General features: G+C 53.0%; 4 protein-coding genes across 4 annotated transcripts; 3 read left to right on the top strand and 1 right to left on the bottom strand.

Moving 5' to 3' along the window:
* The first annotated feature begins 8,547 nt into the window (after positions 1-8,547).
* PRG2 (proteoglycan 2, pro eosinophil major basic protein) lies at positions 8,548-10,889 on the top strand. The gene is given in 7 exon segments (XM_065882436.1): positions 8,548-8,605; positions 9,228-9,331; positions 9,334-9,507; positions 9,855-9,986; positions 10,514-10,543; positions 10,545-10,626; positions 10,831-10,889. Coding segments are annotated over 7 exon segments (639 nt in total).
* Positions 10,890-16,960: 6,071 nt separating this feature from the next.
* On the top strand, positions 16,961-20,387 carry PRG3 (proteoglycan 3, pro eosinophil major basic protein 2). Its single transcript, XM_065882164.1, has 5 exons — positions 16,961-17,021; positions 17,465-17,778; positions 18,466-18,597; positions 19,419-19,527; positions 20,329-20,387. The coding sequence occupies exons 1-5, from the start codon at positions 16,961-16,963 to the stop codon at positions 20,385-20,387; spliced, it is 675 nt and encodes a 224-aa protein (XP_065738236.1).
* Positions 20,388-26,660: 6,273 nt separating this feature from the next.
* On the bottom strand, positions 26,661-53,420 carry P2RX3 (purinergic receptor P2X 3). The gene is made up of 12 exons (XM_065882105.1): positions 53,302-53,420; positions 46,532-46,667; positions 46,021-46,092; positions 45,788-45,851; positions 44,995-45,088; positions 44,697-44,774; positions 43,956-44,097; positions 43,266-43,402; positions 28,191-28,284; positions 27,854-27,919; positions 27,193-27,270; positions 26,661-26,774 (listed from the first exon to the last, which is right to left on the bottom strand). Exons 1-12 carry the CDS (start codon positions 53,418-53,420, stop codon positions 26,661-26,663), a joined length of 1,194 nt encoding a protein of 397 aa, XP_065738177.1.
* Positions 53,421-56,017: 2,597 nt separating this feature from the next.
* On the top strand, positions 56,018-64,813 carry SSRP1 (structure specific recognition protein 1). Its single transcript, XM_065881762.1, has 16 exons — positions 56,018-56,073; positions 56,502-56,687; positions 57,522-57,627; positions 57,913-58,103; positions 58,209-58,439; positions 58,582-58,685; positions 58,769-58,897; positions 59,135-59,356; positions 60,108-60,180; positions 60,592-60,730; positions 60,848-60,893; positions 62,357-62,486; positions 62,931-63,101; positions 63,244-63,332; positions 63,877-64,063; positions 64,311-64,813. The coding sequence occupies exons 1-16, from the start codon at positions 56,020-56,022 to the stop codon at positions 64,380-64,382; spliced, it is 2,130 nt and encodes a 709-aa protein (XP_065737834.1). The 5' UTR covers positions 56,018-56,019; the 3' UTR covers positions 64,383-64,813.
* The last annotated feature ends 3,766 nt before the right edge of the window (positions 64,814-68,579 follow it).

The following is a 68,579-nucleotide window of genomic DNA, read 5'->3' as shown; positions in this document are numbered from 1 at the left end:
TAACCTTCCTTCTTAAGGTCACAAAGCGTCACAATTCCTTCGGAGGTAACCGTCCTTCTTAAGGTCACAAAGCGTCACAATTCCTTAGGAGATAACCTTCCTTCTTTTTTTTTTTTTTTTTTTTTTTTGCGGTATGTGGGCCTCTCACTGCTGTGGCCTCTCACACTGCGGAGCACAGGCTCCAGACGCTCACGCTCAGCGGCCATGGCTCACAGGCTCAGCCGCTCCGCGGCATGTGGGATCCTCCCGGACCGGGGCACGAACCCGTATCCCCTGCATCGGCAGGCGGACTCTCAACCACTGCGCCACCAGGGAAGCCCAACCTTCCTTCTTAAGGTCACAAAGCGTCACAATTCCTTAGGAGGTAACCTTCCTTCTTAAGGTCACAAAGCGTCACAATTCCTTAGGAGATAACCTTCCTTCTTAAGGTCACAAAGCGTCACAATTCCTTAGGAGGTAACCGTCCTTCTTAAGGTCACAAAGCGTCACAATTCCTTAGGAGGTAACCGTCCTTCTTAAGGTCACAAAGCGTCACAATTCCTTAGGAGATAACCTTCCTTCTTAAGGTCACAAAGCGTCACAATTCCTTAGGAGATAACCTTCCTTCTTAAGGTCAGAAAGCGTCACAATTCCTTAGGAGGTAACCGTCCTTCTTAAGGTCAAAAAGCGTCACAATTCCTTAGGAGGTAACCTTCCTTCTTAAGGTCACAAAGCGTCACAATTCCTTAGGAGATAACCTTCCTTCTTAAGGTCAGAAAGCGTCACAATTCCTTAGGAGGTAACCTTCCTTCTTAAGGTCACAAAGCGTCACAATTCCTTAGGAGATAACCTTCCTTCTTAAGGTCACAAAGCGTCACAATTCCTTAGGAGGTAACCGTCCTTCTTAACGTCACAAAGCATCACAATTCCTTAGGAGATAACCGTCCTTCTTAATCTTGTAAGTGGTCACAATGACCCACGACCCACTACTCACTGTACATGTAGATTTCAATTGTGTAACCTGTCAATAATACGTCATTTGACATATAACCCTTTGTGTCAAAAACATGTCGTTGCTTTGATCCCTAACAGGTGGAGCAGTCCTCAGAACTTTCTGAAAGACTGTCTCCTGGGTTATAACCTTCAGGTTGGCTCGAATAAAATTTTCCATTTCTGGCACTTCCCTGGTGTCCCGGTGGCTAAGACTCCATGCTCCCAATGCAGGGGGCCCTGGTTCGATCCCTGGTCAGGGAACTAGATCCCACATGCCACAACTAAGAGTTGGCATGCTGCAACTAAAAAAAAGATCCCACATGCTGCAACTAAAAAGATCCTGCGTGCCATCACTAAGACCCAATGCAGTCAAATAACTAAATATAAAAAAGTAAAAATTTATATTTTTTTCTTAGATTGACTATTGATTAATTTCTTTGTCAACAAGGGGATGGAAGGATGCATCCATCCTTAGCATCAGAATGCTGTCCCTCCACAGCTGGTCAAGAGAGAGGTCTATCTGGGGGGAAGACCCTGAGGTACGCAAAGCCTCTCCCACCGCAGGACCCCTCAGTCATCTCCAGGAGTCTTTCTGGGGCTTGACAGAAGCTGCTTCAGGGTTGCTGTGTGTGTCCAGCCTGGCGCTAGACCAGCAAACGTGAAAGCCCATTATGCCAATCACCATGACCAACTGCTTTTCCCACTCATTACCAAATCAGCGAGTCAGCTTGCATCCATAGGCCCTCACCGCATGGGCACAAACTCCCCTGCTGTTTCTGTGAGACCCCAGTTCTGGGCTCTTCCCACCAACTGAACCTCCATCATGGCTCTGAGCTTCCAGCTGGGAGAGCAGAGCTATATTTCCAGGTGCTCAGGACCTGGCTGCTCTTGGTGGTGTCTGTGACTGGTCCCACGCAGTGTTGAGTACATCGAAGATGCTCAGAAAATATCTGCTTGTTAGAATTCTTTTTTTAAAAATAAATTTTAAAATTTATTTTTGGCTGTGTTGGGTCTTCGTTTCTGTGCGAGGGCTTTCTCTAGTTGCGGCGAGCAGGGGCCACTCTTCATCGCGGTGCGCGGGCCTCTCACTGTCGCGGCCTCTCGTTGCGGAGCACAGGCTCCAGACGCGCAGGCTCAGTAGTTGTGGCTCACGGGCCCAGTTGCTCCGCGGCATGTGGGATCTTCCCAGACCAGGGATCGAACCCGTGTCCCCTGCATTGGCAGGCAGATTCTCAACCACTGTGCCACCAGGGAAGCCCCTAGAATTCTTTTTTTCAAGTTCCGTCGTTTGCCAGTACATGAAATTTGGACCATCACTTAACCTTTCTGAGCCTTGCTTTCTCTATTTCTAAAATGGGGAGAATATTTAGGACTGTTTGTTCAGGACCTACCACGTATCAGATTAGATTATTGTACAACCAACTTCTCAGTGAGTCCTCCCCAAACCCTGTGAGGTTCTCATCCTTAACTTGCAGGTGGGCAGACAGAGAATGGGAGATGAGGCACCTACCAAGCTCACGTGGTGGGCCAGCTCACGAGTGACAGAGTCAGGAACGGCCCCAGGATCCTTTGAATCCCAAGGAGCACATTCTTCATATTTCCTATATCATCACCTGCCCCACTAACTTACAGGGTGGCTTGAGTGCCACTCACGTTGCTTTGAGCTAATTACTCACCACTACGGGGAAGTGAGGTGTGGAGGATAAGAGCTCAGGCTCTCCATTCAAATCCTGGCTTTGATGCTTACCTGGCAGGCAGCTTCACCATCCTGAGCCTCAGTCTTTTTGTCTATAATTTACAGATGACAGTGGTACTTGTCTGATACAGTTGTTTAGAAGATTAAATGATACGGAACACTCAAAACACTTAGCACATAGAAAGTGCTTCCTGGGACTTCCCTGGCGGTCCAGTGGTTAAGACTGCGCTTCCACTGCAGTGGGGGCAGGTTCCATCCCTTGTCAGGGAACTAAGATCCCACATGCCACGCAGTGTGGCCAAAAATATTTAAAAAATAAAAGAAAGTGCTTCTTAAATGTTAGATGCTGCTGTTGTTATTGTTATTAAAATTCCTGCTTAAGATCCCATTTCAGGGAGCATCTGCTCAACTCATCTTAAACAAAAATTTCTTTTCATCATTCATTCGCTTATTCAGCAAACATGAATTGAGCCTTTGGCATGTTTCCAGGACACTGCAGGTACCAGAGATACACAGGTGAGAAAGGCAACGCTGCCAGTCTTCCGGGGAGACAGCAAGAAGACAGCTGCCGTGAGATGGGATAGGGGCGGGGCTAGAGTTAAGCCCCATGAGGTTCCTTTCTACTTCTCTCTGGGAGAATCAGGGCAGGCTTCCTGGAAGAGTTGATCTTTGGCTGAGACTTAGTAGAAGAGGAGGGCTAGCACAGTGGTTAGAGAGGAAGGGGCATTCTGGGCAGATGAAATGGTATCTGAGAGCTCACAGAATATTAGGGAAATAGCAGGGTGTTCAGTATGATTGGAGCAGAGTGGAGTGTGTGTGTGTGTGTGTGTGTTTGTGTTTGTGTGTGTGTGTGTGTTTGGAGAGTTGAGGTGGTAGACCAGTGGCTCTCAACTAGGGGGCAAGTCTGCCCCCAAGGGGACATTTTGCAACATCTGGAGACATTTTTGATTGTTGCAACTTGGGGGGAAGGTACTACTGGCATCTAGAGGGTGAGGACGTTGCTGCTAAACACCCAACACTGCGCAGGACATCCCCCTGCAACATAGAAGTATCCAGTTCCAAATGTCAATAGTGCTGAAGTTGAGGTAAGGAGGGGCCAGATCAGGAAGAAAGTATTTGCCCAAGAGCAAGAAGAAATAATTGAAAAGTGTTTGTGTGATGAGCTCGGGATTTTAGGAGCTCATTTTGGCAGCAGACAGACAATGTATCAGAGACGAGGGTGTGAGGGGTGGACTTTCCTGGTGGCGCAGTGGTTAAGAACCTGCTTGCCAATGCAGGGGACACGGGTTCGAGCCCTAGTCCGGGAAGATCCCACATGCTGCGGAGCAACTAAGCCCGTGTGCCACAACTACTGAGCCTGCGCTCTAGAGCCCGCGAGCCACAACTACTAAGCCCATGTGCCACAAGTACTGAAGCCTGCGTGCCTAGAGCCCATGCTCTGCAACAAGAGAAGCCACCGCAATGAGAAGGCTGCACACCGCGACGAAGGGTAGCACCTCCCACCCCTGTTTGCTGCAACTAGAGAAAGCCCGCGCACAGCAACGAAGACCCAATGCAGCCAAAAATTAAAACAAACAAATAAATAAATAGATAAATTAAAAAAATAAAAGAAGTGGGGAGGTTATGGTAAGAGGAGGAAGGGAAAGTGATTTGAGAGCCACTGAAGTGATCCAGGTGAAAGACAGTCAGCAGCTGGTAGGAGAGCAGCAGGGGAGTGGAGGTGGGTGGGTAGATGAGATGGCGAAGAAAGCGCACTATGACTGTCAATGTGTGGTGATGAGAAGATTGTGGACGATGGCCCCAGAGTCCTGGCTTGGGGGTTTGGGTGCAAGGTGATGATTTCTCCTGAGAAAGGGACCACAAGAAGGGGAGCAGTTTAGTGTAGGGGTGTGTGTGTGTGTGTGTGTGTGTGTGTGTGTGTGTGTGCACGCGTGTGTGTGATGAGTCAGTCTGACGTGTTGAATTCATAATGCACATGGGACATCCAAGTTGGGAAGCTTATTTGGTGGCTGTATATGTGAGTCTGCAGTTGTGGACCAAACCTGGTGAGGAGCAGGTCTGGGGCTGGAGATGAAGATTTGGGAGTGATCTGCATATATTTCATAGCTTGAGACGTGGGGGTGGATGAGATAACCCATGGAGCGTGTGCAGAGTTAGGAAAGAAGGGCACCAAGAAACCAGGTGATGGCCAACATTTAAAATTCCAGAAGAGGAAGCGGAGCCCACCAGCAGAAACTGGGAAGGAATGGCTAGAGAAGTCATTAAGAAAAGAGGCTGTTTTTAAGAAGGAGGAAGTAAAGAGGTATCAGGCACTACAGAGGTCAAAAAAGACAAGAACTGAAGAATGTCTGTTGGGTTTGGCAATTAGGTGGTCAGTGGGGACGTTGGCAAGAGTAGTTTCCATGGAGCAATGCGGGGTGGGCAGAAACCAGATTACTATGGTGTAAGGAGTCGAGGGGGTTGAAGAACTGGCCAGCAAGTCTACACTGCTCATTGGAGGAGCTTGGCTTTGGTGCCGAGAGACGAACCCACCTCATTCTTTGACTTAACCTCCGGGGAACACCAATCATCTGTATCCTGGCTCAAATTCCAGCAGTTCAGGGCCATGGCTTGGCTCCTAGAATGCCTCCTACTTCTCTTCTGCCTCTCCTCTCCTGTCTGTCAATCCTTCAGAGCCAAGTCCAAGGAACACCTTTACAAGGAAGCCCTCTCTGCCTGCCCTTGCCCTTAATGTGACTCTGGTAGCACAGAAAATTGGTATCTTCTAGCAAGTGAAAGTTTTATCCTTCTAAGTGTCCACTCAATACAGTGCCTTGTTTTACTAAGAGGTTCATTTTGTTTGTCTTGCTTTCTCAGCTACATGAAGCCTCCCTGAGATTAGAGACCGCCTCTGAGTATTTACTGAATGAATGAATGTATGACCCAGTGCACAGAGCCTGGCCCCTGGCAGGTGGGGCTCAGAAAGACACCTGTAGAATTGAAATTAATGGACTTTGAATTTAACTCAGCTGGACTTTCTCCAGGAAGTAAATTTCAAGTTGATTAATTTCAAACGAATTGAAAAACTCCTTCTATGATCTGGGTAGAGTTCTAGGCAGTGAGCAAGAAAGACCAGGTCCCTGTTTTCTTAGAACTTACTTCCTACTGGGAGAGACAGACAGTAGACAAGAAACCAGTGAAGGAGCAAGGTCGTATCACTTTGGCAAATGTTCTGATGGAAGTAAATGAATGACGTGCACCAGAGTAACTAGATATGCGAATGGGTTGGGTGGGCTTTTTAAAAAAAATTTAATTAATTAATTTTACTTTTGGCTGCATTGGGTCTTCGTTGCTGCGCGCGGGCTTTCTCTAGTTGCAGTGAGCAGGGGCTACTCTTCATTGAGGTGCACGGGCTTCTCATCGTGGTGGCTTCTCTAGTTGTGGAGCACGGACTCTAGGCGCACGGGCTTCAGTAGTTGTGGCTTGTGGGCTCTAGAGCACAGGCTCAGTAGTTGCAGCACAGGGGCTTAGTTGCTCTGCGGCACGTAGGATCTCTCCTGACCAGGGCTTGAACCCGTATCCCCTGCACTGGCAGGTGAATTCTTAACCACTGTGCCACCAGGGAAGTCCCCGGAGTGGGCTTCTTTAGAAAGAGTTCTCAGAGAAGACTTCTCTGAGGAGGCGACCTTGGAGCCGAGACCCACTAGGTGAGACGGAGCCAGTACCAAACTTTAGCTTGGCCAGTGGAGCAGAAACCAGTATGACAAGGGTCACACACACCAGTGAGGTTGGACAAGTAGACAAGAGCCAGACCATGGAGGCCCTTGAAGGCAATGGTAATGAGTTTGGATGAATTGCTGGCACAGAGGGAAGACACTGAATGGCAAGCATGGGGATGATGGGCTCGGGTGTACGTTATCAAACATTGGTAGCTTGGGCTAGGGAGGTGGCAGCAGAGATGGAGAGAAGTAGATGGTCTGGGGAAGTATTGAAGGTGGAAGGTGGGGTGGAGGATGGGCACTGACTGCAAAGACATATTCCTTCTAACCTTGTTGTGTGTACACAGCCCCTGGGAGAGGAGATGCCTGGAGGCCAAGGGGGGTTCTCTCACCAAGGGCAAAGGAAGAGCACTGAACTGGGAATGAGGACGTCTGAGTCCTCCATATCTTGGGCATGGAAACTGGACTGGGTCACCTCTAAAGGCCCTTCCAGCCCTAGCAGCCCAGCCCTTGGTCTATGTCAATTGTTGGGGCATCCAAAGGGGGAAGTGTCAAAGGGGCCGTAAATCAAGGTTGATCTCACAGAGCAATGGCCCAGGTCTCTATCTCCTGGGCTACTTACCCCGGGGAAGATGTTGGTCCTTTCTCCACCTCCTGTCTGCCCCCAGGGAGATGTTGGCTAAGCCCAGGCATCAGGCGGTTGATCAGCTCTGAAGTTCTGTCTCCTGCAGTTCATTGCTTCTCTGAGGGCAGAACTTGGAGCTAGAAGAGGCTAACCGGCCTCTTATGGTCTGAGAGGAAGGGTGGTGGGACCTCTGGCTGGAATCAAACCTCTCTTTCTCCCCGTCCATATTTCCTGACCTTCTGTCCCTGGGTTCTTTAGAAGGTCCTCCAGCCCATTCCTTTGGGACACTCCCCTGTGCCAATCAATCCCCCACCATCAACTACACCTACTGTAAATTTCATCCTGGGAAGGAAATGGGCCTCGAGGGTTGTATGTGTCTTCTAGGCCACAGATTTAGTGACTTCAAACAGCAGACATTTATTAGCTCACAGTTCTGTAGGTCAGAAGTCCGGGCATGGCATGGCTGGATTTTCTGCTCAGAGTCTCTCAAGGCTAAATTCAAGGTGTTGGCTGCGCTGTGTTCTCACCTAGAGCTCAGGGTCCTCTTCCAAGCTCACATGGTTGTGGTAAAATTCTGTTCCTTCTGCTGTTCCTGGCTGGCTGTCACATGGGGGCTGCTCCACATTCCTTGCCCTCCGTCCTCAAAGCCAGCAACAGAGAGCCTCCCTTGGGTGGAATCCTGCTCATGGTTTTTTTTGCAGTACGCGGGCCTCTCACTGCCGTGGCCTCTCCCGTTGCGGAGCGCGGGCTCCGGACGCGCAGGCTCAGCGGCCATGGCTCACGGGCGCAGCCGCTCCGCGGTACGTGGGATCCTCCCGGACCGGGGCACGAACCCGTGTCCCCTGCATCGGCAGGCGGACTCCCAATCACTGCGCCACCAGGAAAGCCCCCTGCTCATGTTTGTAATCTCTGACTTCCGAAAGAGCCCGGTCACTTTAAAGGGCTTTTGCCTGATTAGATCAGACTCATCCGGGATATTCTCCCTCTCATAAGGTCAACCGTGCCATATAATATAACACAACCACAGGAGTAAACGCCATCCTATGTCCCTATGTACAGTCCCTGGGATTATGCACCATGTGTGCACGGGAGTGGGAGAAGGATCTTCGGGGACGTCTTAGAATTCTGCTGATTACGAGAGCCAAGGAGGACGTTTTTGGTGGAGAAGGTTGGAGGTCATTCCTGGCAATTTGAGAACAAATCATCCGGTAAAGTGAGAAGTTCCTTTGCCTTTTGGGAGGACGTAGAGCAATCTCATGGGTGGTTTGAACACTCACCCTAGAAACATCACACCGTGTGTTCTCTATGTTTGCAGAGTTCATGGCCCCTTGAATCCATTCATCGTTTCTAGGTTGATAAACCCTGGGGCAGGGTGTGGGGAGGGTGCAAGTGGAGATGAGGGTTGAGCGGTGTGAGTTGGGTATTTGGAGCTGCAGAGCTTTCTACCTTCAAGCTGCTCTGTGCTGGTCATGGGAGGGAGTATTTACTGAATGAATGAATGTATGTGTGTGTGTGTGTGTGTCCAACTCTGTTCTCCATTGCAGGATAAAGCCAAAATGAAACTCTACCTACTTCTGGCTCTTCTACTTGGGACAGTTTCAGCTTTTCATCTGAGAAAGTCTCCTTGGCCTTCAGCCTTTCTTTCTCTACTTGACTCCTTACTATAGTTTATAGGGTCAGAGTCACATAGCCACCTTCCTCTCCGGCCATCCCCTATTTCAGGATCTCTGCACAGAAAGGAGCGGGGACTCTAGAGCTGGAGTTGAAGGGATTCCTCAGGGCATCTGCATGTCTGCAGTCTTGGTTCTACTGTGACGTTCTCAATGTTGTCCTTTCTGCAAGATGCAAACGATGATCAAATGATCCCTTCTTTTACTTTGAGCTCACCGAGTGTACACTGCTAAGAGTTTTCTATGCATCATCTCCTTTAATCCTCACAGCATCCCCACGAGGTATGTGGTGTGGCATACCCATATCACAAACGAAGAACTAAAGCTAGTAGATGACGGAACCAGAACAAAACCCACAACTGCCTGACTCTAAGTTCGTGCCCTTAACAACAAGGACCTCATGTGGGAGGTTGGCTTCTCCTGGGGTGGGGTGGGCTCTGTTCCAGGTTCCTCTCTTTCCTGGACTCAGCTTGCAAATGCCTGGGGCCGGGAGGGAGCTGTCCGTGGTTCTGGGGAGGAACAGGGGAAGATGTGAAGGAGGGGCACTTGACCTTTCTTCTTGCCAGGAACTGAAATGTCCAACATTGAGAGCCCCTTGGGAGATGACACCCTGCCTCAGGTTGGGGAGGTGCCAGAAAGTGAGGCAAAGGAGATCCCTGTGGAGGGATGCTGCTAGAGGAAGAGGAAGACCGCGGCTCTGGAAGTGCAGATGCCCCCAGGGAAGAGGGGGCTGTTGAGTCCACCTCAGCCTTGGATGAGGTAGACAGGGACCTTCAGTGTCCTAAGGATGAGGACACAGTAAAACTGGAGGGCATCCCTGGATGCAAGACCTGCCGCTTCCTCCTGGTGAGGATCCCCTGAATCTTATTCATGCTCAGGTGAGTGGCCAGTGGCTGTGGCTGAGGCCTAGGGTGGCGATAGGGAGCTGGTGTCTCCAGCCTCTGTGTCGCTGGTCATTTTCCGCACTGAGGACCCTGGGGGTGTTAGCAGAGGCTGAGACCCGCAGAGGTGTTGGAGGTAAGAGGTGAGGGTCATGTAGAAACAGAAGTTACGTCTTAATCTCCAGCCTTCAAATGTCTGTGGGGCTGGGGGTGTGGAGGGTGAGTTTTGGAGACTTAGACACCCGGGACTAAGGTGATGTGAATTCCTGGGGGACGGGCACACCGTTCTTCCTCTTTCGTTCTGCCCTGCAGTTAACTTGCCAGAGGTGCTACCGGGGCAGACTCATCTCCATCCACAACTTCAGCCTTAATTACCAGATCCAGTGCTTCGTCCGACAGATCAACCAGGGCCAAATCTGGAGCGGATGCCAGGTCACCGGCTGGGTAAGAGGGGCCCCAGCTCTCAGTGGGGAGCACCTCCTGACCCCAGCCCATGTTCAACCTGCTGCAGATTTGTCTGTGCTTGTCCTCCACAATCCCCTGAAGAACTGGGGATAGATGGACACCTGGGTGAGGCAACAAGGGGGCTGCCTAGGCATCGGGAACAGCCGAGCATTTAGAATCAGGATGTTTAGGTGCGAGTTCTGCTCAGTCTCTGACTGTCTATAGGGCCTGGGCAAGACCGTGAGCCTCGTTCCTCATCTGTAGGATGGGGTTGGAACTCCTGCCCTACCTCTTGTTAGAGCCCAAGGGATGGGGGTGTCACTGGAATGCATAGAATGTGATGGTGACAATCACTGTGGCTCTACATTTCGGTTGACCAGGACTGTGTCCATTGTGATCCAGCAGTCCTTTAAGGGCCAATGCCTGGAGGGCAGTGGGAGGGTCAGGCAGGGATAGTCCCAGCTCTGCCCACCTGCTTTCCCTTTGCCAGCGTCCCAGCCCACCTCTTTCCCTCTTGCCTCCCCTAGGGTCGCTGCACACACTTTTGCTGGCTCGACGGGCACTCCCTGGAATTTTGCATACGGGGCTGCTGGCCAGCCCTGGGGCAGTGCTGGTAGATGTGTGACCCTGTGCACCGGAAGTGAGGTGGTGGGAGTGGCGATGAATAGCGGCAAGGCCTGGGAGGGAGGAGGCTCCAGGAAGAGCCAGACCCTGCAAAGGAGAGGCCTCCTGGCTCTTCAGACTCATCTCCACTGAGGTGTGGGGTAGGGAGAGGGGGAGGCCCTACTGGGGCTGAGTCAGGGAGAACAAGAGGCTGAGACCCCTTCCTGTTGCATCTTCACAGGAGGCCACTGGCGTCGAGCTCCCTGTGGCGTGGGTCTCCCGTTCATCTGTTCCTACTGAGCTGGATCTTCCTGGGCAGCCTCCTCCCATCCCCTCCCCTCCAGCCCCCAGCAATAAAATTGTTTTCCTGAAACTGATTTCTTTTTCTTCCCACCATTGATCTACTCTGCTTAGCCCTACCCACGAGCTTTCTGCCCGTACAAGGACCACACCTCCCCACCCTACTGTCTTTCATGAAAAGGGACAGAAGCTATCACTCTCAAGGAGGATGGAGCATGGGGTGGGGTCTGTGTGGCCCTCTTGGAGACAGAGGAATGGGCTCAGGTGGACCTTTTCATAGCACACCCAATTACCGGGCTCGTGCATTGCAGGTGCTGCCAGGACACCACGCATCTCTCTCCAAACTTTCAAGGTGAATTCTCAGTGTACTGTATTTGCATCTCCACATCTGAGGGCCTTTCCTTCCTCGCCCACAAACTGTGGTTGCCTTAATGTGCCAGGATATTAACATGTCCCTGGGAACAGCCCACAACTCTCAGGAGTGGGTGTATGAGTACCCCAGTCCTTTGCCCCCTCAGGTGGAATAATTCTGGGGCAGGTATTGGGCACTGCTTCCCAGGGTTTCTCAGTGGGATTAACTTCCAGTTATCCACTGAGGTAGCTGGCTTTATAACACACATTTTATTGGCTGTCTTCTCTTCCCCATATGAACTCTCCTCTTCCCTACTACTGTCCTCCCATAGAAACTACTTGCACTCAAATGCTTGCCTCAGGGTCTGTTTCCGGGGAATCTCAATATAAGACAAACTGCTATATGTCCAACTCTACGTAAGGTTTGGGAATACGACAAGACACAGCTCCCTGCCATTCGGGAACGTACGGATGTTTGTAATACAAGCACACCAGCATCTACTAATTGTTACCACTTATTGTGTACCCACAAAGTACCCCCTGCTGCGCCAGGCATCTTACAAAGATGACCTTGTTTGGGCAGTAATTATTATCCCATTGTACAGAACCAGGCTCAGAGAAGTTAGGACCTGTTTTTTTACCCAAGGCTGAACATCTAAATGTGCCCCGTGCTGTGATTCAAGTATCTCCAGAGCCTGTTCTTTCAACCATTAGGATTTCACGTCTGGAAGTGTTGGCTGTTTCCAGGACGTGATCATATGGGGACAGAGCACAGAGGGGAGGCATGAGAGACTCATCTACCCTTGAGTTCATCTTGGGACATTGGACTCCAACCCAGCTGGAGATGAGGGGGTCCCAATCAGAGGTGAAGAAGGAAGACACTCTGAACCCTCCTTTCAATGGGGAGGTGAGCAGAAAGTAAGACATCAATGCTCCGAAGCCCTTTTCCTCCAGGACTCCTCAAATTCTTAGAAGTACAGATGGCCCCAGGGATTCCATTCTATCTGGTGGTCCAGATAGAAGAGGCTACTTACTCAAGGTTGCACAGGAAGTTGAAAAAGATAGAAATCACGCTGAGGTCCTTTGTAACTGCTGTTCTCTTGGTATCCGTGACGGTGGAATTCTGACACTCTTACAAGTTCAGCCCTGTGCTGGGTGCCGTGGAGGATGCACTGGGAGAACTTTCCCTCCTTGCCCTCATGGACTTTGTATTCTGGTGTGGGGAGGCGTTGCTTCTCTTTATTCCAGTACTACTAATAAAGAGTAACAAAATCCCTCCTTTAATTGTTTATTGGTCTTTATTGGAGCATAGCTGCTTTACAACAGTGTGTGAGTTTCTGCTGTACAGCAAAGTGAATCGGTTACACGTGTACACACATCCCCTTTTTTTTTTTGTGCGGCATGCCGGCCTCTCACTGCTGTGGTCTCTCCCGTTGCGGAGCACAGGCTCCAGACGCGCAGGCTCAGCGGCCATGGCTCACGGGCCCAGCCGCTCCGCGGCACGTGGGATCTTCCCGGACCGGGGCACGAACCTGTGTCCCCTGCATCGGCAGGTGGACTCCCAACCACTGCGCCACCAAGGAAGCCCCATCCTCTCTTTTTTAAAACCCCTCATGTATTAAGCACTAAATAGGTGTTAGGGTCTGTATCAAGAGACTTTGTGCTAAGGTGGGACCTTGTTTTATTCCTCACAAATCTCTCCTGTTGGCGGTGGTCTGTGACACAAGTGTGACTTCCAGTCCACAAAGGTCTCCTTTGGGGGATTAATGTCAAGAAGGGGGCATGGGGACTTCCCTGGTTGTCCAGTGGGTAAGACTCTGCGCTCCCAATGCAGGGGGCCCGAGTTCGATCCCTGGTCGGGGAACTAGATCCCACATGCGGGCCGCAACCAAGAGTCTGCACGTCACAACTAAGAAGCCCGCACACCACAACTAAGACCTCGTGTGGCCAAAATAAATAAATAAATAATGAATTAATAAATAAATATTTAAAAAAAAAATAAAAAGAAGGGGGCATGAAGGAGGCATTTGGGCTCCTGGTAACATTCTGTATCTTGACCTGGCCTGGGTTACGTGGGTGCATTCCCTCCGTGACAACGCCTCAAGCAGTCCACGCTACAGGGCACATTACAGGATGCATGTTAAAGAGGCATACCCTCAAGAAAAGCTTTAAATGAAATAAGAGGACTGGCCTTATGTCCCCAGGTAAGGGCTTGTGTGGTATTTTTCCTGTCCAAAATGATGCTAAGTAGGTTCTGGGAAACTCAGCTCGTGTCTTTACAATGGTGGCCCTAGCGTTCCTTGCATCATCACGCAGGACACAGAGCAGGAGCTCAAGCAGCTCTCGGTGCCTACTTGTTGATTAGGGTCACAGTTCAGTCTCAGTTTCCTGACAAGGGCTACCCCCAGCTCCACCTGCCAGGTACTGTTCTGAGGTCTTTACTGGAGCTGATCTCATTTGAGGTGGGTCCTGTCATTAGCGTCGGTTTATGGAGGGGAAAACTGAGACCCAGAGGGGCTGACTCTGGAATGGTGATTCCATTCTATCAAGACATCACACTATACTGTCCTCTGCATAACGTGGGGCTGGATGGAAATTTGAGACGAGAGGCGGAGTTTGAAACCCGTATGAACATAGATGCAAACAGTAAGCCAGAGAGTTGGCGTTTCATGGATGCTGAAAAGGTGGGCACCATGGGCTAGTCTGGGCGTAACGCATTTGGGTGAATCAAAGAAAGCAAGGATGTAGGAGTCAAACAGACTAGGGTCAGACATGCCACTTCTAACTAGTTGTGTGAGCTTGGCCAGGCTATTTCACCTCTCTGAGCTTGTGTGGTAGGTCTGCGCACTGGGATGGCAGTGTCTAACTGGCAGGATGCTTGTAAAGATTCAGTAAGTAGGATAATGGATGTGAAAGCCTTAATGAAGCATAGCGTTTGGAATATGGTGGACCTTCAAGAGTGTCATTTCCGGACTTCCCTGGCGGCCCAGTGGTTAAGACTCCGTGCTTCCACTGTGAGGGGCGTGGGTTCAATCCCTGATCGGGGAACTAAAATCCTGTAGGCTGCATGGCGCGGCCAAAAAAAAAAAAAAAAAAAGAGTTATTTCCAGTTTTACATCAGACATCACCGCGGTGACTGAGCAGGGCCCTGGGATGTCTTTGCCCCAGGTCAACCCCAGGGAGGGGCAGGCCAGAGAGAGGAAGTAGAGGGAATGCAGGTGTGGGGTGACTAAGGAGCCGGAACGTCTTGGTTCAGGTCTGCCTCTGACTTGCTGTGTAATCTCGGGTAACTTATTTAAGCTGAGATGCCGTTTCCTGATGTGTAATGCAGGGACGTTTAAATGAAACAGCGCTTGTAAAGCTTATCGTGGTGCTGGCTAACGGGAGTAGCCGACCTTCTCGGTCATCCCAACCACTGAGTGAAATGAGGCCCCTGGCCTGGACCCCAGGACTGGGGAGAATAAGGGGGAGGGGGGCTAGCTTTCCACCCCTCCCCAGCTGGGAAGTCTCCTGCTTGAACTCTGGAGACCAGGTTTTTGGGCCCTGGAATTAGTCAATCAACCCCCAAGTCAAGTAGATAAGCTGAGGGCTGCGTCCGTTGGGCCAGGGAGATAACGGCCGAGACCGTTACTCTGCATTCAGGGCCCAGAAGTGAGCTCTCAGATACTTCTCCATTTGTAGGTCCCCTGAGAGAGCAGAGGAGTAGAAGGAATCCAGGCCTTTTCACCCTCTGGGTGACCTGTCCCTGATGCCCTGAGCACTGGAGGGCTGGGCTGGAATCCAAGGAACAAATATGCTAGGATATCACAGAGTGGAGTCACCCACCCTGACAGGGCCACAAGTTCTTGGCAGTGATGTCTGGCAAAATCAAAGCTCAGCACTTGCTGGCCTGTCCTTGGATTGCAGCGAATGTGGCTGGAACTTGATTGATTAATATTTTGACGTTTTGTTCATCATGGTAGCTTTACATAGATTCTGATTTTTAAGAAAGATGGCATTAAATGTTTATTTACCTTGACCACTGAGTTCTTCAGTGTCCCCTTGAATTTTGCAACTGAGGCAAGCGCCTTCCCCTTAGTCCTGACCTTGGTCGTGACAGAGGGCTGGTGGGAGATGGGGAGTCGGGGTGGTGCGGGGAGGCTGGCCCACAGAGCATCTGAATGACTCTGCATGAAGGTTTCCATTCCAGCTGCTGCCTCCCTGCCAGAAAGATATGCCTCAAGGTTGGACAAAATAGCATGTTCTAGATCAGTGATCCTCAACAGGGGTACTTTTTCTTTCCAGAGGACATCTGAAAATGTGTGGGGGCATTTCTGAGTGACATGATCTGGGGAGGCACGGTTGACATCTAGTGGGTAGAGACCCAGAGATGCTGCTAAACTTTCTACAAGACACAGGACTGCCCCTCCCCCAACCTTCAACAAAGAATGATTTGACTGCAAATAGTAATAGTGCAAGGGTTGAGAAACTTGATCTAGAGCCACAGCATAAAGGAAGGAGCAAAAGTTTTTCACATCTTAAAGATAAGAAAGAGATGGAGAGGGAGAAGGAGAGTGAGAGAGAGGGAGAGAGTGAAGGAGGGAGGGCGAGAGAGAGAGAGAGAGAGAGAGAGAGATGGGGTGAGTAGAGCATGTTGGGAGCCCCAAAGGCTTAGAAATCTCAGTTCCCCCACTTCCTGCATAACCTTGGCAAGTCACTTTCCCTCTCTGAATCTCATTTTTCACATCTGTGCAGTAGGGCTAATCATACATTCTCATGGGACTGAGGTTAGGAAGGTGAGGTTTCAGGGATGCAATGCACATAAAGTACTTGGTCTAGATAAGAGCTCAGAAGGGCTGAGGCTCCCCTTCATCTCCTACCTCCTCTCCTGTGGTCTCCCACTCCCTGGGATTCTCCACTTCATTTACTGGAATATTGACCGGAGGAAGGCAGCTCCTAGGGCTAAGGAGTATTGTTCAGACTGGGACCCTTTAGGGGTGCTGATAATCGTGCCTGGACAGTCGTCATCTGGGGCCTTCTCGAGCATACTAGGGTGTTTGGGCACCTGCATATGGCAAGAGGCAGGTCCCTAAAGTCCCAGCAGAGAGCAGGGCCCAAGGGTGGGAGGACTGAGCAAACCTCTTATCAACTCCACTGTCCCGCCCCCCAGCCCAAGCCTGGGGCAATCGTCCTGGCTTCTTCCCACTTCCCCAAAAGCCCAGTATAAGGGTGGCCTCTGGCACCCAGCAGCCAGAGGCACTGAGAGTGTGGACTCCGGACTCTGAGGACGTAAGTGCCCGCTCGGCTGCCCGGGAAGGAGAGGTCCAGGGCTGGGGGAAGCAGGACCCTATATGGCAAATACCCTGGAGGCCTGTCCTTAGGACCATAATGGCCACTATCCTTCCCCTTTCACCCCCAGTGTGAGTGAAATTGGCCCTCAGTGTGAGCAGACCTGTTCCCACGGTGGCTAGCATCTGAGCTGAGTGCTGCCCCAGGGAACAGTGATGGAGCTCTCAGGAAAAAGGGTCTTTTGTACTTGAGCTGACAACCCCCGGTTCCTTTCTTGATTCTCCAGCTCAGGGTCTGTTCAGTGGGGGAGAAGGAAGCTCTCTAGTTTGCCCTGTAAGCCACCAGTTAAGCAAACACTGCATCTCCACTGTGTGCCAGGGGCCGTGCAGACTCGTGAGAAGTCCCCAAGGAGGGAAGGTGAAGCTGTGTCCCTGTCACAAGACTGAGGTGATATGAAATGCTCCCTGCTTCTGCCCCTTCTCCTGCTGGGGACAGTTTCTGCTCTTAATCTGGGTAAGTCCTCCCCTTCCCTCCTCATCCATTTTTCTCTTTTCTCTTCTTTCCTGCATCTGTTTTTGCTCTTGTGGGCCAGGGCCACAGCCTCCCCTCTTCAGTTGACCCAGCCCACCTCTAGTTAGATTTCTCCTGGACTCAGAACTGTGACCTGAACTTTCCGTCAGGGCTCCTTTGCAAGGAAAAACACCCACCTGCGAAGATGAGGGCTTCTCACAGGTGCTGCCTCCCACTCCCAAAATACCCCACATGTGGTGTCAGCCAGGTTCTCATGCCTTTGGGTGTGTGATGCAAGAATCCTGGCTTGCCCAACCCCCAAGGGGTCCTTCCAGTCTTGGTTCCAGATGGCGTCCCTAGGAAGGCTGAGTGGGGCCATCAGAGCTGTCCGTGGTCCTGGAAGAACAGAGAGCCCGGCCTGATGGCAGGTTACCTCTTCTTTCCAGAGAATGACGCCTCCCATCTGGGCAGCAGAGAGACACAGGCTGACCTGAGCCAGGATCTGGAAGGTTCGGGGGAACAGGAGGGAGAGCTGGCCCTGAATTATGGAGCACTTGAGTCAGAGGGAGAGGACGCTGTGGCTTCCAGCTATCAAGATGCGTTTGAGGATGAGGGGGCCATGGAGTCAGACCCAGCTGCCCTAGACAAGGATTTGCAGTGCCCTAAGGAAGAGGACACAGTTCAGCTTCCAGGCAGCCCTGGGTGCAAGACCTGCCGCTTCCTGTTGGTGCGGACCCCGAGGAAGTTTTGGAAAGCTCAGGTAAATGGCAGGGAGGCTACTATCGGGGACCAGGTGGAGGAGACAAGAGTGGAGCCAACCTTCTGTTCCCTATCATTTGGACTAATGGCTCTCCAGGCCGAGTATGCATCAGAGTCTCCTAGAAGTCTCGTTAAAACACAGATTTCTGGGCCCCATCTCCTCAACTTCTGATTTAGCAAGTCTGGGGCTTAAGAGTTTGCATTTATAACAAATTCACAGGTGGTGATATTGTCGGTCGGGAGACCGCACTTTGAGAACCACTGGTTTAGATAAAAAGCTTTGGTATAAGATATGCCTGTGCCAAATCCCGGCTTTGCTTGTCGCCAGCCATTTTACTTGGGCAAGTCACTTCACCTTTCAGGGCTCCTGGATCTTCATTTGTAAAATGGAGGTGTATGGTACCACCTCTTAGAGTTGTGGTGAGGATTTAAATAATACATGGAAAGTATTTAGAATAGTCCCTGGCTCATTGTAAACTCTCAGTGAATGGTGGCTGTAGTTATTCTGAGTATTATTATTCTTTTCTGCAAGAAGTTCCTGACACCAGATAAAGGAACAAGAGACGGGATTCAGGGGGGCAATAGATCCCTGATTTCTGACTTGGAAAGGGATGAGGGGGTCTCTCCTGGAGACTCAGGGACTTGAGAGAAACCAGTGAATTTTCTACCCCACCTCTTCTCTCTGCAGAATGTATGCAGGAGGTGCTACCGAGGCAACCTCGTCTCCATCCACAACTATAATTTCAACTATCGCATCCGGTGCGGGGTCAGCAGCATTAACCAAGGACAGGTCTGGATTGGAGGCTACGCCAAGGGCTGGGTAAGCGAGGGGCCAACTCCCAGGTACACGAAGGTCTTTCTGATTGCCTCAAGGGACCACCTGCTGGCATCAAGACTCATCCAGCAGCTGAAGCTGGCTCATACCGGCTTAGGAGAACTGATGATTGAGTGCCTCTCTTCCTAACTCCATGTTCAGTGGCTTCACGCTTGTAGCTTGAAATCTGCCATGGTGGATGTATTTACACCAAGGAAATTGACAATGATTACAAATCAGGTTTCTTTCTTCCCTCTAGCCTCTCACCTTCCCCCAAAGCTGGTTGTTAAACGTTTACCAGCACACTCCTGGCGTCAGGAGATAGATTCTATATCTAGTTTGGTCCCTTACTAGCTGAATGACTGCCTCCAAATTTCATTTTCCCCATGTCTAAAGTGGGGTCCTTCTCTCGGAGTGGCCTTGGGATTGTGGACAAATAAGGGCCATTATATTTGCTACTCAAGTGTGGTTCACGGACCAGCAGCATCAACATCACCCGGTAGCTCATTAGACATGCACTATCTTGGGCCCCGTCCCAGACCTCCTGAGTCAGAATCTGCACTTTTCACTAGATCCCTAGGAGATCTGTGTGCACAGCGAAGTTCGAGAAGTGTGATAGCCGGAAATGATGCTTGCTCTTCCGTTGTCATTGCCTGCGAACCCTCAGGGGTGGGTCTCAACTGTATCCTAGCCAGGTGGGCAGTGAGAGGAGATTGTATATACAGTGTTCAGGAAGGGATACTCAGTGGGCTTTCTGGAGACCCAGAATCTGTCTGTCTCTCTGGACCTCCACCCTCTGACCCAGCCTCTCTCTTCTCTCGTTCAAGTGGTACAAGAAGTTTTACTGGACTGATGGCAGTTACTGGAACTTTGGATACTGGGCCTCAGGGCAACCTCGGAATGGGAGAGGCCATTGTGTGGCCCTGTGCACCAATGGTGAGGGGGCCCGGGCACCAGGCCAAGGGGAAGGGGTGGTAAGGTGGACTCCCACACATGTCCCTTTGAGCTGCCTGAACACACCTCCCCAAACCCACACCCTCCCTCCAACTGGAGAACCAATGTCCCTGTCTGTGAGGACGACTGATAGGTAGGTATTCCTCAGAGCAAAACCAGGTGATGAGGCTTCCGGTACAGGGGCTAGATGGGGACTCTCCATCCTCCCAGGCAAAGCTAGGCTCAGGGCCTGGGGACTCCTTTCCTTCCTCTGATATGATGGCGACAAGGAGTGAATATGGGACAGATGGGGGGAACAGATGTGACTGTAAGGCGTGGATGACGGATGAGGTGAAGGTGTGGGAGTTAAGGGTGGCTGACTTTGCCGGCTTTGAACAGCACGGCTGTCAGATGTGAAGGAACTTATTACAGTGGCTGGACCATATGGGTTAGAGTAAGATGGCTGAGAGTCACACGCCAGCTGTGCCACTCGCCGGCTGAGACGCGGGCAAGTTATCACTCCCACTAAGCCTCAGTTTCCTCATCTGTGAAACGGGAGTGATGATAGCACCGACCTCTTGGAGAGTCATTGTGAGGATTAAACGATAGTCCGTATAAAGCACTCAGCACATCGCCTCTGCAAGGGAAGAGATCAATGGCGAGTCTGGATGTGTGGGAAACCTGTGGCCATCGGATCATGACTATGGCAGGCCAAGATGACATATGAGGTGCCTGAGGAGGGGACGAGGGAGCACAGGCCACACTCAGGTGGGCAGCTGACAGCGCTGTGCTCTCTACCGCTAGGGGGTCGGTGGCGACGAGCTGGATGCCGAAGTCGTCTGCCCTTCGTCTGCGCCTTCTAAGCCAGAGGCACGGAGATCCTCCCTTCACGCCCTCCTGGTGGCCTCTGTCCTACCCTTGGCACTTGTCCCCAGCCTCTCTGGATCATAAAGTCAGCCTTCCAACAGCATCTCCTGACTCTTGTTTCTTCATTGAGCACTTCAGAGGAGTTGGACTCTGGGTTGGAAAATCCTGGAAGCATTCACTCCGGTTTCGTGGGGAGTGGGGTGGGACTTTGAGGAAAGTAAAAGATGTTGGAGTAGGGCGCCGGATCGGGGCGGGGGTGCGGGGGGGTGCGGGGCGCCGGGGTGTGTCTGCAGCGCCACCTGGGGGCGGAGCGCGTACCGGGCGGCGGTCCTTTTCGTTCCGGCTCTGAGGATTCCCCCCCGCACCCCCGCGCGCCCCACTTGCCCCAGGTCCAGGGAGGAAGAACTCCTTTGGTGAGGGGGTGGGGAACTGACCCTGTTGCTCTGTTTGGACTCAGTAAGGTGTGCGGGGCGGGGTGGGAGTGGCGGCTTTCCAAAATGGAGGCTCTGTGGCCGATTCAAGAATTGGATGGACCGTTGAGGTCCCACCTGGGGTAACCACGTAGGGGGGAAGAGAAAGTAGTTTCTCGGGGCGGCCGGCTTCTCGAGACCTGTGTCTTTTTCACTTATGATAATGGCCCCTATTTTCCACTCTCCCAGCCACCTGTGTGTGTGAGTTCAGAGGCCCCAACTTCTTCTGAGATGGTTCCCCACTCCATTCCCAGGAGGGTGGCTGTCCTCCTCACTGTGCCCCGAATCCTTCATCACCTCCCTGGTCCCCAGCCTACCTCCCCTCCCTAGAGGGGCCGCATTCTCAGGAGGGAGCTGCCTCTCATCCCAGGGCCTTTTTAAAAAAAATTATTTTTTTTTAACTTTTATTTTTGGCTGAGTTGGGTCTTCGTTGCTGCATGAGGCCTTTCTCTGGTTGCAGCGAGCAGGGGCTACTCTTCATTGCGGTGCGCGGGCTTCTCAGGCTCTAGGCGCGTGGGCTCAGTAGTTGTGGCACAGGAGCTCTAGAACGCAGGCTCAGTAGTCGTGGCGCACGGGCTTAGTTGCCCTGCGGCATGTGGGATCTTCCCAGGCCAGGGCTCGAACCCGTGTGCCCTGCATTGGCCGGCGGGTTCTTAACCACTGCGCCAACAGGGAAGCCCATCATCCCAGGGCCTTGGGGCCAAAGTCAGGGCATCTGTAGCTGTGTGGCTCCAATGCTGGTTCTACAGTCCCAGGTCTCCTCTGCTTCTCCCATTTTCTCGGATCCTGGGGACATTGAGAGAGAACACTGTTGCTGCTCTTAACTTTGTTCCAGGCTGGGCTCCAGGAAGGATCTGGGCTTGATGAAGCGAGAAACTCAGACTGGAAACTGGGTATTCAGAGGACAGAGAGCCCCGGGTTGTGAGAGAGAGAGAGGGATAGAAAGAGAGACTTCTTGGGGGTGTAGTTCTACATGGGGCACAGGGAGAACGTACAAGTATTTCTGGGGGCGCACACATACACGTGTGTATATGTATCTTGGTGTGTACAAGAGTCAGTCTTTGGATACCTGTGTATATGTGAATCTATATTTGTAAATATGCATAAATCTGTGTGTGAGTCAGCATGTGTTTATGTGTTGTGCGTACGTTTTATACATCTCTATTTATGGATATGCCTGTATGTCTGTGTCCATCTTTGAGTGTGTGTATCTGTGTAGCTTTGTACCTTATACTCCTGAATCTGCACATGCATACACATGTGTGTACCGCTGTGTCTTTGGCCAGTGTCTTTGGGAGTATGTGTACATGTCAGTGTGTCTGAGCATACCTGTGTACAGGTCTACCTTTGTGCATGTATGTGTGTGTGTATCTGTACAGCTATCTGATGAAATGTGGAGTTTTTTTTTTAATAGATCTTTATTGGAGTTTACTTGCTTCACAGTACTGCGTTAGGTTCTGTTGTACAACAAAGTGAATCATCCATATGCGTACATATGTCCCCATATCCCCTTCCTCATGAGCCTCCCTCCTACCCGCCCTATCCCACCCCTCTAGGTCATCGTAAAGCCACCGAGCTGATCTCCCTGTGCTATGCGGCTGCTTCCCACTAGCTAACTATTTTACATTCGGTAGTGTATATATGTCGCTACTACTCTCACTTAGCCCCAGCTTCCCCCTCCCACCCCATGTCATCAAGTCCATTCTCTATGTCTACATCTTTTTTTTTTTTGATTCCATATATATGTGTTAGCATACGGTATTTGTTTTTCTCTTTCTGACTTACTTCACTCTGTATGACAGACTCTAGGTCCATCCACCTCACTACAAATAACTCAATTTCGTTTCTTTTCATGGCCGAGTAATATCCCATGGTATATATGTGCCACATCTTCTTTATCCATTCATGTGTCAATGGACACTTAGGTTGCTTCCATGTCCTGGCTATTGTAAATAGTGCCGCAGTGAACACTGTGGTACATGAGTCTTTTTGAATTATGGTTTTCTCAGGGTATATGCCCAGTAGTGGGATTGCTGGATCATATGGTAGTTCTATTTTTAGTTTTTTAAGGAACCTCCATACTGTTTTCCATAGTGGTTGTAGCAATTTACGTTCCCACCAGATGTGGAGTTTTTGGAACAGAAAATCCAGTTTTGCCAGACGTGCTTTGTTTCTAAAGATGCTGGAGTTGATGGAGCAGGACAGGATCGGAGAGCCCCAGGGGAAGTGGCTGGTGGTGAAGCAGCAGGGTTGAGCCCCTTGAACACGAGCAGGGCTCTGGCAACAGGAGAAGGGGCCTTGACATTGCTATGAACCTCACCAGTGCTGGGCCCTGGGAACTGCCTCTAGGTGAGGCCTGTCCTCAGTAGACTCTATCCATCTGCCTTGGATAGAGATTGGGTCAGGAAGCTCCTAATCCCAGCATGTCAGTCTCCCCAAGGGCATGGAAGGGGAGCTGCCTTGAGGTCAGGCCCCTACCCAAGTCCTTGCACTGTGTACTGCAACAAGCTAATCTTGATGCTGTGCTTCTAAAAGAAGCAGAAGCAGTGGGGGGTGGGAAGGATGAGCTCTGCACAGGTAGCTCTGGGACTGGTATTTCTGGGAATTGCTGAATGGCAAGCCCCCTCTTATCAGCCTCCACTTATCTCCTTGGTGGGGAATGGGCTCTAGCTAATCCCAGTAACCAAATATACTGCCAGCCAAGGCCAGAGGTAGAGGGAGGGAGGAGAAAGGGGTGGGGTAGGGTGGTGCTCAGACCCTTCCAGACTGAAGCTTGCTTGAGGCAGGCCAGGGTAGAAAAGATGTCCTTCAAATGTCCAGTGCTGTCTGTTAGTGGGCCTCAGTTTCAACCATTATATATTCTTTCCTTTGGCTGTTTAAGGCCTTTCAGACTTGAAGCCCTTGATTAAAAAGCAAATATTCTTAGGACAAGAAACTCCTGAGTGTGTTGTCTATTAATACCTCTGGAAGATTGATTGGTAACTTGCCGAGAACAAGGTTTTGTGAGGAGGAACACAGAAGGGAAAAATGTGTGTAACTGTTAGTGTGTATGGGCGGGGGGCTGTGGAGAAGAAAAGCTATTAGAAAGGAGCTAATGAAACAGAGAGTGCTGTGCTCACAGTTTTCTCATCCTGGGGACCTAGGAAGACTATATTCCCCAGTATTCCCAGACCTGGCCTTTATATGATCCCCTATGATCATCCATGATCCTCCAGTTCTCACTTTCCTTGCCACAGTGATCTGGGGGTCCATGTATCTCAGATGGCATAGCTGCCAGGTGGAAGGGGCTGGCCGACCTACGCTGTTGTATTAAATCCTGAGGTTTCACAATTAACTTGTTACTGCACCAAAATCTGCTTTGGCCTAACGCATGTAGAAAAGAAGGTGCCAACAGATTTCTTAGTTTTTCCCAGGCAGATATGACCCAGCAGTCAAGATCCCAGACTCTGGAGTCATGACGGTCTGGGTTCAAGTCCCAGCTCTACCACTTCCGTTTTAAAACCTTACTCAGCCTCAGTTTCTTCTATAAAATGAGGGTTGAATGAAACAATGCCTGTCACACATTTAACTCATTGCTTGGCGATGGTGAGTTATCACTAAACGTTAGCTTTGATGCCGGGCTGTTAGGAATGAGCGTGGGTTTCAGGTCAAATGTCCGTGCGTTGCAAATTTCTTTTTCTATTTCTAGGGTTAACGACAAACCACAGCAAGCTTACCAGGGTTGGTGTGAGGGGTCACGTGATTGTGTTGGTGCCTGTACTGAGCACACGCGATGCAGTTAGTTACTGGTATTACTACTGAGATCAGCCCTAAGTCTTGCACAGGGAGCCATAACCTAGTTCAGCCACGGGGAAGACAACATCGGGCTCACACGTACAGGAGCTCAGGCTGGGGATGGGCTGGCAGTCTCAGGACGGGCTGATGCGCCCGTAGGAGGACCACCCCAGTCTGGAGGAAAGGGTCCCTGCAGGACAGAGCTGCCTCTGTCTCCTCCTCAGAGAGCATCCCTGTGACCCCAGCCTCAGCCTATCCTCCGGAGAGCTGGATTCACTGGGGCTCCTGGTGGGAGAGCTCAGCACTGCCTTCACTGATGTCTCTGCTGGTCAGATCTCTGGATGCTGCCTGATTCCCTAGGCCACCCATGGGGAGGTGTTACCCCATCCTCTTGAGGATGGGGCTGGGGGTGAAGGCAGAGTGGAGAAAGGGGTGATGGGCCTCATGTGGCGTAATCTCACCGCTTCTCTCCCTGGGGTGGGGGATCAGAGGGGTTGGGCCTTCCTGAACTACCCCCCGAGCTGCCCTGCACCTTCTGTAGAGGGGCCAGCCCTCCGTGTACAGTTAAGCTCGTCTCTGCTAAGGCCTGCAAGCCAACCTTTCCAAGGCATTTACCGTGAAGCTAGTGAGACTTACACTCCAGGGCCACTCACCTGCCTGAGCCTCTTCTAATCCTAAAAGCTGACCCACGTTGCATATGCTTCAGGCTTCATAAAACCTGGATCTGCTCCTGATCTCTGCCCTGGTGAGATTTCTGGGCCTCCACTGTGGAAGAGCCCAGAAGGGGAGGGGGTGTCGGGGCAAAGGAAGACGGGGTGGGCTTGGCGTGCTCTCGGCAGCCTTCCAGCTGCCTGTTCCTTCCTCCTTCCCTGAGTGGTGGGACACCTGGTTCTCTTTGGGCCACTAACTGCGTGGCACTGGACGAGTCATTTTCCCTCCCTGGCCTCAGTTTGCTCATCTGTAAACAAGAGAATCAGACAAGATGGTTCCTAAAGCCCCTTTAGTTTCTGCCATTAGAGGACCGACCACCTCATTAGGGCCCCGCGGGGACTGGCCTGCTGACCGGCTGCTCGCCGGGCGTTGGGTCTCACCGGACCTTTCCGTCGACGTGTTGGAAGAGACCAGCTGACCTCCTGGAACAGGGCACCAGGTTGGGGAATCCCGTCCCGCCCTGGGGGAGCCTAATTGGGCTCCCGGAGTGAGGGGCCTGGAATATGTATGAGCTCGTGGAGGTCCCAGAGAAAATGAGAATGGCCTCTTCTCTCGCTTGGGGAGACGGAAGGAAGAATTCACTGAGAGTTACGCCTCCTATTTCCTTCTGAATTTGGGACCCACCCAAGTCAGAGAGAGACCCCGCACCCCAGTCCTACTGGTCTCCCCTAAAACGGGGCCTGCCTGCGTTCCTGGGGACAGCATGGGGCTTACTCTTGACTAAGCTGAAACTAATCACGGTCAAGGTGGAGGAGGCTGAAGCAGCAGGGCAGACGCTCCCCGGGGGTTCATTCTCTCCTTGTGGGGTGTGGGCAGTGGAGTTAGGCAGACGTGGGTCCAAATCCCAGCTCTCTCGCTTCCTGGCTGTGTGGCCTGGGGCAAACGACTCAGTCTCTCTGAGTCTCAGTGTGTCTTCAAAATAGGGAAGCTAATATCTACCTCGTAGGATTATTCTAAGGATTAAATGAGATAATGTGTGTGAAAGTGTCTGGCATTTGGGAGGCCCTTGTGGCCACTAGTTATTCCTATCATTAGCTCTACTCTTCAGAAGGGGATGACTCATACCACTGCCCTGGGGGTTCTGGGAAGCGCAGAGGGGTGAGGCGAGGGGTGAAGGTGAGACTGAGGTCTTAGTGGGAACAGGACGTGTCTGTAGAGCAGTGGGAGGGCCAGACACCTGGTCCCGGCTGTGGCCTCAAGGGGTGAGCAGCAAAAATGAGAGCCTCTCCCCTCTCCCATCCCCGTTGCCCAGGTGGGACCCTCTGTTGGGAGGCCTGGAGCCCAAGGGTGAGAGTGGGGCCCACAGAAGAGGCCCTAGTGGCCAATGGAGTAGGCGCCTGAGTCCGTGGACTGCTTCTCCTCTGTGGTCTGGTCGCTGGGGTACACGGGGTTGGCCGAGGCCATGACCTTCAGCGTGGTCTCATTCACCTGCAGGCAGAAGGGCTGGCATGATTGCGCTCTGACTGCGGGCAGGGTCCTCCTATGGGCCCCCGTGGGACAGACTCAGCCTTTGGGGCTCGCAGCCCGGTCATAGGGGAGCTAGAGCAAGTCTGTGACCCCAAGACTCTTCCCATGCACCTCAAGGGCAAACAGACCTGAGCCAACCAGTAGCAGGATTTGTCCCTCCCCGAAGCAAAGAGGGGACAGTGAGTGGATGCAGACGATGACCACAGAGCCCACTCTTGGCCAGAGCCCCTCTTGTCGGGATCCCCAGTACACACTGAGGCCCAATGAACTCCCCTTCAGAGGCCCCCAAGAGGTGGGCCCCTGAGAGTCTGGGCTCCGGCTCCCCTCCCTGCCCTGTTCCTCTGCCTCTCGTGGGCGCACCCCACCCTCCCCGACTCACCTCCTCAAACTTCTTGGCTTTGTACTGGTCGGCCCCCTTGAGGAAGTTTAGCAGGATGATGTCGCAGAGGACAGTCCCCTGGAGGTGGAGAGCAGGGCGGCTGAGCGGGGCTGCAGGGCGGGGGGCAGTGCAGCGGGAAGCACGGGCGGCAGGCGGGACTGCCCTTGCGGTCGGGGTAAGTCCTCCAGAGACACCTGACTGATGGTTCCTCTTAGGAAAACATCGAGGGGCCTTGCAGAATATCTCCAGAACCCACCTCCCCAGCTCCTGGGGTGAGCCCAGACCAGACTGCAGAGGGAGGACTTGGTGGGAGAAGCAGAGGGACCGCGGCGGTCCAAGTCCCTGGGGAAGGGACTCTGTCCCCACCTTGCCAGCTGGGCTCTGTTCCTTGACCGGGCTCTCAGGTCTGGGAACCCTGGAGTCTCCTTGCCCCCCTACACAGTGGCGAACGGGGACTCTGTAGCGGGTCGGGGGCTGCCGTGGAGTGAGTGAGCTCTCCAGGACTGGAGATGTTCACGCAAGGGCTGGCCCAGCAGGGAGGTGAGGGCAAGAGGTTGGGCTCACCGTCTGGGAAGGAGAGGGTCACCGCTTGCCCAAACCCTGCCAGCCTGGGCCGCACCCTGAGTGGCCTCCGGACTGAACCCAGAGGGGCTGCACTCACCACTCCCACAGAGGTGAAGGCTGCCACAGAGCTGATGATCGTGGGAATGATGTCAAACTTGCCAGCCTGTGTGCGCAAAGACCCAGGTGAGTGGGCACAGCCCCAACAGGTCCGGGGCGAGGCCTGATGTGGAGCTTGGACCCCCTGCCGGGAAGACCCTGAAGCCTGCAGGGCTCTTGGTGCATCAGCAGGCCTCACCTGCTGTGGACATGTGACCAGCGAGGGTCTCAGAGCTGGTCAGTGGCAGGACCCTGCCCCCAGAGGAGCCTCTTTAGGGCCCAGGATGGGTCCAGGTTTCCTCCCCTATCCCCCATGTCTGCCTGGCCCAAGGACTCACATTTCCATACACCAGCACGTCGAAGCGGATGCCGAAAGCCTTCAGAAGCGTGCGGTACTCACTGCCGTTCTCCGTCTTGTAGTACTTGGCAAACCTGGAGGCCAGAGGGGAAGGTGGCTCCCACTGTGGGCTCCCGTCTCTCTTGCCTGAAAATTCAGGGGCCTCTAGAGCCCTATGACCCTCACCTACCGAGCAACCCTTACTGATGGTTTGGTGGGACACCTGCCGTGGTCCTCCCTGTGTGGTGAGCTGAACCCCTCCCTGCACAGGCGTCACCTTGGGGGTTTGTTAATAAGGCAGATTTCCAGGCCCCACCCTGAGCCCGCGGAATCAGCATCTCTGTGGGTGGAGCCCAGGACTCTGTCTTTTAAATAACGTCCCTAAATGATTCTGAGGTGTATGAAAGTTGGAGCCCAGCTGGACTCCAAGCTTCTTCAGTTCTCTTTGTTTGGGTATCCCAGGGCCCAGCAGGGGCTCCCCTCTCCACAGGCTTCTCAGCCTACTTGGGTTCAAAGCCTGGTTCTGCCACTTGTCAGCTGTGCAACTTGGGCCAGTTGCTTAACCTCTCTGACACTCAATTTCCTCATTTGTGAGTGGGAATAATACAGAAGTCCCGCTTCGAAGGGTTGCCATGAAAATTGAATGAAACCACGTGTGTCAGAGGTTTAGAATAGTGTCTGGAACAAAGTAAGCACTCCGGAAATGCTCACTGGTGTTGATACTGCTGAAAAAATACATTGATTTCTAGAGCAGTTTTAGAAAGTGTCTTTAGACACCTCATCTCACAAACTTGTGGGAGAGGGATGTGACTGTCTGTTTTTCACATGAGGCTCCAGGGGTTAAGTGACTGGTCCAGGGTTACCCAGCTGGCTGAGACCTGGTGCTGGATTTCCTCCAGTTCAAGAATTGGTCCTCTGTACCTTCTCTGCCTGGGCTGCTGGCTGCCAGGAACCGTGCTGGAGACTGGTAAGAATGATCGCATTTAATTCTCACCAAACACAGTGAGGTGGGTGTTCACACCCCCATTTGGAAGATGCCTGTGGGGTGAAGGGACCCTCCTGTAGTCTCACAGTCAGTAAGGATTCGAATTGCATTTGGCTTTTGGCTTCTAAAGCCAGTGCGTTTCCCCTTACACGGCTCTGCCCACCACGGGCGAAACTCTAACGTTAGCAAAGTGCAATCTCTTTGGGCTACTGTCCCAAAGCTGTAACACAGGCTACTGATGCCAGCATCCCAGGAAAATGGTGAGGATTAAGTGAGAGGATGGTCGAGAACGAACTCAGAAACCTCTGTAACTGTGTGGCATCGACATCGGTCTCATTCGGTGCCTCCCTTTCAGTGTTTCCACTCCCCAGAGATTCCCAGGCCAGTCCCAGGCCTCTCCCAGCACAAAGAGGGAGTCTGAGAAACTCCTTCCCTGGAAGTGTTCCGTGATTGACGTGACGCCCCTCCCAGGGATGTTTGTCTTCCAAACTGTCCAGCAGGGAGAATGAAGTGCTGAGCTCAAGGGGATACATAATGGAGAGCTCACGGGCAGGGGAGGAAGGTCATCTGCGGTGGGGAAGAGCCTCCTTACGCTGTAAGTATCGGCCACTGTCTGCTCTGGCTGCCAGGGAACTTCGGGCTCAGGCAGAAATGAGTTAAAATCCTGGCTGCATCACTTGCCGGCTGTGTGGGGCCTTTTAGGGGACTTAGCCCTCAGGGTTTGACTTCCCACGCCTATAAAATGGGGCTGCTCAGGCCCCCTTTGCAGGTCTGTTAGCGAGAAGGGTGACCCCTGAGACCAGCCCTTCGAGGCAGGTGCTCTCCTGATTCCCATGTTGGACATTTTGCCCACCCCTCCACACCCAGTCTCTGCCCTTCTCTGTGGGGCCTGGGAGCCTGGTCTGCAAAGACTGCTTCCTTCCTGCCCTCTGGTTCCAGCTGGGTTCAGGAAACCAGACGGTGGGAGGGAAGAAGGGCGAGGGCTTTTCCTCTCCCAGTTCCTCTGCTGACTTCCCTCCTGAGGCCCAGAGCCTGTCGGGTACAACCCCTCTCCAGTCCTGTGACTGCTCCCTCTCCTTGCCCTGCCCGCTTAGCTGGTAGCAGCCTTCCTGTGGTGGCTGCTCTGGTCCTTCCCAGGCTCCTAGCTTCCTTTAAACTGCCTGCATCTTTGCACACAGTCGTCCTTTTTTTTTTTTTTTTTTTTCCCCCGGTACGCAGGCCTCTCACTGTTGTGGCCTCTCCCGTTGCGGAGCACAGGCTCCGGACTCACAGGCTCAGCGGCCATGGCTCACGGGCCCAGACGCTCCGCGGCATGTGGGATCCTCCCAGACCGGGGCACGAAGCCGCGTCCCCTGCATCGGCAGGCGGACTCTCATCCACTGCGCCACCAGGGAAGCCCTTACAGCCTTTTTAAGGCCTTAGTCAGGTAACGGGTGCTTTACTTGGGCACACGGCTACAGCCCTGCCCAGGCACAGGCAAGACAGAAGATGGGCCGCCCTCCCCCTGCACTCCTTCCTGACCCAGCTAAACCTCTCCAGGCCTGAGCTTCCTGTTCTGTAAAATGGGGATGGTAAGGGTCAGTGTCCTGGGAGGAAACAGTCAGTGGTCTCAAAAGGGACGACTGCCTGAATTGGAATTTTGATCCACCTTTACAACTCCAAAATCTGTGCTCTTAACCCAGAACTGTCCTGCCTCTGAGCTCTAAGTGGCCATTAAGGACACAGGCAGCCCTCGTGCTGGATCTCAAAGCCCTTCTGCAGTCTGTGTTCTGTCTCACATCACGGGAGAATTCACGGCCCTTGTCTGAGACGTGTGGCAACTGAGAGATGGAGACCAGGCAAGGGTGAGAGGTGGGTCACAGATGCTAAGGGCCGGGCAGAGCCTGGGACTGTGGTCCTGAGGGCTACATCCCCAGCCTACGGCTGCAGCCATGGAAAATGCTCTGACATGGACCCGAACAAAAAGTCAGCATCCTGGGCACTGCCGTTCAAAGCAGGGCTGGCTAAATTTATCTTGGGAAGGAATGTGAAGGGAACAGGGAGAAAACCCAAAGCAGACTTGGTTTTCCTCCAGCACCTGCCTTCCAAGAGGCAATAAGCATGATAAGATCATATCTCACCACCCACACACCATTGGAGGGAGTTTGGCAGGGACTGGTTCTCTACCCAGGAGGGCAGGAGGAGGGACAGCTCTTGGTGGGTGGGGGGAGGCCCCCGCTGCAGACAGGGGAAGGACCCAGACATCCTGACTTCTGCACTCAGTGTGGCCAGTGGAGATCACAGAATCTGGCCCAACCCTGTGGCAGAGATGGGCTTGGCATTCACCAGGGTCTGGGTTATCTTCTCTCCTGGCACCCGGCTGGACCATATTTCCCAGCCGCCTCGCATCTAACCTGGGCCCTGTGACTAGTTCTTGTCAATAGACTGTGAATGGAAGTGAGGTCTGTTACGTCTGGGCTGACGTGTGTTAGAGTTGTGTGCCTTCCTCATCCTCCCTTTCCTCGTGGCCAGGTGCTGTAGAGCCAGGGGAGAACTGAGGCCCTAGAGGAGACTGATCCATAGGTGGCAGGAGCTCAGATCCCTGAATGACTGTACGGAGCTCCCCACCCACCCTGACTCACAGGGCACTGTGCCATGAGCAAGACACAAACCTTTGTGCTGAGCCACTGAGATGGGGGGGCTGTTTGTTACAGCAGTTAGCAATATTTACGCTGACCATTACAAACTCTTATAATGTTATTGCTGAGAAGACTGAGGCTCAGGGAGAAGAAGTATTTGCTAAAGGACAAAGAATGAGTTAAAATTGGGAGTAATTCAACATTAGACAGAGAGAGGGTAAGGATACCACATTCCTAGGAATAAACCTTCTAAGAGAGTCCAGGAGATCTATGTGTGGTTCTATGGCTGTCTTTAACTAACTTTTTGACCCCTGGCAAGTCACTCAACCTCTCTGAGCTTTTTACCTCAACTGATAAATGAGAGTAAAAAGAGCTACAGGAAGGATGAGATGAGATATAGTACGTGCCCAGATATAGTACGTGCTCAAGTCATGTCCCTTTCCCTTCTTATCCTGAGATCAAGGTAAAGTGAAATAATAGTATCTAGACTTGTCTGAACCATTACGCTCTCCGGCCTCCTGGAGATAATAACATTAGTAACAATAATGGCCAACATACATTAAGTCCTTACTGTGTGCAAGGCACTGTGCTAAGTGCTCTACACCTACTAACTCATCTAATAAACACAGCCACCCCATGAAATCCAGTACTGCTGCAATTCCCATTTCACAGATGAAGAATCGGGATCGGAGACGTTATGCCACTTGTCTAAGGTCACACCACCAATAGTCAGGGCGTGCAGATGGGATTCAAAGCAGGGCGGTCCAGTTCTAGAGCCCACACTCTTAGCCAGTATCCCAGACTGGGTTTTTTTTTTTGTTGTTGTTGTTGTTGCCTGGTTTCTGTTAGGCCCTGGCTAATTTCTTTCAAGTTCCCCAGCTGGGAGCCCCTTTTGTATTTACAGAATGACCCAGAGTCATCAGGTGGGAGTAGAACAGAAAGCATAGGAGAGCCATGAAGTGTACGAAGAAGGACCCCAACCTCCTCATCTAAAAAGGGGAAGGGGCCTTCCTTGGCCCGGCTCACCTCTCTTTTGACGTGTTCCCTCTGTTCTCTCATTATCGTCAATGAACTCTCTTGCAACAGGGGAAAAAAAAGGGGTGTGGGGGGGAAGGGCTTGGAATTCCCTGGTGGTCCAGTGGTTAAGACTCGGTGCTTTCACTGCCGTGGGCCTGGGTTCGATCCCTCGTTGGGGAACTAAGATCCCATAAGCCACACAGCGTGGCCAAATAAATAAATAAATAAATAAAAGGGCTGAGCTACCCCATGCCTGGGCCCTGATTTCTCCCAAATCCTCCGATTTCTACCTCTCCGGCTTTGGTCTTCTCGTCTGGGAAGTAGAGTTGGTGAGAATGATACCTCCATTCAACACCTTGGCCTGGAATACCACCCTCCCCTCAACCTGGCTGGGTCCACCTTCCCAGCCTCATCTGCAGAACCCCTCTCACTGCACACACACCACGCTATCTGCTTCCTGTACTCCCCGAACACACTCCATAGACAGACTTCTGTGCCTTTGCCCATTCTGTTCCCCTCTCCTCCCCTCTTCCACCGTGCAAACTCCTATTCATCCATTAGGGCCCAGCTCCGTGGCCTCTCATTTATTTCTACATTCAGCAGATCTTTGGAGCACCCTACCCTATGCCAGGCATGGTGCTAGGCACTGCTGATCCATTGGCAAGCTCTGCTCTCATGCGAGGAAGAGAAATACGAATGAACCATGCAATCCCATAAATACGTAGAATCGGACATAAGGGCTAGGAAGGAGAAGAGCGCCATTCTAGAGCACAGGTAGTCAAGACGCTGGATGGAGGCTGGAGGGTCAAGGTAGGCTTTGGGGGAAGTGCCGTGAAAGCTGAGACTTGAAGGATGGAGAGCTGAAAGGTAAGAAGGACACAGCGGGGGCAGCTTTCCCGGCTGAGGGATCTGCAAGCCCTGTCAAGGGAAAGGACGTGGTGTTTTGAAGAAGCTCAGAGAGAGCCCTGGCGGGTGGAGGACAGAGCCAGTTGGAAGTGGCCGTGGCTGGTACACCTGGCCCTGGCTGCCACAGCCAGTGTGCATCTCTCTTCCCACTTCCACGTTCAGGGACTTCATGCTTTAGCTTGAAATTGACCATGGTGGAGCATTTCCACTACGGAAATCGGCAGGCCCTACAGATCAGCACCGTTTTCTTTTTCTCCGGAGAGCCGGCTTACCAGTGTAGCACTGAGGCTGTGAAGTCCCCCTCGGCTACCTTTCCTGTCTCTGCTGGGATCCAGGCCTCTACTCCAGTACCTGCCACACCAGACTGTAGTTAATAATTGGGACTATTGACTACAAGCTAGATCTCACTGTCTCTCTTTGCCCAGGGGCCTACCCAGCGCAGCAAGGAGTGGGGTAAATGCTTGCTGGAGGGATAAACGGATTTCGGAGATTCTCGACATCTCGCAGATGGAGCTTAGCGATGTCAGCCTCCAGGTTTCCTCCTAGTGACTCGGGCTTCTGCATTCCTCGCTGTTCTTCAGGTAGAGCTAGTACAAGGTGGTAACAAAGGCTGTTTCTCTCCTCAGCAGAAACATTTAGGTCTGGCAGCTGGCTGGGTGGGAAAGTAGGCGCTCTTGGTGGGAACAGCCCCTGTGGAGGGGAAATGGGGGAAAGGGTAGGGAGGTAATACACGTGCAGTGCTTACTCCAGCTAAGCGCTAGGCTGGAGACTTCCACACCCATTATTTCTGAGGCCTCGTAACAACAGCTCCATGGCATAGTTGCTGGCTTAGGGGCTCTGAAACGAGACAGTCCTGGGCTGGAATCCTGGCTTTGCCACTTGAATGAGCTACATAACCTGGGGCACAGTGCTTTATTTCTCTGAATCTCAGTTTCCCCAGGTGTGAAATGGAAATATAGCCACAGCTGCAGGCTTATTAGAGAGGATTCCATGAACTGCTGGAGGTGAAGGCTGAGCACGGCCCCGGCTCGCAGCTTTCTGTGAATATTATCTATCACCATGAGGCGACGCTGTCCAGACTCTCCAGGCTGGAGGGAAGCATCACAGCTCTCCTCAGGCTACTGGGCCTGCAGGGGCACAGCTGGGATCTGAACTCAGGCCTCTTGAATCCTGTTCACCCACTGCTCACCCACTGCTGCTTCCCTGAGAGAAGATCCAGAAAAGAGAGTTCACTGCAGCCTCAGCGGCAGGCAGGGAGCTTGTTCAGCTGGTGCCTGAGAAAACACCTCAGCTGTGGAGGAAAGCAGAGTGTGGCCCTGACTGTGACGATGCCAGAACTATCCGGGGAGAGATCAGAGCCCAGACACCGCCCAGACACCTGGGCAATTATTAAAGCAGTGGCTCCTATGTAACTTCAAGGAGTCTGGATAAGAATAGCTGCGATAAAAAGTGCTATGTGGCTGACGGAAGAAGTGCTGAGCCGGGAAAGGGAAGGAAGCCTGGGGGCGGGGCGGCACTGGCAGGGATGGCCATTGGGGTTGGGAGGCCCCCTGAGCCTGGGTGTTTGAGTGAAGTGGGGACAGTCATCTGGTGCGCTGACTACCCTCCACGATCCCAACACCCAGTCTCTGATCGTGGGCCCCTGAAGGCTGACCTCTGCAGGCCACGTTCCTGCCCCTCTTTGCCTCGGGTTTCTGGGGGGGGTGCGTTGGTTACTGGGAAGCACTGGCCGGCACTGGCCGGGGATCAGAGGGTGGGAAGGAGAGAGGTGGGGTATTTATTCCACCTGCTGCTTCCCTGCGGTTCTGCCTGAGGCTGTATTGCTCTGTGGCTGCTCCTGCCAGGGACCCCAGCTCTCGGCCAGGCTCCCATCCTTTCCACCGGCTGGGGGACTAGGGGTGGAAAGAGCTCCCACGCTGTTAGGCCCTGTGTGTGAGTTTCTTCACAAACCCCAGCTGAGCCTGCTTTCCCACCAGGCCCCTCACCGAGATACCTGTTCTGTGACCAGACAGGAAGCCCCCAGCACAGGACTGAATCGAACACTTCTGAGGCCTGACAGTACCGAGAAGCTTGTGTGTGTGTGTGTGTGTGTGTGTGTGTGTGTGTGTGTGTGCGCGTGCTATCTCTTGCCTCAAGCAGCAACAGATAAAGAATGAGTAAGTTACAGAGTCAACTACCATAATAAGTCACTTGTCAGAGGTATCGCTGCAGGGTGGTGTGGAAGCTACATTCCACTGTGATATATGTCCCAGGTCTAGAAATAAGAGTGCATGCTTCAGCGGCCCAAGTTTCCAGAGCCCTTCCCCAGATGCCCACATGCACTGATTCAGACTTTTAGAGCTTAGAGATGATCACCTTTAACCAACCCATTTTACAGAGGAGGAAACTAAGGCCCACGGAGGGAATGAGACTTGTCAAAAAAATCACACTGAGTTTTTGTGGCAAGACCTGAACCATAGCCTGTGTCTCCTGACCCACAGCCTGGACACTGCTGTTTCACCTCTACCTCATCTTAATTATTCTTGGCTCGCCCCAGCATCAAATGTTTTTTTGTATAAACATTTTTGTTATTTGGTTTCAGGTTTACCATCTCCACTAGATTAAAAATTCCTTGATCGCAGGAACTGGTCCCGTTCATCTCCGGGTCAGCCGCGAAGCCCAGCACACGATATAATTAGATATTAAAAGAAATCCTCAAAGCCCTCCCCCACTTTAGCCAGGAGAGGTTCCCTGCCGCTGCCCGCACACCTCCAGTGAGAGGGAGCCATTACCTGTGGGCGCAACCCAATTCAGCTATGGACAGCTCCAACCCTTAGCAGCGCTCCCCCACGCTGAGCTGACATTTGTAATCCTCGGCAGTCAATAAGCTGCATGGAGAAGGGTTTTTATCACCACATTCAAATCCCTTGGAAGCTCTCAGACATCTGTTTAGAAACGATCCATCTCCCAAGAAGTGGTGGAAATTCCTTCCCAAAGCGGCGACACGTAACTGTTACAACAGCAACAAACTTGCGGGATCTGGGCTGGGCCTGCAAGGGAAAACTTGGGCCTGGAATCCGGGCGTCTAAGTGAGGGAGGTGGTGTTCTCAGCAAAGCTTTTGCCTGGTAGCAAGTAATTTTGCCAGCTGAAATATACTTTTTACAGTTGATTTTATACTGATGGGAAAATATCTCCTGGCAGGCTCACTGCATGGGGTTGAGGCAACATCCTTCCAGCAGGCGGGACTCTTCCCCTTGGAGAAGGGTCCCAAGCTATAGTGATTTACTCATGTTCTAGGAATCTAATCCACCTCAAAGGAAGACATTTAAAATACGGCTTGTTTGATCTTTTTTTAAAAATTGAACATATTACTATTTATCTTTAATGAGGCAGGGAAGGTTCAATGGACACAGAGCTAGAAGATACACCTGAGAGCCTGGTTTACTAGCTGTCTTATCCTTGGCAGCAATCTTTTTTTTGGCCTCAGTTTCTTCATCTGTAAAATGGAGGAACCTACCGGTCCTGCCAGGATACCTGTGGCTGTGAGCACATGCTCTGGAGCTAGCCTGCCAGGGTTTGCATTCCAGCTCCAGCACCACTTGCTGTGTGGTTTTGGGCAGATAAATGCAACCTCTGAGCCTCAGATTTCCAGCTCTAAAATTCTCCCTCTTTGGAGTCAATGGGATAATCCACAAAGAGCACTTGCTAAGTCCCAGGCTCACAGGTAAGTGCTCAGTGAGTGTTAGCCAATATCTTCTACCCATAAGGTTGGTGGTTGTGAAGATAGGGTAGACACGGAAGTTAGCAAGGGCTGAATAAATTCAGGATTGCTCTAATTGCCTTGCCTCTCACCGTAAGCTAAAGAAAGTGAAGGGGAAAATGGATCAGGGAGAATTCAAGCAAGTATGCCCCATCCAAGAGGGCCTTCACATGTCTCTGTGGAAATGATGGAAATGGCCGCACTTAACACATATTCTATGGCTTTTGAAAGGAGAAAAGTCCAGATTGGAGAAAGGTGATCAAAGCCGAGGGTGCAGTTCGATTCTGTCTCTGTCAGTTGGCCTGAGATCTTGCTAATCTGCATGTTACAACATGGAAGCAGAACCCGCGCCAAATTTCAGAGCTTCACGAAAGCCGCTGTGGGTACATTTCCAACACGAAACGATCACTAGAAACACCTACAGCACGAGGAACATCTAGCAGCTGAACGAGTGTTTTTTGTCCCAGACACCGAGAGAGGAAATCCAAAACTGCGTTGCCTTTTAGTAGCAAGGCTGTCTTAGGAACTCTCAGGGGAGGAACAAGAAATCAGACATTGCTAAACGCACCATTTTTCTTCTCTCCCATCATTCCAGCAATCAGGATGGGGGCGGGGAGGGGAGGGGAGGGGGGTGGTATATCCCTTATAGCTGCTTTTCTTTTCTTGTTTTCTTTTTTGCAAGCAATGTGTCGGTGGAAGGTGTGCTAGAATCAATGGGTAGATCAGGTCCCTGGCTTTGAGGACCAGCGTTCCTCTTCATGAGGCCGTGTAACCTTGGGCAAGTCTCAAAATCTTTCTGAGCCTACCTTGGGGGTGAGGGGTAGACAATGAGCTATAAATCCTGTCGAAAATACGTGTGAAAGGGCTTTGCAAACTTAACCCTAGGGGCTCTTAATCTGAGGTCCAGGGATAAGCTTTTAAAGGCCTTCAGAGTCCTGGAATTTTATGTCGCATGAATATAAGTGCAGAGAAAAAAGATGGACAAACCGCCCAAGTGGTTAATTTCCTGCAAAAGGAGTAGGACTGGGGGAGGGAGGAGAGTTTTCATGTCATTACTCTGTTTGGCTTGGATGTATTATTCAGAGAATGGATTTAATCTTATTTGTAGAAATAAAGTATCCTTCATGAAAAAGAAATTGCCTGGAAAAATTGCTCACGTGTAAGAATATGTGCATTTTTCTTGGGCAATCAGTGCTTTCACCAGGGGGCATGAAAGGCTCAGAGACCTCAAATAGTTAGGGCAGGGCTGTGATATCACAAAGGAAAGTTGTCAAGACCTGTGCTGGGCACATAGCACAGGGAGATCAGCTCGGTGTTTTGTGACCACCTAGAGGGGTGGGATAGGGAGGGTGGGAGGGAGGGAGGGAGACGCAAGAGGGAAGAGATATGGGAACATATGTATAGGTATAACCGATTCACTTTGTTATAAAGCAGAAACGAACACACCATTGTAAAGCAGTTATACTCCAATAAAGATGTAAAAAAAAAAAAAAAAAAAAAGACTTGTGCTGGGTATCTCCTCTGACCATGCTCCCCTCTACCCCACACTTGGACAGTCACCAACGTCCCGTTACTGCCCCCAGACACCACACTATCCTTTGTGGTTTCCCTATATCCTTCGAAACAGTCTCTGTATTCAACTCTCTTCAAATTACCCAGTTTGCAGGTGCCATCTGTTCCCTGCTGGGACCCTGACTGATACAGTATTTATTTATTTATTTTTGGCCACGAGGCACGTGGGATCTTAGTTCCCCGAAGAGGAATCGAACCTGCGTCCCCTGCATTGGAAGCGCAGAGCCTTAACCACTGGACTGCCAGGGAAGTCCCCCGATACAGTATTTTAATAGACGCTCACACAGACGCACATGTATTCACTGACACACTCACACCCACTCACCAACTCACACAACTGATGCACACACACCCACATGTCCACACTCACTCACATATACTCATTCACAAACACACACACACCCACTCCTGGGCAAATGCACACTCAGTACTCCCTCGGCAACACTGCCTGTTCCCAGCACTTTGGGGAATGCAGTGCTCTGGTTAAAGTCCTGCTCTGGTGAGCTAAGGGTGCACCAGCCATGCAGGAACCCTGCCTCTGGGGCCCGTCACCCTGCACACCATGGAATTCGCGATTCTTGCCAGTTCTTATTTTTAGAAATGCTGCACTTTGTCTGGGACTAATGTGGACGAACCCACCAACTGCACACCCTCAAGGTACTTGGAAAGGTTAATTTAGATGGACAGCACCAGGTGCTTTGGGTGGGAGTTGAAAGGAGACACGTTTTAGTTCAATATGAGGTCACCTCTCCAATAATCAGAGTCGTCAACGATGGACGGACCTTTTCTGGGGCTGCACCGCCAAGAATGATGTAGGACTTGGGAGCAAATGACGTCTAAGGAGACTCTAAGGTGCACCCGTGACCTTGGGCTCATCATTTCCCCCTTTGGAGGGTCTGCTTCCTTATCTGCTAAATGACCGCCTTAGTCTAGGTCTCTTCAAGGGGTCTTTAACAGCTCTAAATTATCTGAGTCTCTGAGTCTGCAGGCAAAGATCCTCAGGGGTGGGGGCGGCATTTGGAAAGGAGCTGCAGACGTAATTAGTGATGGAAATGCGAGTCTCTAGCTGCCTCTGGATGTCAGAGTTTTCAGATTAAAACAAGGCTGAATCTTGGCTGAATGATTCCATTCCCTCCAGAGCAAATGGCAACAGCAGAACGTTGAAAAAAAAAATCTGGCCTCGGTTGGAGAGGGAGAGGCAGATGAATTTGTTTGGGAGACAAAAGGCCCGGCAAGGAATGGTGCCTCCAGCAGCTGCTAGTCTTTTAGCCTCCCGGGACCTCAGATTCTTCGTCTTTAACTGGGGATGAAAGTATCAACCCCACTGCCTGTGTTTTTCTGAGGATAAACAAAAGCGAATGACCGTAGCCTTCCTATGGGGTGGAAAACAGCCAAGAAAATGGGTTTGCGTTCAGGCACCCATGCTTGCTGGCTCTGTGACCTTGAGAGAATTACTTAACTCGCAAGCCTCCATTTTCTCATCTGTGAAGTGGGGGGACGGAAGCTCCTCCTTGGCAGGGGGTGAGGAACCTTGAGCCAAAGCACACGGGACACTTTGTACGTGGGGCGGCCAGTATTGGGCCTCTAGCAAGGAGCCTTGCGGGATTCTACAGAGCAGACACATTCTACCGCGTCATAGGAACCGCACCGCGGCTGTGCTGAACCTGGCCGTGACCCTTTTTCTCTTAACAGAGGATTCAGATGGGTGGCCTGGAGCCTCCCCAGCAGGGGATCTTAACTTAGTCTTGGGTGTCCGTGTGGTGCCAGCAGCTTGAAGGCAACATGAGGTAGTGGGTGGTCACCCAGGGGAGGGATATGAGGAAGCTTGGGTACAGCCCCCTGCTTGCCATGGCCACAGAGATTGCCCCATGCCCAGGCTACTCCTCGGGCCCTCTGGACACTCTTAAACCATAGGGTCAAACGCAGCAGCTTTGCCTCTTCATACTCCGGCCTGGAGGTTTTTGGTGAGGGGGTCAGTCATCCAGGGCCCACACCTCTCAGATGGTTTCCTTTAGGCCCCCGGGAATTGAGCTTGCAGGGTCCTTAGGGACCCTCTGCCCTGTCTCCCCAAATTTTCTCTCTCTCTTTTTTTTTTTTTTTGGCCGCACAGCGCGGCATGTGGGATCTTAGTTCCCCGACCAGGGATCGAACCTGTGCCCCCTGCAGTGGAAGCACAGAGTCTTAACCACTGGACCGCCAGGGAAGTCCCTGTCTCTCCAAATTTAACCCAAGCTTATTTAGGACCAAATCCATCTCCTGCTCTCCTGCTGTGCCTAGGGGTGATAGAGGGTAGAGGGTGGGGGCAGTGTGTGTGTGTGTGCGTGTGCGAGTGTGTGTGTGTGTGTCAGCCAAGCCACTACAAATTGGAAATAAGGAAGTCCAAACCAATTCTTCTTTAAATGAAAGACTTTGTTCTAAAGCTGTATGAGACCAAGAGTCGGGGTCTTCAAACTAGCTATATTCTTCATAAGGTCTCCTGCCAAATGAGTTATTTGGAAGGTTGAAGAATTCCCAATGGCCAGAGAGAAGTTATGAAGATGAAAACTTGCATTTTAGATCACGAGGATTTTATTAATTTGTTACTATTTTAAGCCACCATACAAATATCCTTTGTATTGATTTCAGTGTGAGGTACTGACTGAATAAATATGCCAGTTTCTGCCAGGGAGCCGAACAGTATTTTTAACCTACTTTAAAATATGTGTTGTTTCCTATGGGTTTTTTTTTTTTTAAGTTTAGAGTTGATTATGATGGCACTTTCAATTTTAAAAAATTCTTCTTTCCAGAGAATACACATATATTTTAAACTATTAAATATAAAGCTTAATGGGGCAGATAATTATTCTTTTAAACTACAAATAAAGGTGGAAAAAAAGGTGAAATGATTTTTTTTGCTTATGTTTACTATTATATTAGATAATACCACTATAACAAAGGAAATTTGAATATATAACTGAAATATATTCTTGTACATATTTTTTCCTGATACCTACCTATTTACCTAATTTAGCCTGTTTAGTGTATATAACACTGTGTCCTTAATCAGGGCCCTGCCAGAAACTTCAGGATCTTAAAAAATTAAGGGAAAAAACCTCCCCGAGAGCTGAAGCTTTTCGCACACTGGCTGATAGGCTCAAGATAATAAGGATATCATCACCATTTCATAGATAAGGAAATGAGGATGGGAGAAGGTCAAGGGCTTTTGAAGGGCTTTCAGCTGTTTCCCAGTAGTTTACCCCAAGTTCTTCTCTTTCCCTTTCTTCAAAATGGGGAGAGGGATCCCTTATGTCTCAAGGCCATTGGGAATATAACTGAGATGATACTTAAAGATTGGCATGAGGGGCTTCCCTGGTGGCGCAGTGGTTGGGAGTCCGCCTGCCAATGCAGGGGACACGGGTTTGAGCCCTGGTCCGGGAAGATCCCACATGCCGCGGAGCAACAAAGCCCGTGTGCCACAACTACTGAGCCTGCGCTCTAGAGGCCGCGAGCCACAACTACTGAGCCCATGTGCTACAACTACTGAAGCCCGCGTGCCTAGAGCCCGTGCTCCCAACAGAGAAGCCACCACAATGAGAAGCCTGCACACTGCAATGAAGAGTAGACCCCGCTCGCTGCAACTAGAGCAAGCCCGTGCGCAGCAACGAAGACCCAACGCAGCCAAAAATAAAAAAAATAAAATAAAATAAAATAAAATAAAATAAAATAATTTAAAAAAAAAAAAAAAGATTGGCATGAGTTCTTGTTTGGAAAGGCACTGAAAAACTAATGGCCATTGTAATTGTTATTTGTGACTCAGATGAAATCTCCTGGTTATGGAGAGAAATGCAAAATTTCTACCTTGTAAAATGATACCAACTATCGCCCTTGCTTTGTGAAGTGAGAAACCTCAGAAAATTCAGGGACAGGAGACGAGTGGGACTACCTACAGCTTCAGAGCCGGAGCTAAGAATGGGCTCAGAATCACAGAACCCAGCATTTCAGGAGACCTGGTCTTGTACTCTAACTGCCGGCTGGGAGCGTGAATCCTCCACACGGTCCCTCCCTGTGACGGGGAACTCACAGGATGGCCTGTCCGTCTCCGAGTGGCCGACTGCTGGAAAGTCCTTCCTAATTTTGAGCTGAAATCTGAGGGGGAGGAAGTGGGACCGTCTCTGCCCAGGAAGCGTTGCTGCCTGAAGTGTCCTTCTCTAGGACAGCCCTGCCTCCTTCTCCCGAAGTCCCAGGGGGACGGGGGTTACCTGAAGTTGTAGCCTGGGGAGACGCTGCTCTTCTCAGAAACGCTGTCGAGCCGGGTGAAGGAATATTTGGGGATGCACTGGTCCCAAGCCTTGTCCAGGTCGCACACCCAGCCAATCTTAATGCCCAGAACTCCCCCCTGGATGGAGAAAGGGGGCAGATGTGAGCCCTCCCACAGCCCCCGACTCCCGGTCCGCGGTCGGAGTGGAGTGGGTCCCGGTGCGGGGGGTGCATGTCATGACAAATGGACAAGTGATTTCTTTTCATTCTCCAGGTGGAGGACAGAGGTCGGGAGAAAGAAGAGTGGTTTGTCACACGTTGCTTAGTAAAGAAGTTCTGTAGTTAAGGGTGACCGCCCTTGAGCCTCTAAATCCTGTTTTTGGTGTCTTTAGTCCCTTAGCTACAGCCCAGGAAAGTGGCCACAGATCCACTTTCCCACAGTGTAGATCTTCTTGGAGACCTGAGGCTTCTGCCTGCAGGTGAAGCATGAAGACAGCAATGGGAAACTGAGGCTGGGCGGGAGGCAAGACCACTCAGGGCAGGGGTGGGAAGGACAGGCACAAAGCCGGTCGCAGGCCTGGGATGCCCCCACCAGGTGGCGCTGCGCCGCAGGCAGCTCCTCTTCCCCAGTAGCCGCTCCCCCTGCCCGAGGGCTCCCAGGCCAGGGAAGGGAAGAGTGGCTCGTTCCTCACCGTGCTGGCCAATTTGGCAAAATTCTGCCCCGCGAACTTGACCACATCTCCCACCCGCAAGATGGGGCAGAAGGGGGCCTTGTCGGGGTGGAAGCGGCATGTCTTCAGATCGGCGGCAGTCAGGCTGGGAAGGAGGTTTCCCCTGGGGAGGAGAGGGCAAGGTCCAGGGTTAACGCGAGGACAGTCACGCTCGGATTTTCCTCTAGCCGTCCGGAGCCTCAGGGCCCCCGCTCTCTTGGCCACTCGCCTTCTCCCTTACCTCTGTCCCTACATCTTTCTGGTGATTACCCCTCCCTCCCGTGGAAGGTTCTGTGTGCTGGGGCTCCCAGAGGGCAGGAGTCTTTACCCATGGCTCCTCTGTTGTGCCCGTCTTGTGCTTTGCATGTGGCCGACACCCACCCAGGAGTCGCCAAATGGGGAAGTCACTGAAGAGGGGCTGAACTAAGAGAAAGGGGACACGCACACTGGGCTTGAGGTGGGGAGAAGAGAGATGGGAGGAGCGCCTCGGGCCCCACCTTTGGAGGCATCCGAGTTCCAGGCCCAGGTTCAGCTTGTCCCTCCCCTGCTCTGAGCAAAAGCCCCCGTGGGTCCCGAGCCCCAGGGCAGGAGGCTGGCAGAGAAACTGGCCCCAGGGTCCACCCTGGGGAGGTTGGGAATAGGAGCCCCGGGAAGCTGGGGGATGGGGGGGAGGGTGGGGTGGCAGCACTGCTTGTAGGTTTTAGGGAGGGAGCTTGAACTCACTTCTCAAAGTTGAAGAGGGGGAAGCGGATGCTGTTCTTGATGAAAATAGTGAAGTTCTCAGCTTCCATCATGACAGGCCTGTGGGCGAGAGCAGGAGGTCTTAGCGCCTTGGGAAGAAGAGGGGAAACAGGCGCAGCTTTCACCCCCAGGGACCACCTTCCTGGGAGCATCTCCCAGTGGGCATGGCCCGCCCTGGGAGTGGACAGTACTGGGGGTGCCCAGAGATGCAGAGCTCCCCCTGCTGGCAGAGCAGAGCTGGGGTGGGTCCTCTTCCCGCCTGCCCTCCTCGGGTCCTTACATCTCCACCGTGTCCACCTCGGCGGGGCACCAGCCCTGGATTTCACAGGTCCGGAGCTCAGAGCTGTAGTTCACGCAGCGGCCCGTGAGGATCCCTGCGAGGGTGGAGCCAGAACTGCTAGGTGCACCCCTGGCCCTTCACCCCTTCCTCCCCCCACCCCTCCATCAGGGACGCACCCCCCACAACGCACACAGGGACCCTGCAGGTGGAGGTAGAGGACAGGCAGGGCCAGGGACTGGGGGTCCGTTAGCCCTGCAGGGCTCTCCCCTCCTCACTTCCTGAGCCCTAGACAAGCCAGAGGGAGGTGACAGCCCTCCCCTCACACGTGCCAAGCCCCAGGCTCCCTGAAGACCCCTTCACGGCTCGCTCTTTCTCGCCTCTGAGCCTTTGCTGCTTCTGTTGCTTCTGCCTGGAATGCTTCTCTCTCCTGCCAAATCCTACCCATCCTTTAGGGCCCATCTCTAGGAAGCCATTTGGAGTCACCCGCCAGGAACCAATCTCTCTCCCTCCCCGCCCCCCACCCCCCACCCCGGGGTCCCACGGTACCTCCGTGACAGCACTTGCCACCTCATGGCACACCTGTCTGCAGCACCATCCCTGGCCTGGGGACTCTGGGGGCAGCCCCGCTGGGCTGGCCCACAGCCAGCATCCAGCAGTGCTGGCAGCGTGACATGGAACAGGCCCATTCCCGCCCCCTCCCTTAGGGTGGCTTCTCTCCTGGGGGGGACGTGCTGCCCCCAGGGCCCCACTGACAGTGCGGGGCAGTGAGAGGTGGGGAAGAAGCTGCACTCACCCACCCCTGGGAAGCGCTCGGGCTGGCACTGGCTGTCTGACACACAGCGGAACTTCTCCTCGCTCTGCAGGGAGACAGGTGCGTGCAGGACCCGCACTGGCCCCTGCGGGGGCGGGGCCTGCCCATCGGCGGCCTCTGGAGGGTGGAGGTCCCCGGACACAGCTCCAAGGCTGGGCCCTGGGCCTCTGCTCACACCCTCACCCCACCCCCTGACCATGCTGTCCTCCCCTCACCTCTGGGCAGAATCCTTGCATCTGGTTTTCAGTTACAATCATCTTTGTGATTATGACAAACACGGAGGTGCCCTTGGGAGGAGGAGAAGGGAGAGGAAAAATGCAACGGTGCTAATTCTGTTATCCCCACTGTACAGACGAGGAAACCGAGGCTTGGACTAAGAGATCTGGCCAAGGTCACGGGGCTAATAAAAGGCAGAGGTGGGGTCCAAGCCAGGCTTTTTCCACCCACCTGGCCCTTCTTGCTCCGCGTGTTGTCCTTGATTTCAGGACAAGTTGTGCCAGGACTACAGAGAAACCCAGCTTCCCCCATACCTAGCGCTGCCTAGTGGAAAGGCAGGCCCAAGCCCCCAACACCTCCCAGATGCCGGGGAAGGGGTTCTCTGGATCACCATTGCCACAGAATCTGGTTTGGGAATCCCATTGGCACTCTCCTTGTCTTGCCCTCTCCCCTTCAACCTGCCCAGTGTCTGGGCACCCAAGCACCCTGGGGTAGGTAGGGGGACCCTACCTGGGGTGGGGTCACATAATCAGACACGTCCATGACTCGGTTGGCATAGTGTCCAAAGCCCTTCACCTTGGTCACCACCGAGGACTCAATGGCTGTGTCCCGCACCTGGTACGCCTTCTCGTGCAAGAAAACCCACCTGGGCAGGAGAGCAGGGGCGGAGAGCAACAGAGGAGGGGCTAGACCCTTCAGACAGAGGCTGGGAGAGGTCCCCTTCCTGTCAACATCAAGAGGACATGGGGTGCCTGGCAGGGGGTGCTGGAGGCATGGGCCCTGCGAGTGAGCCCTGGGTTGGCTTAAACTCATGTTTCGCTACCTTTCCCCTCACTTCCCCCTTAAAGAGCCCTTTTACCCTAATTGTACCCGCCTGGAAATTTTAATACCATAGATATCATTTATGTCCTGTTGGTGTTTTTGTGCTTTATACATTAGAAGAGTGAGGTTTTATTTTTATTCTCCAAGAACCAATTTTCACCCCTGTTGAGAACACACGGTCTTTCCCTCTCTGGCTGGCATCTGGACAGAGAAGGGAGAGGATCATAGGCCTCTCACTCTGTGCATCCCGGGCTTTGTTCACGGCTGTATCCTAGGTGCCGACACATAGTAGGTGTTCAGCAAACAAGTCAGTGAAGGCCCTGGGAGCTGGGCGCTTCGCAGAGGCTCCGGCTGTGCAAGGGTCCGGTGAGAAGGGGCAGAGGAGGAAAGGAGGGGCCTTGCCGAGCCCTCACCTGGCAGGTAAAGGGAGTCGGGTGGGAAGGGAGGAGGGGCCTGTAATCTTATTCGTTGGATTCTGCTGCCACCCAGTGGGCATTTACCTGTACTGGCTCCTCCCTGCAGCTTCAAGCCAGTGCGGGACCACGTGGATCAGGGAGGGGCCCCTTCCCTTCTTCCCTCCAAGCCTCCCCCAGCAGCAAGAAGGGGCCTGCCGACACATCACTTTTTTCCCTCTGCGTTTCCGCGAGGTGCCCACCTTTCCACGCGAAATCACCCATCCCAGCCCTCGAGGCTCAAGCCACTCTCGGCCTCAATACCACGCGGGGCCTCAATACTTGCTCCTGACAGCACGTGGGGAGGCACGTTCACCGTCCCCGCTGTGCAGACCAGACAACCTCTTCGAATATGTTTGGAAAGTGCTGCGTGTGCTCAGCTTTGGAGAACACTGGTGACGTCTCAGGGAATCTAGGAGCGCACTTTTGGAAATGGGGGGGTTAGGGTCATCTTCTGATGCTAACCAGGGTGGTATCCGGCTGCAGAACTCTATCAGATGAAGTTGAGTGGCAGAAACGGAGACTGTGGCACAGAGGAGACAAAGCTGGGGGACTCCCAGGCTGGGAAGCGGTGAGGGCAGCTCGCAGGCTGACCCAAGGAGTTTATGAGGAGGGGTTAGGACATCAAGCCCAGGAGTTTTCTGACCCCTGGGGCCCCCTGATGTTGGGAGATGCAGAGGGGAGCAGCTCCCGGGTTGTGCCGGGGTCACGGTCACTTGTGGGGTCCTGTTTATGGTAACACAGGCTGCTGACGTTTGCAAGTGGCTCCTTGTTCCGTTTTCAGAGAGAGGGTTCGGAGTCATCCCCCCATTGGGGCTTCCCGCAGGCCCCTGAATTCTGAATGCTGCCTCGGGTGGGAGAGAAAGGCTTGTCACAGCCAGCCTGGCAGAGGGCTCCTAACCTGTCACCTGTTTTACGGTTGCTGCCTTATCCCAGGCAGCATTCTGAGTGATGCACCACTAAGAGTTATTCGCCTGCTAGTAAAACGCTCCCGGGAACGTCACGCCTCCGTGGAAGTCCTCCGTGCTTTACTTCCCTAGCACTTTTCTTCTGTTTTTAAACTGGGAGGGGTTTCATCAAGGTCTCCGATGGGAGTGTGGCCCCCATAAACATCCCACCTGCCGTCTAATGTCCTGGCAGAAGGGAAGGGAGCATCGCTATTACGGAAAACGGTGAAGTCATCGAAAAGAGCGCCACCAGCTCCCGGGCTGGGGACCTTGGAGCGAAGGGAGGGAGGTTGCAGCTGGAACACCTTTGCCGCTGCTGTGCCCTCACCCGGGTGGGAGCCACAGATGCCACACACCCTTCTGGAACCTCCGTGTGTCTGGCCACGGAGCGGACACTCCTCTGAGTGTTGATCAGTGAAATGGTCTCCTGGAGCCCCTGCCCTGTCCTTAAAGTCTGGTCACATTCAGAACTCTGAGGAGTGGAGTTCAGATGATTGTTTATCACCGTACAATCAACACGGCACACGGAGTGCCGACGCGCTGAGGGTTCACTGAATCCTTACTCACAACCCAACGAGACACCTGTGTTATTATCCTCACGTTACAAACGAAGGAACCGAGGCACAGAGCAGTGTGCTAACTCGCCAAGCTGGCGTGCGGGTTCCAACCCCGGCAGATGGCTGCAGAGCCAGAGCGCTGGCAGCCGCCCCGGGGGGTCCCCAGGTGTGTTCCACTCGGGGCCTGGCCACAGCTGGCCCCCTGGTCCTTGTCCTGCTGGCCCTGCCCCATCACCAGGGACAGCACCTCCTAGCTCAGGAGAGTCTCAGGAGGAAGAGTCCAGGGCTCGAGGGACAATTAACCAGCCTCTTTCCTTCTCGTCCTCCACCCTCATGGCTCCTCTTGTGCCCAGTCGGGAGGTGAGGCCACGTCAGAATTCTCTCTCCGAGTTAAATAACAAGCGGAAGAGTTTCAGGGCCCCGTGGGGCCCAAAGACATCATCAGGGCAGCTCAAGATAAGGGGATGCTTCATTTCCAGAAGAGAGGGACTGAGTCTGTCTCCAGAGGCCAGGGCTGAGGAGATGGGGCAGGACTGAGCCTTCAGTTCTTGGCATTTACTCTGCTGCTCTGACTTGTTTTTTTCTCGCGTTCCTGGTTCATTATTTATAGAGCGGAAGGCGGGTGGCAACTCCTTGGCAGGTGGGATGTGCAGGAAGGAGGCCAGAGCAGTGTTCCAGCACCCTCCTGTCCACCCCGCCCCGGGAGTCAGGGAGGAGACTGGGGATGGTGTGTGTGTGTGTGTGTGTGTGTGTGTGTGTGCGCGAGCATGCGTGCATGTGTGTGGGGAGCAGAGGGGTCTCTTAGGAAGGTGTGAGCTGGGCCGAGCGAAAGGGGGACATGCAGGGAAATCTGAGAAATAACAACTGTCACCATCTTCCTGAGTCACCCGTCCCAGGCAGGTACGGGCTTATGTCACCTCCCCTTCCCAGAACTCTCGGAGGGGGCGTTCCTACACCCATTTTCCACATATGGGGAACTGAGACGTAGAGACGTAAAGCGACCTGTCTAAGCTCCACTCCTGTTGGTGTCGGAGCCAGGCTTCTAACCAGGTCTCCCCCTCACGGGGCTGCGGTGAAGGTGCAGGGGACACAAGAATGAAAACCACTCCTCTCTCCTGACCTGCAGGAGGGGCTTCAACACTTCTTCCCACCATAAGGCACCTGGTGTGCCGTCCAGGTGGCTCAGGGGCTACCTTGGGCCGAGAAGGCGGGATTCCACATCCCCCTCTTTAAACTAGAGAGGCTCCCCCTTTAACTGCCTTGCACGTTGAGCTCCGTAAGATGTTACACGATCAAAGCGGGTGGCCGTGCAGATGGGCCTCGTAGGGGGAGGAACAGGGCAGGAAGAGCAGGGCTGGGGTGGGTCAGGGGCGCCACCAACCTCCACAGGCCCTTCCCGTGGATGGAGCATCAAAGGGCCGGGAATGCCCTCCCTGCTGGTTTCCAGGAAGGTGGCTTCCCTGGAAACCAACCTCAGGCCAAGCGCTGCCCGCTGCTGCTGGGGACTCAGGCCCCAGGGATCTTCTTCCTCCACCTCAGGGGCCCACAGGATACAGGAAGGGCGTTGCCTCTTAGGAAGTCCCACCCCCAGAGGAGACTGGGCATTACCACCTGGGCCTGAAAAGAGAACGTGAGAAACACCTGTAAGTCCTGGCCTCTCGTGTGTGTGTGTGTGTGTGTGTGTGTGTGTGTGTGTGTGTGTGTGTGTGTGTGGTCGAGTAGGTGGTGTATTGCTGTGTGAAATGGTTGGCTCATGTCACATACGTCCTAGGTAAAGCTGTGCATCTGGTCTACCTGGCTGGGCTCATACAGAAGAGATTCAAGTTAAGCATTAACATCAAAGCACTAAAAATCTTTTCAGATTCTCTTGAGTCTAAGCCGTGATCATCCCTCTTCTCATGACTGCATGGACCCTTAACAGGTTTTCCTGTATCCACTTCTACCCACTGCAATCCTTGGTGTATCAGCCAGGGCAATCTTCCCATCTCTCTCTCTCTCTCTCTCTCTCTCACACACACACACACACACACACACACACACACACACAGGTTAAAACGCATCAGTAGCTTCCCATCCACATCCATTACTCTTCTGTAAAAACGAAAGATCTGAGGGTGTCTGCTCTGAGGGCCTCTGCCTGTGATGGCACCCCCATCTTACACCATCCTCGCCTTTGCTCTCTCTGCTCCAGCCACAAAGACCTTGTCTTCCCCGCGTTTGCCAGCCTCTTTCTCTTTGCGGAGCTGGGCTTCCCTGCCTTGAACCCCCTTCCTTCCCTTCCTTCACCTGGGCTGCTTCTACTCATCCTTCAGCGCTCGGCTTCAATGTTACGTCTCCAGAAAGCCTTCCCTTACTTCCCCGACCCGGTCAAATTCAAACACCTCTGCACTGGTGGCCCTCCTAGCTCTGTGCGGCCCTTCTTCAACCCTAAGCCACAGCTGGAATTTTACATTTGTTTGTGGAGATGACTTGATTAATGTCCATCTCTAGCACTGTCAGCTCCGTACGGGTGATGACCCTTCCTGCTTTTGCTGACTGCTCTCTCCTCGGTGCCTAACGCCTGTCATGAAGAGATGCTTGATACATTTTTTGCTTCACTCATGCAGTCCTAACAGTGCACGGGCTCATGTGCACAAAGATGGGGCTCAGGCCAGGGGCTGGGCCAAAGAGCGCACTGATGTAACTGCCAGGCACTGCTCTGCGGGGAGCTGTCAGGCTGGGAGATCGATGGGGTTGGATATCGAGACGCCAAAGAGCCTCTCACACCCGCCCCAGCAGGCTGGGCTCCAGCACTGAGGATGGAGCGTCAGACTCGATCAGCATGAGGGAGAGACAAAGGCAGTGGGGGGGGGCTGGAGCCTGCTGTGTCTACCCTCCATCAGTCTCCTGCCTGGAGCCCACGGAGCCAGGCCAGGCCGGAACGTGCTGAGGCAGCTTTTGCGCTCACCTGGACCAGCGAGGTACCATTTTGCGGCTATAAACAACCACAACCTCACATATACACGGGAACATGGAGCCTTTAAGAACCAACTTTGCCCCAGGCGCTGGACATGCAGCTGGGGAGCATTTGCAAACATCACATCTTGTGAAACCACGAGTTGGAAGGGAACTTCATTTAACGCCATTTAATCCTACCCCAAAGCTTGAATCCCTCCTCTAATATCTCCGAGAGGTGCACTGGCTGCGCAGTCTTGCCTCCAACATCCACGTGAACGGAGCCCACTGCCTCTCAGCAAGCGTGTGGAGCAAAACAAATCCCTTAATCCACGCCTGCCCACCTTTCCAGGCACACACCCGCATGCTACGCCGGCCACCTCGCAGACCAGCAGGCTCACTCTCACAGCCCCGCCCACGCGCACACAGGCCTCCTTTGATCTCCTTGCCTTAACTCCTGGCACGCATCAGTGGCTTCCTGTCTCACACGCGCAGAACTGTTGTCTCAGGGAACGGCAGGAGCCTAGAGACCCGCGTGCCAGGAAAGAAAACCCCCGAGGTTTCTGCCCAGTTTTCCTAATGCAAATGACCACAAGAAGGTCAGAACCTGTGTTTGCCGCCCCCCCGGCCATCATCTGCTCCAGGAACCTCTGTGCATATATAGCTCTGTGTGTGTGGGTGTGTGCAGCGGGTTGCCTCCAAGAGGTGGGGGCCGAGAGGGGGTGTTCGGACCTTGACGGCTCTTAAGCAACTCCCAGGATGGGTTCTAGGGTACAAAGTCAGGTAGATGTAGGGAATTTATGCCTTCTGACAAAGGGGAGCTTTTCTGGACTCTTGAGGGGAGTCCTTACATCATGTTCAGAAAAGCCACTTCTCTCCACAGAAGCTCTCCCCTTGAGTGGCATTTGCACCTGTGTTTCTCCCCACCCCTCCCCAGGGACAGAGGCCCTCACCCAATGCCCCGCTTTGTCCTGCCCTCCAAGAGCGAGGGCTTCTCCCCTTCCACCTTCTCTCAGCATCTCCCCCTGTCAGACAGGAGTTCCTCACTCCACAGCGGGTCCGTTGTCTCCTTCCCCCTCTGCCATCCTCCTGGTCAACGCGTCACCATCTCCCTTGTCTCAGCGCCTTCCCTTCCCCTTCCCTGGCTCCCCTGTCTTTCCGAGACCCCCGAAGAGTTGACTGAGGGGAATGGGAAGATGTGTGTGTGTGAGGTCTGTCTGTCCTCTGGCTTGCTTGGGGCGGGGGGAGACGAGAGAGGGGAGGGGAGCTGGTCACTTGGGACCTCTCCTGTGGAGGGTGGTGCAGGGGCAAGGGCTCCCCTCCTCGGGGTGTGTGCATAGAGGCCACTGCCCAACTCCGGAGGATTTACTGGGAAAACCAACGCATCTGGGGACCAGATCCCCGATGGCGGCAGCAGAAGCCAGTTTCTGGGATGTGGCCCCATGGAAGAGACAGTGGGTCCCGAGAGGGGAGAAGCTCAGGCAGCTGGGTGGCAACACCAGGGGCAGGACGGGGAGGACAGGATGCCGGGAAGTCCTCCTTCTTGGACCTGAGGGCCACAGACTCACCCCACAAAGTAGGAGATGATCAGAAGCTGAACGGCTCGGTTGATGATCCCAATGGTCCAGCTCTTCACAACCACCGACTTGGTGGTCTCGTAGGTGAAGAAATCTGAGATGCAGTTCATGCTGAGACAATGACCCCTCAGAAGAGACCCGATGGTGGCCTCAAGAAGGAGAGGTCACAGGGATGGGGAGACAAGAGATGGAGGCCTGGAGGGGGCAGCTTAGAGGGTCTTGAGGAATGGGGAGCCTGTTCCTTTAAGTCGGGCAACCCTAGCCCAGTGCTCAGCCTTCCTCTGCTCTTGACACTCTGGGCTGCCAAGAGTCCAGGGCCAGGGTGGGGGACCCCCTTTTTGTTCGTCTCCACCCCACTCCCCTGTGATGTCATGGCAGGGGTGGGGTCTCCAATCCCAGGCTCCTGATTGCCCAGGATGCATCTGGCTAGGGCCCTCTGGGACTCATGTTTTATCTGCACTCCGTGTACCGTTTCTGTTCCATTCTCTTATGCTGCATCTTCAGCCTGGCTCACCAGCTGCTTCATGCTCTCCTGAAAGCCCCTTGCAATATCCCACCCCCCAGCCACCTAACAGCCTGCTTGAGCTGAGTATCCCCTGCATTCCTGAGGGTCTTCCTAAAGCTGCTCGATTCTACAGCCATCCCCTCCTTTCTCGAGTTGCCACTAATAGCATGGGTCATGGGGAGGGGGTCTCTTGGTCTCCTGGGAAGGGGTGATTAAAGAGTCCTATAGTTCCCATTTCCTGCTCATGTTGGCAGTGGCTGAAGCTCTACCTCTAACACAGCGTTATCATACTGGGTTTTTTTGGGCGTTTTGTTTTACTGTCAGTTTACTTATCTGAATCATTTGTTAGATTACATGGTCCTGGAAGGCTGGTGCTGTTTCCATCTTGTTTATTAGTTTCCTCAAATCTTATCACTGCATCAGAGCTCAATACATATTTATTGAATCTAGTTGAATTTATGTTGCTAGATAGTGCGGTAACAGCCATTACCCAGAGGTTAAAGTTATAAGTTCGGGGAGCAACAGGGCATTCACGTTGTCTCTTGTCCCAGGATCGAGTTAGCAAGCTGGTGTAACAGTAGGTCAGATTGTCAGAGAAATCTTGAGTTCAAATATTCTGTCCTGATGTCTTCATACACGACACACATTATCAGTCATTCTGAATGTAGGGTCACGGTGAGGATGACAGAGGAGAACTAGACTGGGGTAAGTAGATCTGGATTCTTAGTCTTCAGCTTTGTTGCCAACTGAGACCCTGGGCCGCTCCTCCTAGGGCCTCAGCTTTCCCATCTGCAAAAGGAGGTTGGAGCAGACGAACCCAAACATGTCTTCCAGGTCTGGCCTGCTCTGATTTGGCAAGTCGCACCCTAGCACTATATAAGGCGGGGCCTGGTTTCTGCAATCCCAGGCTGATGTGATTTCAGATCAGTTCCGGCTCCATGGTGAATCTGACACCAACACTTCAACTTGATACTGCCGCTGGCCAGCCCCTTCCAGGCGACTCACAACTCGCAGGTACTGATGTGAAGTTTTTGGACGCAGTGAACTCATTTCAAAAAGGATCCAATCCCATGTGACAGGGGAAGGCCGTACAGTCACAGACACACCAACACCCGCATTCTCAGAGGAGGCAGTGGGAGGGGTCATTCCTTTCCACAACTCATGAAATATTTTCCTTTTGGTCCCACAGACTCCTCTCTACTCCACGAAACCACTATTGTGCAGGAGAGAGAGGACACACATCATTCCAACACGTACACACGCATTTGTGGAAAGTCTGATAAAATACAACTACACAATTTCTCTTTAAAACCTAGTCATCCCCTGAAGTGTCTGTAATTTTTAAAGAGCCCGACGCGCTCCCACTTTCTAGTCGGATGCCAAGCGGGTGAGACTTCAGCTGACCCCTCTTGCCTCAGGTCCTCCAGCGCCGACGACGCTCTATGTGACCGCCGCTAAGGCGGGCCGGGCTCGCATCTCTCTAGCCAGCTCGTCTGCTCTATGGTCTGCGCCGGGCTTCCGGTGGCGGGACGCTGGGCCGCGCACGCGGGAAAAGCCTCCCCAGCGTCCCCCCCATCCCCCGCGTCCCCACCCCCGCTCCGCGTCCCCCAGCGCGCCCACTGCCCGTACCCGGGCCGTCGCGAGGCGACAGCTTGAGAAGGTGGGTGGTCGCCGTCCCCGTTCCCTAGGAGGGCGCGGGCCCTGCTCCCCCGCGGGATGCGCGTGATGGACCATTCCGCGTTGGAATCCGCGGGCGGCGGGCGAATCCATTTTAGGGGGAGGGGAGAACTGTGGGTCCGGGACCGCGTCGCGGCGGGGGCTCTGGGAGGGAAACCCTGCACTCTGAGCTGGGTTGGGGCGCGGGCGAGGTGCTGCCTCCCGGGCAGGTCCTGGGGCTCCGCTGCTTGTTGCCATGGCGCCCGGTGGAGTGCCCAGAGCGGGTGTCTGGTTGGGATGTAAGCGCTACTTCAGGCAGGCCTGGTTTTTCTGCCCGGGCTGGGCCTGGCCCCTGGAGTTCGGCAGAGTCGGCCTGTAGGTTCCCAGGCAGAGGAGAGCTTGAGACATCCCAGGCACAGCAAGGGTTGCCACTTGGCTCCATCCGTAGGCAGAATGAGGTGTTGTCTTTTGTACTTATTTATCTCCCTCTCTCGAATTCAGATTCCCGGTCTGCCGTGTATCTGCATACCTAACAGCGGCAGGTCAGCATGGCAGAAACGCTGGAGTTCAACGACGTGTATCAGGAGGTGAAAGGCTCCATGGTAAGAAGGGTTTGGGTTTTTAATACAGGTGGAGGGAGGGAGGTGGGGTAGACGTTTTGTTTACTAACAAGAGCTTGTCTTGATGAGGTAGCAGTATCATCAGTGTAGCGACTTTGGAAAAGGAGTCAGAGTGTTTCCTCAACAAGAAGCAATCCTGAGAGAGTATAAAAATTATACAGTGTTAGAATCTGAAGGGACCACACCTGCCGCTCAGCCCTGAATCCCGAAACTGAGGACCTGCAAGGGTTCTGGATCAGGGCCAGGATTAGAATCCACATTTTCTGGCTGCTTGTCTCTTATTGGCCCTCACCCTTTTAGCTGTTGTTCCTGTGTTGCTATCTGGCCAGCCCAGAAGGAGTGCTGGGTGGGACTGACCCTGGTCTGCATTGTGTGCTGTTCCCGTGCATTTGGACCTGTTTTTCCAACAGAATGATGGTCGGCTGAGATTGAGCCGCCAGGGCATCATCTTCAAGAATAGTAAGACCGGCAAAGTGGACAACATCCAGGCTGGGGAGTTGACGGAAGGTATCTGGCGCCGAGTAGCTCTGGGCCACGGACTTAAACTGCTCACGAAGAACGGACATGTCTACAAGTACGACGGCTTCCGGGAGTCGGTGAGGTGTCCTGTTGCCATAGCCCCCTTTTTACTGTGCCGTCTTCTTGATTTTTAACCTTCTAGAGAGAAGTGGGGCTCCTTTTTCTGATAACCATGTAAATGCTAGTTTGGACTCCTTAGTGCAGGACCATTGAAGCTATTAAGCAATCAGTGTTCAGCTTTGGGTGTCAGTCTTGGGAGTTTCTTTGTGCCTTGACTCCGGAAGTGTTTCTGCTGTTTTGATGTTTTGGTGGTTTCTGCCTGTTGCCTCCCTCCAGGTTCAGGGTCTTACCTGATGCTTTAGTTTGGGTTTTGTTTTTTCATTTTGAACTGCTTGAGTTAAAGACTTCACTTCATCTTCATTTCCACTTTCACTAAAGCAATACCTGTACAAAGTCAGAAAACCATTGTGAGGTGCATAGCCAGGAATGTCAGTCCTTTACTCCTCTCCCAGCCTGAGAGCCGGTCTCTGGAAACAACCTTTTCCAGAAGCCTTTTTTTTTTTTTTTTGCGGTACGCGGGCCTCTCACTGTCATGGCCTCTCCCGTTGTGGAGCACAGGCTCCGGACGCGCAGGCTCAGCGGCCCAGCCGCTCTGCGGCATGTGGGATCTTCCTGGACCGGGGCACGAACCCGTGTCCCCTGCATCGGCAGGCGGACTCCCAACCACTGCGCCACCAGGGAAGCCCTCAAAAGCCTTTTAAATAGCTTTATAGCTGAGACTCTAAGTCAGTGTGGATTTCTGATAAAAGGTGTATTGGGCAGTTTCTCAGAAATAGATAATCCCAGAACGTTCAAGTTTGTGTTAAGGCCACTGGGGTTTACCGGGCTTGTTCTCTCCCTTCTACTCACAGGAGTTTGAGAAACTCTCTGATTTCTTCAAAACTCACTATCGCCTGGAGCTCATGGAGAAGGACCTCTGTGTGAAGGGTTGGAACTGGGGAACAGTGAAGTTTGGTGGTGAGTCTTGCGGAAGATTGAGGTCTGGGAGGAGAAGGAAGGATGAAGGGTTTCAGCCTTTAGCTTGTTTTACTCTCTTACTGCCACTGTTTCTGATTTCCTGTCAGTTTGTAATTTATCATGTACTTGAATCGAGGACCAACGGTGCACTGTGCCTAGTCCCTGGGGTACAGTATTAACAGAATAGCCTAAGTGCCCTGTCCTTAGGGAACCTATAGTCTGGCGGGACATAGTTTATGCAGAGCCAAGGGGAGAGCTTGTGGCTCCATACGCCTTTCCCCCCAGGGCAGCTGCTTTCCTTTGACATTGGCGACCAGCCGGTCTTCGAGATACCTCTTAGCAACGTGTCCCAGTGCACCACAGGCAAGAATGAGGTGACCCTGGAATTCCACCAGAATGACGATGCAGAGGTCTCTCTCATGGAGGTGCGCTTCTATGTGCCTCCCACCCAGGAGGATGGCGTGGACCCCGTTGAGGTGAGGCCTTCCCCGGTTGCCTTGGGAGCAGGTGGTGTGGAGCAGGCCCCAGACAGCCCAGGGGTGGGGTCTCTGCTGCTTGATTACCAGTGTGTGCTTTTGCAGGCCTTTGCCCAGAATGTGCTGTCGAAGGCGGATGTGATCCAGGCCACCGGAGACGCCATCTGCATCTTCCGGGAGCTGCAGTGTCTGACTCCCCGAGGCCGTTATGACATCCGTATCTACCCCACCTTTCTGCACCTGCACGGCAAGACCTTTGACTACAAGATCCCCTACACCACAGTGCTGCGTCTCTTTCTGCTGCCCCACAAGGACCAGCGCCAGATGTTTTTTGTGGTAAAAGCAGAAGCCGCTGGGGGTGCATTGCCCTGGGTTTTGCCCGTGTCTTTAGTAGACGTATCTCACCAGTGTTTAGTTCACCAGCACGTTCCCATGGAGCACTGACTGGTGCTGAACTTGGTCGGCTCTTCCTTCCCAGATCAGCCTGGATCCCCCCATCAAGCAGGGCCAAACCCGCTACCACTTCCTCATCCTCCTCTTCTCGAAGGACGAGGACATCTCCTTGACTCTCAACATGAACGAGTGAGTGTGTCCCTGGCCCAGGCAGGAGGCAGGTGTGCCAGCAGAAGGCAGCAGTGCTCGTGACCACGTCTTCCTGTTTGCAGGGAAGAGGTGGAGAAGCGCTTCGAGGGGCGGCTCACCAAGAACATGTCAGGGTCCCTCTATGAGATGGTCAGCCGGGTCATGAAAGCCCTGGTGAACCGTAAGATCACAGTCCCAGGCAACTTCCAAGGGTGAGAGTATAGGCCTGGGCCCGTGGCCTGCTGGGGATGGGCTGTGCCGTGTCTCCGTGGTAAACCTGTCCTGGGATGGGAATGCAGCTCTTTGGAGGCCTGGTTGGGTTGTAGCTTGACGGTGTCAGTTGCCTCCATCATAGCAGCTTAGTGACGTTTACTCACTTGAGGGCCTGAGCACACACTGCCTCCTGCTACCGAGGCGGCGCTGACTGAGCTCCCTGCACCTTCCACCAGGCACTCGGGGGCCCAGTGCATCACCTGCTCCTACAAGGCCAGCTCGGGACTGTTGTACCCACTGGAGCGGGGCTTCATCTACGTCCACAAGCCACCTGTGCACATCCGCTTCGATGAGATCTCCTTTGTCAACTTTGCCCGTGGTACCACCACCACTCGTTCCTTTGACTTTGAAATTGAGACCAAGCAGGGCACTCAGTATACCTTCAGTAGCATTGAGAGGTGAGAGTCTCTGCCAGTCACTTCCTGGGCATCCTGGTCCTGACCCAGCCTCGACCGGGAAGGCTGGCATGGCCTGGGGTACTCTCCAGGGTTGGGACTCTTCCCTGACTTCAAGCCTTGAGCAGAATTTTTCTTTTGCTTCCTGGAATTTGGTCCTCCTTGGAGTGCTCAGGCCTTGGCAGCCTCTCCATTGCTTTCTTTCTGTAATTAAAAAAAAAGTCGTTCTCCGTATTACGAAAGCTCTATGTGTTTGGTACTAGCCCTTCTTCTCCTCCACTCCCCCCGTGATGGAAATGCTATCTCCCTCTTTCCTGGAATGAGCTTTGTGCCCGAGAACACGGCAGCTAATGTTTATTGAGTGCTCGCCGTGGGCTAAACGTTTTACAAACATCTTCACACTTAATCCTCATAACAACCCTGAGAAGTATGAGACACAGACCAGTAAAAAGATGAACACATCCCCTCCCCCTGCATCCTCCCTTTGCTCTGTGCATATTGGTAAATAGGTGCACCTCCCTCCCCACCTTTTATTTCCCAGAACTCTTGAGACCATGTAGGTTTCCTTCAAGGCTAGTGCCTGACTCTTTCTTCCTGCCGTCTTCCGGGAGTCTCTGAGCTGTTGGGTTGGAATAGTGCGGTCAAGAGCTCCAAGCCCCACAGTCTGTCCTGGCCCATGGGTGTCAGGACAGCATGGGGTCCACCCCTGTGTTGGCCCTGCCTGTCTAGTAATGTGGTGCATCTCTCCTCACAGGGAGGAGTATGGAAAACTGTTTGATTTTGTCAATGCAAAGAAACTCAACATCAAAAACCGAGGATTGAAAGAGGTACCTGTGTGTGTGGAAAGGATGAGCCTCTCTCCTGTTCTTTCTGCGGGGCGAAGGGGCAGGGGTTCGTCTGGCTTCTTTTTCACTCTCTTTTCTCTTCTTACTCTTATAGAAAAAAGAGGTGCGTGTGACCCCTTCCCCCTCCTGGTGCAGGTTTCCTCAGCATGACCTTAGAGCAGTCTCTGCAGCCCCTCAGGAGCCCCCAGTGGGGCTGGGAGAGGGAGGGGCTTGGACTAACCCCGCCAGCAGGAAGTCTGGGGCAAAGGCCCTGCACGTTGGCTGCGTGTGGACAATCCAGCCCCAGGGTCTTCTGGGTGCTGCTCTGATCTACTCACAGGCATGGGGAGCGCTTTTTTGAGTCTACAGGCACCAGGGTGGTTTGGCCCTCACTCTCACCTCTGCCCTGACTAGGGCATGAACCCCAGCTATGATGAATACGCCGACTCCGACGAAGACCAGCACGATGCCTACTTGGAACGGATGAAGGAGGAGGGCAAGATCCGGGAGGAGAATGCGAATGACAGCAGTGATGACTCAGGAGAAGAAACCGGTGGGCTCACCTTGGCAGTGCTGTGCATGGGGGCGGGTCGGCTCTTCCGTGGGGCGGGGGCTGGGCGTCTGGGATTTCCATGGGGGCAGAGTTGATGTATCCTGTGCTCTTTTTCAGATGAGTCATTCAACCCAGGTGAAGAGGAGGAGGATGTGGCAGAGGAGTGAGTTTTGGGTCCCCCTCGTGGGGGTGAGGTGGCGGCCTATAAACTTAGGGGACCAGAATATTTCTGGACGTTCCCATGTGTCAGCGTTACCTACGGACCGAGGGTGGAGAAGGGACCTCCCGTGAAGTGATACGTGGAAGTGTTTTGGAGGTTGTCAAGATGCTTTGTAAGTACAAGGCACATTGTGGAGCCAGAAAATGACAGTGGAGAGAGAATGGGAGTAAGGATCAGTGCTTGCCAGCTTCCCAGCTGGGGGTCATTGGGTCAGGCGTTGCATCGTGGTGTCCTCACCTGTGAGATGGCAGTGTTCTCCCCGTGCCGTATCCATCAAGACTCTTAATCGCTGATGTCAGTAAAGACTCAGGCTGACTTTAGCGTAGGAGGGAATTTTACAAGCTCATGTAACTGGAGAGTCTGGTGATAGAATTGGCTTCAGGCACTTGGACCCAGCTGCTTATAAGCTGTGCGGAATCTTTTTATTTCTTCTGATTTCCTTATTTTTAGATAGGTTTGCCCCATGCGGTGTTAAATGACCCTGAGAAGCTTTGGACAGGCGTAATCCTACTGGTTTAACACCCAGAAGTGCCAGTTTGCTCAGAGCAGTGGTAAACAGTATGGTTACTGCCCCTTCCTGAGTCTGAGTTACTAGGATGTGCTCTGATGGGCCAGAACTAAGCCATTTACCCGCCCTTAGAGCCTGTGGTTGGGGTAGGCCCTTCCTGAATGGGGCAAGGTGGTTCCCAGCAGGAAATTGGAACTCTCTTAATTCAGAAGAATTGGGAATGAATGTTGGGCGGCAAAAAGAAAAAAAAAAAAATCTGCTGGAGTTCACTAGTTGTGCTTGCCGCATACTTATGAGGTCAGTGAGCAAATGCTTGTGAAAATGCCTTGAAAACGGCTCAGCACCTTTGAGGTGTAATGCAGCTCCACCTTCTGAGGAGTTCCAAGTGTAACAGGTAGGAGTGTTTGTTGTTCGGGTAGGTACTGGGTTGGACTGAAGTTGGTTTTCCCCACTTTTTATATAGTAGCTAATTACCTCTTCATCGGAAAAGACTATAGGGCAGATTAAAACGGTTAGATCAAAGGAAGTGGTGAAATGGACTTGGGGCATGTTCTGGGCAAGGCCAGACAGTGGTTTTGTCCCCAGGAATGTGGGGACGGTGTAGGACCTGGGTTAGGTAGGGCATGACCAAGGAGAGCCCCTGGAGCGCATTGGTTCATTTGTTTCTCACTGATTGATTTAGCAAGTAACCCATTGCCATGGCTGGGTCTGGAGAGGATGTGGTTGAAGCCACCTCAGCACAGGGGAGGAGGCAGGGTTGGGGCCTGGTGGGGGGAGGCCGTGGTCCTCCTCCCTCTCTCCTTTCTGGGCAGGTATCTTTGGGCTCATTTTCCTTCTGTCCTGAGCTTGCAGGGTGCTGTCCTCTCTCCCCGAGTCTACGCCCCACTCTCCTTGACAGGTTTGACAGCAACGCCTCTGCCAGCTCCTCCAGTAATGAGGGTGACAGTGACCGGGAAGAGAAGAAACGGAAGCAGCTTAAAAAGGCCAAGATGGCCAAGGATCGCAAGAGTCGCAAGAAGCCCGTGGAGGTAGAGACTCTGCTAAGTGGGAGGGCACTGGGGAAGCTGTTCTCTTTACCTCCTCCTGTCCTCCACCAGTAGGGCCTGCTGACCGGTCCTCCGGGGCTGATTTTTATAGTCAGTGATGATGGCCTTGAGGAATGAATGTCTTGGAAATTTTTCACTCTGGCCCTTGAGATAATCAGCTTCTGGGAGATTTGAATTGGGGGCAGGCTTCTTCTGTGCCAGGAGCCCAAGGAAAGGGGCCCCTAGTGAGCTTGACCCTGGGGTGCAGAGGGGAGGAAGACATTGTCTTTGCCCTTGGGGAGCTCTCAGTCTGGCCTGACGCCACTTAGTCTTCTCTCCATTTTATCCCCCTAAGAAATTGTCCACATAAGTTCTTTGGGAAAATGGCGGGGGGGGGGGGGCGGTTTGTGGAAATAGACGGCCGAAGGCATTTGGGTTCTTACGTAGGTAAAGAAAGGCAAAGACCCTAACGCCCCCAAAAGGCCCATGTCTGCCTACATGCTGTGGCTCAACGCCAGCCGAGAGAAGATCAAGTCAGACCATCCTGGCATCAGTATCACGGATCTTTCCAAGAAGGCAGGAGAGATCTGGAAGGGAATGTCCAAAGAGAAGAAAGAGGTAGGTAGCAGCAGACATGAGGGGTTGGTGGGACTTTGTTGTACTGGTTTAGCCTGTGTCAGGCAAGAGGCCTCATTTTTCCCTGTGTTTTTCCTGTGTGTGTGTGTGTGTCTGTGTGTGTGTGTGTGTCTGTGTGAGACAGGAGTGGGATCGCAAGGCTGAGGATGCCAGGAGGGAATATGAAAAAGCCATGAAAGAATATGAAGGGGGCCGGGGTGAGTCTTCCAAAAGGTGAGTCTTGGGAACAAAATGGCCCAGTAACCGCTTTCTTGGCAGATATTTTTGCAATTCCAGGTTGAGGATTGGGGTGTTAAAGATAATAGATATGCTTCTGACTGTGGTGGGCAGTGCTTCTCAGATCTGGGTAGGCAGTTGCCCAAGTATGGGTAATGTGCTAGAGAATTTCCGAAGTCACTTGGATAAATATCGCTCATTTTCCTAAGAGGGTCAATTTTATTTGAAGGTATGGGGAAATTAAAAATACTCATTATTATGGAGCATAACTCACATGGAATTTTAAAGATAAAGTAAGAGGTTTTAAGTACATTTTGCATATAGGGCTGCTTCAGGCTGTAGCTCTTGATTCTTCTGGTTATTCGTTTATGATGTGCTCCCTTGGGGCACTTGGGGCTGAGGTGGCTGGCTGTGCACATTTTGAGTGAGCTGGGCAGTGTGGCTGGCATTGGGAAAGGCCCTGTTAAAGCCAGGAGAGATTTGGCCTTGACCATGGGTGGGAACTTGAGGGCCCATCCCCTTTCCCCTCTTGCTAATCTAGGGATAAGTCAAAGAAGAAGAAGAAAGTAAAGGTAAAGATGGAGAAGAAATCAACACCCTCTAGGGGCTCGTCATCCAAGTCTTCGTCAAGGCAGCTGAGTGAGAGCTTCAAGAGCAAAGAGTTTGTGTCTAGCGATGAGAGCTCTTCAGGAGAGAATAAGAGCAAAAAGAAGAGGAGGCGGAGTGAGGTGCAGCAGGAGTCGGGGGCTCTGGAGCCTGGGAGGGTGAGGGGTGTCTGAGTTGGTGGGGCAGGTGTTTCTGGACCAAGGGTTGTGGTTGGCCCTTGACAGAAATGAGAGGTGGAATTCTGTGGTTCTGCAGGCTAGTGCTAGAGTCTAGGGATGGGCTTGGGAATTGGGGACTCTTCACTGAAAAGTGGCTGGGGGGCACACCTGGACTCTACACCTTTCCCTTTAAGAGACCTTTGGTTTTCAGGACTCTGAAGAAGAGGAGCTAGCCAGTACTCCCCCCAGCTCCGAAGACTCGGCGTCAGGATCCGATGAGTAGAGAGGAGGAAGATTCTCTCTTCTTGGGCTTTACCCTGTCACACCCCCAGTCTCCGCGCCCCATGTTTTGGTACCAGTTTCTCCTCGTGTGAAATGTAGTCCTTGGATTCCATGCCATCTGAACAAGCTCTCCTGCTAGTATGCACTTCCCTGGGGCAGCAGGGGAGGTGTCTTACTCTGCTGCTTCACAAGGACGGCTCTTTATAATTAGGGGAGAGATTGGGTGGGAGGCAGGGCAGTGCAGGATCCAAATCCTTGTCTTGCTTTCCCTACCTTTGGGATATAGCTGCTGCTTGTCCTGGTCAAGTTGCTGCAAGCAGGGGTCATGTGAGGTCAGGTCTGTAGCTCCTAACCGGGGCCTATTTCTACTTTTATTTTGTATTTCTGGTCTGTGAAAAATCAACATTTAATAAAGGGAACTGACTTTGGAAACCATGTCCTTATGCCTTCTCTCTAGCCCTGTTGTATTGCTGCCACTTTTGTGTTTACTGCACTCTTCTGACCCTTCATCTGGGAAGCAAGTCTCCAGGTACATCCTGTCCTGTTCCCGGCTGGACAAGCATCGTTTTTCACTCTCTTCTGCTGGGATGGGCCACCTGAGAGTCTAGAAATGAGAGCTGATCTGATTAGGAAGTCTCTCTCATAGTTGCACTCCATTAGCCAAGCTGAGGGGGCAGCTACGGCTCCATCCTTAATCACCTATGAGTCAAGGGTTTTCCAAGTCTTTAGATAATGGAATCGGGATTGACCAGCTTCCCTGTAGCAGGGGTAATGGAAACCTGAGCCCGGGGAATTGGGGAGGATGAGTGGTGTGTGTGTGTGGGGGGGGGGGGGGTGTAAGTCTGATGGAGATGCAGGAAAGGTGTGGAGTATGTGTGAAGCTTTTCTTATGGGAGGAAATGAGTATGCCGCATTTTTAGGTTGGGAGGAGTTTATATATGGGAAGGGAGCATAACAGGAGATAAATGAGGATTAGCGAGGAAAATAGAGCTTCCAGTCATCCCCGCGGTGGCCCTAAACCCGAATTTATACACGTGGAGTGGCCACGTTGCGTAGGCCCTTAGGTGTTTGCACAGGAAGCCTCTCTAGTTGGCCAATGGTTACCTTTTCTCTAGCCGTGACTCTGGTGCTGCAATCAGTACAGGCGGCTGGGCCTGAGAATTGGGCCGTCCTAAGGCAGTCTCCTCTCTAGGCAGTCGTCTCGGTGGCCATTTTGCCCAACCGCTCTTTAGCAGCTAAGTTGCGTCAGTTTCGCCGGGGTCTGAGCCTGTGGCCGGCCCCTCATTTGCAAGTCTCATTAATAATTGAGTACCTGGGCTGCGCCTGTTCGCGTACGACCCGGCGGATTCTGCACGGTCTATCCACTCCCGGTTTTCACCGGTTCATGGGTATTCATGAGGCGCTTTGGGGGCGTGGACCTGGGCGGAGCTAGGGGCGGGGCCCTGCCACAGCTCGTACTGGCTTGGTCCCGCGGTGACGGTGGCGGCGGCGGCGGCGGTAGCGGCGGCGGAGACTGGCATCGGGCTGCCGAGCCCGAGCAGAGCGGAGCCGGATCCTGGGGGAGCGCGTGAGTGTGCGGGGGCGGGCGGGAGGGCGAAGGCGGGGGCGGGGTCCGGCATTGGGGGCGGGGGAGAGGCATGGAAGGAGTGGGCGGTTTTCAGTCGGGACCTCGGTTGAGATTGGGGGGGGGTCACCAGGAAAGTTTGCAGGGGCCGGGGGCGCGGGGTAGGCGGGGGACACAGGGGAGCTGCCGCGTGTGCGCGGGGGCGGTGGGTGAACGGTCTGGAGCTCGTGCTGACCGAGCCAGAAGAAAGGGGGGAGGGGGCGAGGGCTTGAGGAGGAGCCGGGGGCGGGCGGAGCTGCTGGAGGGTCCCCCGCCTTTCCCTACCCCCGGGCCTGCGCTAGCCCCCTCCCCCGGCTCTCTCGGCACGCCCCCAAGCGCCCCAGTCCGCCCCCACCCGGTCCTTGTCCCCAGTCCCTCGTCTGTTCGCCGGCTGCTCCACATCCCGCGCACAGGTTCTCTGCTTCTGCCGCCGCCGCCCCCTCCTCCGCCTCTTCTACCCTGTTCTCTCAGGCTGCTGCCGTCCCTCTGTGTCCAGAGCTCCCCACTGGGCCCCTCCAGACAGCCCCTCGCCCCGGGCTGTTCCGTCTTCCCGTTGGCCCTCCCTCCTCCAGCAGTTTACAGGCTGTCCCTTCCGACCTCTCTGGCCCCAGATCCGGCCGGAGATCCCAGGTCCATAGGGCCGACCCCGCCTGCGGCGATGCTTCTCTGGGCCTCTGCCCCCGGGGCTGGAGCTGCCTGGCCTCTCCCCTGCCCTTCTGGCGGCCTGTGCTCCCAGGGGTCAGCTAGTCTCCTGACTCTTGCGGATTGGGAATGCTCAGAGCCTCTGAGACTTTACAGCTTTTGGCTCTGGCCTTGGTCACCTGGCTTTCCTGGCTGGGGCCTCTGAACTGCTGCGACCCCCTCCTCTTGGGGAAGGCGAGCTGCAGCTTCTTTGCTGCAGCTCCTCACACTGCTGAGGTGTCCACGAGGCCCCCAGCTGAAGGGTTTTTCGGTTCTGGACCAGTTCCTCTCCATTTCTAACCACCCACAGCATGTCCCTGGTAATAATGTTCAGGGACAAGGAAACAGTCTTGTGTTTTTTTAATTTTATTTTTTTCCCATCATGTGCCCCTCCTCCATGCACACTTGGACCGGCTGTGCAGTTACTCACCCACCCACCCACAGGGAGCGTCCTGTGTGGTAGCTGGCTGACCAAGGGATTGACAATCATGGGTATCTCTCTACCTCCTTCATATCCCCTCCCATCTTTGAAACAAGATGGGGCAGGGTAAAAGTGAGAGGTGGGTGGGTTTTGCAAGGGTTGGGCACCTGAGGTCCCTTCGGATTTGGTGCTGTCTTGCCAGACCAGCCGGAGTGGGTGACTTTGAGGAAGGCAGTGCCCCTTGCAGGTTGGAGAAGGTTGGGTCGTCCTCACCGACTGTGGGCACACTAGGTGATAGGAAATACCCCTCTTCCTTTGGAACAAGGGGGGCAGGGCTCTGTCAACCTGGGTGGGGGTCTTGAGGGTGGGATGGTGCTTCAGGAGCCAGGATGGGAGCTGAGGAGGTGGTGAAGTGTCTGAAGAGCAGGTGACATGACTGGGGCCTGCAGGAGAGAAGGAATGGTCTGGAACAACGGAAGCCTGTGGTTTGGGGAAAGGAGGAGGTGGTCACCAATGTGTTAGCTCGTCGGTGACACTAAATGGAATCATGCTAATAATGGCCAACATTTGCTGGACGCTTATTGGGTGCTAGGCATGGTGCTCAGCCGTTGTGTGTTTCCTCTCATGTAAGCCTCTCTCTCTCTCTTTTTTTTTTTTTTTTGCTGCGCTGCATGGCATGCGGGATCTTAGTTCCCTGACCAGGGATCGAACCTGTGCCCCCTGCAGTGTGCGTGAAAGCGCTGAGTCTTAACCACTGGACTGCCAGGGAAGTCCCTCATGTAGGCCTCTTAACAGTCTCAGTAACTGTGTTTTCCACATAGGGAAACTGAGGCTTAGAGAAATCAGCAATGTGCCTAAGGTCACAGAGCTAGAAAGTGGTAGATCCACCCAGCATTTGAATCCATTTGGTGTAGCAGAGCTGAAGCTTCTGTTACAAGCTTAGAGGAGGGGCACCCGTTTGGCTTCTACCATAGGGTTGTGTCATTAGGTTTAAAATTTCTACTTCAGCCCCCCTCAAAACCCCTCAGGTCAAGTCTAGGCTGGTGAGTGATGCCCACATACATTCCTAGGCTGTGGCTGTCCCACTGTGACTGTCCAAGAAAGGGAACCCTAGGGAGTTTTCCCCCAAGCCACCCCGCCCCCCGGGTGTTCTCAAGCCCTGTCCCATTCTCCCAGCCCAGGCCTGGGCCGGCTCCTCCTTCCTCTTGGCGAGGCTCTGGAAATCCAGTGGGAGGCCATTGCTATGGCAACAGGACTAGGCCCTGACTTTACCTCATCAAATTCCAAGCTGAAGCCAAAGCGATTGAGAAATTAAAGAAAAAAATGTATTCCAGATGTTTACTTTTTATTCCTTATTTTTCCGTGTTTGGATGAGACAGCTCTGAAGGAGGCGGGAGTGGGGCAGGGATGTGGAAGGAGGAGGGGGGATGTGGGGGGAGAGGGAACCACTCCCAGCTGCAGGAGGGAGGGAGAGAAGGAGGGGGAGCAGGAAG

The sequence above is a fragment of the Phocoena phocoena genome, chromosome 8 (assembly GCF_963924675.1).
Source record: "Phocoena phocoena chromosome 8, mPhoPho1.1, whole genome shotgun sequence".
Taxonomy (NCBI): domain Eukaryota; kingdom Metazoa; phylum Chordata; class Mammalia; order Artiodactyla; family Phocoenidae; genus Phocoena; species Phocoena phocoena.
The sequence above is the reverse complement of the archived record's forward strand: the minus strand, read 5'-3'. Positions and strand labels throughout refer to the sequence as shown.

Coding starts and splice junctions, on each gene's coding strand:
- SSRP1 (XM_065881762.1), top strand. CDS start 56,020: ATGGCAGAAACGCTGGAGTTCAACGACGTGTATCAGGAGGTGAAAGGC. Junction 58,104..58,208: donor ATGGCGTGGACCCCGTTGAG/GTGAGGCCTTCC, acceptor GTGCTTTTGCAG/GCCTTTGCCCAGAATGTGCT. Junction 58,686..58,768: donor TTGACTCTCAACATGAACGA/GTGAGTGTGTCC, acceptor TCCTGTTTGCAG/GGAAGAGGTGGAGAAGCGCT.
- PRG3 (XM_065882164.1), top strand. CDS start 16,961: ATGAAATGCTCCCTGCTTCTGCCCCTTCTCCTGCTGGGGACAGTTTCT. Junction 17,779..18,465: donor GGAAGTTTTGGAAAGCTCAG/GTAAATGGCAGG, acceptor TTCTCTCTGCAG/AATGTATGCAGGAGGTGCTA. Junction 19,528..20,328: donor TGTGGCCCTGTGCACCAATG/GTGAGGGGGCCC, acceptor CTCTACCGCTAG/GGGGTCGGTGGCGACGAGCT.
- P2RX3 (XM_065882105.1), bottom strand. CDS start 53,420: ATGAACTGCATCTCAGATTTCTTCACCTACGAGACCACCAAGTCGGTG. Junction 44,775..44,994: donor GAGGTGGACACGGTGGAGAT/GTAAGGACCCGA, acceptor TCTCGCCCACAG/GCCTGTCATGATGGAAGCTG. Junction 44,098..44,696: donor CCCCTCTTCAACTTTGAGAA/GTGAGTTCAAGC, acceptor TCTCCTCCCCAG/GGGAAACCTCCTTCCCAGCC.